The following is a 71,676-nucleotide window of genomic DNA, read 5'->3' as shown; positions in this document are numbered from 1 at the left end:
ATGAGAAAAGTTTTTATCTTCACAAGTGTGTTTTTTTTTAAGATGTTATTTACTTATTTGACAGAGAGAGAGAGAGAGCGCGCACAAGCAGGCAGAGCAGCAGAGGGAGAGGGAGAAGCAGGCTCCTCCCAAGCAGAGAGCCCGATGCAGGGTGATCCCAAGACCCAGGGATAATGACCTGAGCCAAACACAGACACTTAACCAACTGAGCCACCCAGGTGCCCCTCAAAATGTTTTTTGTAAAGTAAACAAATAAATTTAGAAAGACTCAGTGCTTATTCTAGTTGATGCGTCTAAAAATGAGCCTAAAATACCAATTTTAATGGTTAATAACAGGCATTTAATCCTGTTAAATTTAATTATTTAATTAATACTGAGATAAAAACAAAAACCAATAAACCCGAGCAAGTGTACTTAAATATGTTCTGGAAAAAATGTGTCTACTTTTTCAAATAACAAAATAGATTTATTCATGTGAAATCTGGCTGGAAATAAAAATGATCACAATGTAGAGAAAATGTTTGAAACTATAAATTGTGCAGTTTCATGGATTGTTTCTTCCCTCCCACCCTCGCTCTTTCTCTCTCAGTATACACACACACACACAGAGACACACACACAGACACACACGCACGTTCCCCCCATTCAAAAGCAGGGCATTCCTATGATAGCTTTCATGAGCCAAAATGGTGTAAGGCAAAGATGCAATTGCCATTAATCCAAATGGAAAATTTTTTGAGAGTCCCCAGACCCAAAAAACTACCTCTTTAGACTTTTCTGATACCTTAGGACACATCTTGCTAATGGACACACACAATAAATTGAGATAAAGCACAGCTGCTCACAGACACAGCTCAAAGCCTATGGCAGCTTGATGCTGAGATGCTAGGTATGGTTTCTGGGGAAGGAGCTTGGGGGTGCAATTCTCACTGCTTGGGGAGGGTATGCTGCCTATATAAGGGCACACTGCAAAACACCAAATGCTATTTTTGCTTCTCACCTTTTCAAAAATCGAAAATCTTCAAGATTCTTCTGGTTAGCAAAATAAGTACTAATACAGGTCTTTCGTAAAAGCAAAGTAGCATAATATGAAGTTTTGAAACTCAGGGGACAACCAGTATGTTTCAATGCATGCCTGAGGTTGGAGGTGGAAATTTGGTAGTGGATAAAAGTGAATCTCATCAAGACACCTGTAGTATTATGGGATCCAAATATTATTTAATAAAGGGTAGAAAATAAAACAAATAATTAATAGAGCTTACTGAATCATCTAATTCATAAGCACTTCTAGCTTGCATCTGGTAATTTCAATTAATCATGTTAAAATTAAGAAATCTACCTTACAGTACTAGATGATATTGGGAAATCAACAAACCAAAATACTCTCAGGAATAAGAATTGTGTATTCCTGCTTGCCAGCATATAAAGTATAAATACAGGTGGCCTGACAAAATATGAAGAGTTTGGGAAACAAAAGTTACCACGTACAAACTAATACCTACTCTGGGTCCTATTCTGAGTATCTGGAACGTGTCTCACTGATATAAGGATATGCAGTGGCTCTTTTAACGACAAGTAACTGAGAAGCTTCTTTCACAGAACTCTAAGGAGCTTAGAATCACCTTTCTGACCATCTTTCCTGTCTTCTATATATCCTCATAAAATATTTACTGTTCTTCTGAATGACCACTCTGATTATCCTTAGACTCCTTTCAGATTCCCTGATGATGTCATGGAAATGTTAAACCCATTATGCTAAGTTAGGACCTCCATCTGCAGTGACCTCTTGGCACAAGCTTCGAGGACAGCATGATATTTTTACATAAAAGTTAGTCTTCATTCAAATCCTCGAGGTCTGATCCTGAAAAAACACTGACAGCTCAATCAACCCTAATAAATACTTAAGTAGGTCCATGGAAAAAAAAATAATACAATTCCCCAAAAAAATCCATTATATATTCACAACTGAGTCGTAAAAATGTCTATTAAATGTACAATTATTTTACCACATTTTTATTGGAAAACAAGCATTTATCCTAATTTACAGGTTTAACCCAAAGGTTGTACATGACATTCCTTTTCATTAAGCTATTAGGGGAGTGACGAGTGATGGCGCCCAGCTCTAATTATCTTTAATGTAGTGTTTCAAATTGATCATGCATAATGCAATTACAAATCATAATTAAATTAATTTGTATTGATTTAAGATTTTATAAGTTGTTAATAACTGCAGTGCAGTACATCTATTTCCGCAAGTTAACATTAATACTTTCAAATGCCAGGGCATTTCCTCCTTTTTTACTCCAGTTTTGTTATGAAAAGTTCGCAAACTTGTCAGTACTTTATGAAAGCTAACTTCAAAACTCTCTAAGTAGAAGTTCTGAGTATTTACATAGTGTTTCTCCAAGAAATGATGTCTAATGCATTTGTAACTTTAGGGTCATCTAGATTTTAAAAACATACCTCTCTCTGAAACACCTTTCCTCCTCCATCCTCTAACTATCCAGCCCACCACCAGCCTTCCTAGCTAGCTAGTACAGTCTTTGCATATCATACCAGCTTCTGATTGAGTGACTGACTCCAGGAAATCAATGGAAATGCATAAGTTCTTTCCTCAATATTATGCAGCAGGGGCGGGGTGGGGGGTGGCGGGAGAGGGAGGTGTAGAAGAATCTGGAAGCCAAGAGGAGGCCCAAGCAAACTTGACTCCGTAACCAAACACAGGGTTCCCTTGTCTCCTCATATTAACCACTCAAGTAATAGAATTTATTCTATTCTAGTAAGAGAACATTCTTTATTCTAGTAAGAGAATATTATTACTCAAGTAATAGAATTCCCTCCAAAATCTCCACATCTGAAGGCAAAGCCCCAGTAGACAGATGTCCTAGTAGACAGACAGTAACACCTCCTCCTCCTGTTCCTCTCAAGAACTGAAGGGGAAGATGGAACAAGAAGAGTAACAAAAGAGCAGGATGGACTAAGGACTCCAAAAACCCCAGCAATATGTTTTTGTAACAGGAACAAATACTGGGCAAATTTGCCAATTCATCGGATCTGTTTTTGTCATGTACTAATAATGTATTCCTTCACCTCCTAAAACTTAAGCTGTAAATCCAGCCAGACCTGGATTTGGCATAGAGCAAAGAGAGACATAATCTGGTCCTTTCACGTTCTAGAAGCCTTGAACTGGGAGCAGGGTCTTGTGGATGGTTGCTTTCACGCGGCAGGGTGGACCTAGAGTTAAAGGGGCTGTTTTAGTGTCCTCCTCTGAGTGTATTAAATGCCTTAAGATCCTATGAGAGGGGAACGAACTAACCAGATGGGAGGGGGCGGTGAGGGGGGCTTGGAAATGGAAGTGAAATGTTTATGAGAAAGGCTCAGAAATAAATATCACGGGCCGAGTTCCCCGGACGCCAGCAGGTGCCTACTAAGCTCCGAGAGCGCACGCTCACGGCAGGCAACCTGAGGCCAGCAGTCGCTGCAGCCCGGCCCTCGGAGCCGAGCTCGGAGCTTGCCTGCTCACTAGCGACCCCTCCAGCTCCCGGGGCGAACCGGACAGGTGCAGGAGCACACCCCGGACTGTCGTCCCCGCGCCGAGCTCAAGCTCCTCTCCGACGGGGGTCTGAGCAGGACCATTGCATCCCCGGAGCGCAGCAAGCCGCCCGCCAGCCCGGCCCCGCGTGCAGGCGGCTCCAGAGCCCCGCGTTGGGATCGAGTTTGAGGGACATTCGAGAAGAGCACCCCTCTTATCATCGCGATGGCTTCAGAGGAAAACAAGCCTGAGCAAGACTTTCTCTACAGCACCCCCTCCACACATACACACACGCCCTCCCGCAAGACAGTAAAAGCAAAGGGGGTCTGAAACTTGACTGGGTTGCCAGGCCCGGCTCCTCCCTCCGCCAAGGTGCAGTTAGTCTACACCGCAGCCTCCCTGTCAAGAAGGCGGGACTGCGGCCAAAGGACACGCCACGTGGACAAATGCAAGCGCTCAGTTGTTCCAGATTTCTAAGGCCTCAGCCTAGATGCATCACCAACTGGCAAAGTCATTTCTCCAGCCTGACTTCTGAAGAAGCCTCTTTCTAGTCAAGTACGACAGATGGGATCCTGGTGGTGTCTCTTTCTCCCCCAACACTGCACAGAGAAACTCTTCCGTTGTGCTTTAGTCAAATATTTTGTTAAGATTCTTCAGTTGTGAAGAGGTCTTTGCACTAAAAGGTGCTGGAAGGAGAAGGGGTGGGAGAGAGGTGGAGGAAATATTTTCAAGCATCTCCAAACACATTACTATACAGGAGAATAAAATTAACTCAATCAAACGTAACACATTATTTTCCTTAACAAGGAATACTCAGGGATAGGGATTTCCTTGGACTTGAGTTTGACAATACACTCAACACTCAGATTGAACCCTGAGACTGAAATGCCAGCTATTAATTCTCCTGTGTGTGTTGTCCCTGGGACTGGGATGATGAAGCCTTATCCTCCAGGAATTAGAACATTTTGGGGGGGAAAGGGAGGCCCCATCCATAAAGTAACCATCCATAAAATAACTATTTTAAGATTAAAAAAATAAGACTCTGGCCTTAATAAAGTCTTACAATTGAGGCTGAATGTTAGGTGTTCGTTTGGAAAAGGTGGGCTTCATATTTTGTGGGGTTTGGGGTGGGTTTTGGTCTTTGGTTTTTGGTTTTTTGACATCGGTATGTGTGACTAGCAGTGCAGGTTGTTAAGTTTCCAAGCAGGAATCAGCTTAAAATGCATGGATTCTATTATACGTACAATTTAATCACAAGGTATTTAAAATAGACATTTCCATCTAAAATCCAATCAGAAATCAACACAGTTCCTCCAGGCATTAGATGATCATCTCGATTTTGCATTTGTAAACTGGGAGAAATAAATGTGACTTGTGGATACCAAGAGGTCAAGTACGGCTGCTCAAATATTTTTCTTACAAAATGACGGATTTATTAGACAAATAAGTAGCCCGGCTGATGCAAAACCCCCAGTGATTGAATTTTGACGTTAAGTCAACAACAACTCGAACTACATCAGTGCTTCAAGATTTAGTTATGATGGTAGAGATTACTGAACAAATAAGAGCCAGAAATGAATACAGATTTCTGAGGATCTGCCCCTGGCACCCTCTTCTTGACATTCTCCTCCATATGCTCCCCCTATCCAGACTGTATTCTAATTAAAGGACTTGCCTATGCCTTGCTATTGGAAAATAACTTTAAAATAATTAGCCATATTTTTCTGCTAAAAACAACAACAACAAAGAAAAGGCTCAGAGAGAAAGCCAATTGAGTTTCATTATAAATTCCTTCGTGGCCTGAAAGTCACCCACAATTAAAAGGGAGAGAGCATGTAGTGGGTACTGAGTTTTGTTTTCTAAAGATCTTATTTTCATTAAGAATTTTGATAACCTACTGCCCAGCGTTTGCACCCTTTCTCTTAAAATACCGCTTTCTAAAAGATTTGAAGACTTGGGCTGTGTTAGTATCCCACTCGCAGATCTGAATCCACTGTTAAATAATTAAACCCACCGTAGACTTTCAGGAGTATTTAGACTTCACCTTTGGGGGGTGGGGGATCAACGCTCCTCCCCACTGCGGCAGCCCCCGCTGCCCCCCATCCCTGCGCTGGTGGGGTGCTGTCCAAGGTGCTGAAAATCTTCCGTGAATCTTGTGGGGAGGGCAACCACTCATGGAAGGCTTGTGCTCCTCATAAAAGGGACTTAAATTATTGAGATCACATTTAAGTATAAAACAGTTCATTGCTCATCTTTTCATGGAGAGAGGGGCTAATCTGCTCCTAGTGTGAACATGTCTTTTATTTATTCTATGTGGGACTTCCTTATTCCAGTGGAATTGGTGACTTAACTTCCATTTAAGCCTTCTTGAGCCAGCCAAGAACTCGTTCCTTCCACCTTCTCTTTCACATATTCATCAATTTTCAGCTATACTTGGTTCCCCCTGGTCTGTGGAACTGCTTATTTTGCAAGGATAAATCCACATTTAATTCCAAGGCTTTCATTTGATCAAGGGCTTGACACAATTTCTCTTTGTAACTAGAAATTTGCTTTCTGAATATCCAGGCACAGACTGCTAGAGGCAATAAACTGGTACCAGATCTTTATCTCAGATTTAATTTAAATGCAGTAATAATTGTACTCTGTTAAATAAGTTGCCATCCCAGTTTGTCATATTCTCCTCCCACATATGCATATACCCATAATTTCTACAGATGTTTTCATCATGCTGGTTTTTAAAATCATCTGTTGTATTAGTTGTTTTCCCAAATAAATAAACCCGAAAATACAAAATTGCTAATCCTAAAATAGCAATAGAATTCATAAGTAGAAAGAAATGTTTCATAATTATTTGCCATTTCCCCAGCATTAAGTAGTAAGTTGTGCAACTGAAGCCCTTCTACTACTTCTCTATGCTTCTTTCTTTTTTAATATTGAGGAGTATCTTCAGTTCAATAACGCATCTGTTTACAGTTTGTCTGAACTTGTTTCTGGATTTATATTTCAATATGCTCCTTAGGATGCAAAATTCCTGTCAAATTAAAGAGTGCTCATGTCTTGCCCGCTTCCAGCAAATCACTTGCAGCACCTAATAAATCCAGCTGGGGTTCCTTCCATAGCCTGATGCTGCCGAAATCATTATTGTCCTGCCTTGTTTCATGTCAGAGGCCTCTTCGCCTCATCTGTCATGAAACCAATTTCACTTTATTTACATCCATTTGCTAGTTTAATTACTGTGCTGATGAATAGCCTGAAGGAATTAAGTTACGAGTCTTTGGAAACCCAAAGCGACAGATATATGGGCTACCTTTTAACTACAGGGAAAGAAATGAAGGCTAGTGTGGCATGCACCAAAATTTAAAGATAATAAGTGTTTCTCTCTATCCAGCTACTCTTGAAATTCAAGATGATCTTGTTTTTATGTATTCATCATCTTCTAGATGAAATACAGTGCTTCAGAACCTCTCATATTTACACATTCACTGCAGTTCTCCATAATACAATTCTCCAGTTTTTAAATTTTTTTTCTAAAAGAGTTACAGATGATTTTCCAACTAAACCAAATAATGTAATGTGCTTGGCACCTGCCAATGTTAACCTTTCCTTGTAACTGAGAACCTTACTTCTATATAAACACAAATAAGTGCCTCTGTAAAAATAAAGAATATTTAATATATTCAACCTAACATATAGCATAAAATACTCCACTTATAGTCTATAAATAATGTAAAGGATGTCATTTATATACTTGTTGTTTATCACTAAGCACAATTTCACAATTATCTTCTTCAATGTATTTTCATCCTGCTCCCTCTCTCTTTTGTAAGTCCAATATAATAGAGTACTGTGAATCTATGTTAATGACAGAGGTTTTGTGATACAATTGTATAATTTGTGCTCTCAAATATATATAAGTGGTCAATCATTTGCATATATATTTAAAAACTAAGATCAATAAACTTTTCAGTCATTCCATTATCCTATAAATTAATACTGTAAATCATGCCTACTAATCATGACATTAAAACTCATTTTCAAGGATATTATTTCCTAAATTTTATCATTAATTATAGATTTTGAAACTTAAAGTTAATAATCCAGAAATTAAGTACTCATAAGGTTCATCAACATTGGTTACCAATTAAAACAATAACAGTATCTTAATTGACATTTGATTTTATATTTTCTGTATCCCCAGGTAGAATCACACATGAAAAGAATAAAACTTTTAATTTTAAGTGCCTATATGTTTTCATTTCATTGCTCTGTTTCTGATATTTTAAAATCAGTACTTTGATGTTAAGTCTATGGCACATAATAAAATATATACACCATTTCAAGAAAGAATGTAAAATTTTTTCTTATAGACTTAATGCCTTATTCATTTATACCATTTTATTCATTTATACCAGACTTACTCATTTATACCCTCTCCATGTTGAGTACATAATTACTTCTAAGGTTGTGCAAACTTTCTAAACTATTTATCTAACCAAAATTTTTTTTTCGACATTCAAGGGCAAGAGATACTTTTAAACAAAGCAGAAATGAGAAAGATGGGAGATTTAAATGCTTTCTCATTTCCTCTTCTCTTAAAACAATACTTTTTTTTGTACCCTGTAGACTTTGCAGTTTATCATAAAGCTAGCCTAAAGGAAGGGATAAAAATGTAAACACTTTATATTTACTATCAGAAAAACTAAAGGTGGTGAAGACGCTACTGTACATGTAGATATATATTAATAAATTATATATTCATTACAAATCCTCCAGGTGCCTCCCTCCATGCCCTCCTTACATCCCCTAAATGCACATTTGCCCCATTGCCCCTCCCCCTCTACTTTTAATAAAGCTCATCCACAAAACAACCTACCTAACAAAACAACATTTCTTGTATCCAGTCGTACCTATAAAAGTTTTGCAATAAAGGAACCCTAAACAAGACCCTTCAGGTAAAATTTCCTTCTATTTTGATAGAACCAGATACTCCCCCAATTCTTCTAGTAGAGATTTATGAACAGTCTTTAACTTGACAGAAAGGAAATCTGCATTGGTTGACTCTTCTTTAGCTATTTTTATTCATTTGTTATAAAAGAAATGAGAAATGATGGGGGTTTAAAATGCTTTCTCTTCCCCTCTTCCCCTCCCCCATTGCTCTCATTCTCCCCCTTCCGAAGACCCTCTCCTCCCTCTCCAGCTCTTTTTGATTAATAGATCCATGTGGCTAACGGCCTGACATATGGTGTGCGAAGCAGCTTGAGATAGTACCTTAGGCATCCCCTACGGCCATTAACATATTAGGGGCTTATGTGCAGTCAGACAGTCAGACCTCATCCAGAGCCGGCGTTTTCAGAAAGCCTGCACCCCAGAGCTGTTTGATAAAGAGTTTCAATAATGCACCACTCTTCAATTTTAAGCGTTATGTCTAGTGCTGAAACACTGGGACAGAACCTGAATAAAGTTTAGAAATGAAACTCAGTTACAGTCAACAACCGTAAAAATAGTGCCTACATCTGTTTGTATATGGATATACACGTGGAGGCACAGCTTCAAGCTCACAAACACACACCAGCTCCTGAGTATTAACAGTAAACAGGCAGTGTCACCTGCCTGGATTTATTTTGTTTAAACATTTATTTTGTTTAAAGTCCTCTTTATACCGAAAATACTAACAATGCAATAACAGTAGTTACTGATAGAGAGGATTCAAAAGCAAAAATAAAACGAAGCATAACGTTTAAGAAATAAACTTCTTTGACTCATGTAGCTTCATGTTTTTTCCTGGTAGAAGAAATGAACTGTATTTTTACATCTACAGCTTTGAAATAAGAAAAAGAGGAAGAAAATTATGAAAATGCTAACTGTAAAAGATGTGATATTTTAGACACATTTGCAGATCAAATCCCTAGAAAGGTAACTATTCTTGCTCTACAAAATCTGTAAGTTCACAAACAAAAGTCTTGACAATAACTCTATATAACTGAAGGTGGGGAACGCCTCCAGGAGACAGAAATATATATATATATATATATATATATATATATATATATATATATATATATGGAGATGATATTCAAAATCAAAGAAGACATCCCACTTGAAGCTTATTTCATTCACTTTAACGGTCTAACGGCATAACTGAAGCTTGAAATTCGCTTTACCCAACGTTCTTATTCCAGCCTCCTGCTGATAAACCACTGTACCCCTTTTGAACTGTACTCTGGCTGTTTGCTTGGCAAATAAATGCTGTTCCGCCCTATTAAACCTTTTAGGTAGTTTCATCTTCGGATTTCTCAAATACAGAGCTAATAAGGAGGTGCTTTGATGCTGTTTTACTTTCAAACTATAGCCTTGAGGCGTTGAAACGCGCAAAAGGTAACCGAAAAAGTAAATTGCCACGAGCAAGACGCACCCTCCCTTTCAAAATCGCTCCGACCCTCTGCAGTGCACTGCGTGGCAGCCGAAAATCGCCTGTTCCTGGGCAGAACTACGTCCCGTTGGCAGCCCCTGGGGTTCTGAACCCGCGCCACGCTACCAGGGGGGATGAGGAGAGGGGGAAGCACTTTTAAGTTTAAAAGCCCTGGGATCCCTTGGGGGAGGAGAAAGACTGGAGGTAGAGACTGCAAAGCTTCTCAAAAGTTGATTCTAGGCAAACAAATATCAGATGGGAAGTGAAGATTAAGATACAGCAACTTGTTTAAGCAGCCAGTAATAAAACTTTTGCATAAGGCGTGGCGGCAGTGTGCAACTGCTTGCTCACCCGCGCGCGCTAAGGCTGATCTCAAGCAACGGGCTCAGCTTACACTTGGAGGGAAGACCCCGGCGCGCACTCATTACTCGCACACACTTGATTCCACTACACACACACACACACACACACACACACACACGCAAGCAAGCAAGCGCGCAAAGGACCCTTTAGTTGAATATAAGCAAATGAAACAATCGAAACATATCTGTTTTCTTTAAAACTGGGATGAAAGAGCCTTTCGCTCAAAGGCGTCTCAATTCCTCTCATTTAGCTATATTTTCAGAAGAAATGCAAACCCCAGGGAGATGACTCTCTGCCCAAGTTAAATAGATCCTACCTGCTTTTTAAAATGCCTGAATTTCCATTGCTATCTCAAAACATATTTTAACCAGGATAGTTGAGAGCTCCAATCTCAGCCTCAGAGCCCCTTCTCACATGCTGCTTTTTCTTTCTTTCTTTCTTTCTTTCTTTCTTTCTTTCTTTCTTTCTTTCTTTCTTTCTTTCTTTTCTTTCTTCCTTTCTCTTTCATGACAATGCTTTCGTAAAGTCGCATAAATGATCAAAATTAACATAAATCATTATTAGTTATTAGGATTTGGTCTAAATTACACTGCGAATATCGCACCAGCCCCATCTGCCGCCCCTGCTCTCGCAGCAATAGATTGCAGATAAAATAAATGTCCTTACCCCATTAGAAGGTTCCTGTCTCTGTAGCCAAAAGCCAAACAAAAGCAATAAATACCGGGCTTTTTCTCTCCACTATTCAGCTGTGACTCTTTTCATCAGCTCTTCCTCTAGAAAAGCTCGATAGCTGTCTGAAAATATTGCATTTTATATCACCAAAGGGCGATTAATATTGCATTAACTGTATTTAACATTTTTTAAGCGCGAGTAATCTACAATGAGTTACTTTCTGTTAATAAACACAGGGGGTATCAGAACTACTGCAGACCGCTTCAGATATCCATATAAACATATTATTCGTCTCACACTTTGTTCTGTTTTTTTTTTTTTTTTAATATAATGTTAAGAGTGTAGAGCGCGACGTTTGAAGTGGAAGAAGCCGTGCTAATGGTCTGCTTAAAGTATTCTGACACTGACTGGAGACAGCCAGGTCCCTGCCTTCATTAAATGTTTATTGTCAACACTTGGCGGGGGCGGAGGGGGGAGAGGGTGGGGACAGACTGGTGTAAGTGTATTTCCTCGGCTGGAAACTGTCAACACTTTCAGTCTGATCCATGCCTACAAAAGTTCGTGTACATTATGCTGCACTGAAGCCACGAGTCAGAGTTACCAAACTTTCTGTAATTCATTTCTGCCTCAGCGAGGCGGGCAGTCTGTCTCTTTTCCTCCTCCATCCCTCCTTTTGCCACTTCGCCGTCCGAGCTCTCTTTCAGCATCCTGTTCCCCATCTCCTTTTCCCATCCTCCCGCCGTCCTAAATCAGAGGGCAGCTACCCCCGGGGCTTTGGGGGCTGGGGCTGCGGGATGGAACTGGGCGCTTTTGTTGCTCCACTCCCGCGTCTGCAGGAGCGGGGCTCCGGACTCACTACCTGTGCTTGGCCGGCTTCTCTGGACTGAGATTTTCTTTTTTTTTTTTTTTATTTATGATAGTCACAGAGAGAGAGAGAGAGAGAGAGAGAGAGGCAGAGACATAGGCAGAGGGAGAAGCAGGCTCCATGGAACGGGAGCCCCACGTGGGATTCGATCCCGGGTCTCCAGGATCGCGCCCTGGGCCAAAGGCAGGCGCCAAACCGCTGCGCCACCCAGGGATCCCTGGACTGAGATTTTCAAGCCCCGTTTTGCGATCCAGGATTCTACTAAATTCTCCCGGACAGAAGCAGGGTGGCCCGCCTTCCTCCCACCCGGATACAAACCCTGGCCTATTAAGTTCAAATCCAGGACAGGGCTTTGGTGGTGCGCACCTTAACTACAACAACAACAAAACAAAAACCGAGATCTTACTTCCCCTTATTATTATTATTATTATTATTATTAATCATTTTTAACGTAAACCAGTGTTGAAAGTTTCGTGGTGCTTAAGGCGTCCGCTTGACCTAGGCAAACTGCAGCGAGGGGAGCCTTTTGAACCTCGCTGAGCTGCTAGTCGCTCCCCTCTCGGGACGTCCCCGAGGCGCTCACACGGTGGGAGTGGCCCTGCGCGAGCTCCTAATTACCCGCTGCGGAACTCCGGCTCCGTCTCGCAGGGGACGAGGAGCACGCAGCGCGCATGTGCGGGCCCCGCGCGCTCCCCGCGCGCTCCGTGCGCGCCCCGTCCGCCGGGCGCTCCCAGCCCGCGGCGCCCCGCCTGCCGCCCCCGACACCGCTGCGCAAGCGCGCGGGGGGTCCGGGCCTCGGACCGCTGACCGGTCGCGGGGCGGTTAGCGGCGGGGCCGGGTGGCAGCCGGGGCCCGCCGGCTGGTGGCTGTCCCGCCGTCCGAGAGGAACTGAGGTCGGTCTCGGGCGGCTGGACGCCTTCAGGCCGCGAGTCTCCCGGCAGGAGGCGCTTGGCCGAGGCTCGCGCGCTCGGGGCGCTGGGATGCCCCGCGCGGACGGCCCCGGGTGGGCGGGTGTCTCCGAGGCTGGGGGAGAATCCGAGTCGGGTCGGGGGAGGGCGGGTCCCTCCTGGCTGCAAATTATGACCCAATCAGCTCAGCCTGTGGTTGGAAACGGCACCCGCCCTTCCACCCGCTCGGGACTCCGAGTCCAGCCCGGGGACAGGTGAGCTGCCGCGGGCGGCGGCTGCAGGGGAGGCAGCAGCCCCGCGAGGCGGCCCCCGAAGCAACTCCCCGAGTCCGAGGAGCGCTCGTCCGCTCCGCTCCCGAGGCCCTGCCCCGCCCCGCCCCGCCCGCGCCCAGCCCCGCGAGCCGGGCTCTCCCGTTTCGGGCAGAGCGACTGGGAGGGCTGCCTGTCTCCCATCAAGTTGACAACAATTAGGAAAGTTTTTAATTAGCTTCTTGTTATCATTCATTTTATTAATTTCCAGGACTCTCAGGCCATGAATTATTCAAAGGGCAAGGCAACCGGAGCGGGGCGGTCGCGCGCCCCCGCCGCACGTTCCCGGCCCGGCTCCGGGAGCGCCGCTTGCCCGCCGCCCCGGAGGGCGTGAGCCGGCCCCGCGCCGCCAGCCGCGGCGGCGCGAAGGTTTGATCAAATATTAAATAACGTAATTATTGCGACAAGGCTTATCTCGCAGGTGGAAAAGAGGCTCCCCGCGAGAATTAGAATTCGGCTGCTATTTAAAAAAAAAAAAAAATCAATTAAGCTTGCGGTCTCCTTTGAAACCGCCCGCGAGCTGTGTGTGGCTCCCGTCGTGGGGCTACGACCGCGGCGCCAGGAACACCGATAAGCAGCACCGCACCAGGTAATAACTGTGGTCCTCACCTTTATCATCCCGCTGGCCACCAAGGCAATTCAAGTGGAGTGCGGAACACTTGCTTTTTTAGCCAAAGTCAGAAGTCACAATTCCAACTTCATGGACTAGACACTTATGAAAGCTCATCCCCGCCCCCGCCCCCCCCCCCCCAGACAGGTGCAGCGGGGATGCTTCACGCAAGGTCGACGGGAGAGGCCCAGGCGACACCGCCCAGAGGGCCGCGGGCGGGGGCTGGCCAGGTGAGTCGTAGGGGCTCGGGCGCCCTGCCTTGTGCTGCGCGTGGTAACAGGGCCGAAGAAGGCTTCATATCACGAGCAACGTAAAAATTGATAGATCATGGCAGCGAGTGCCTACGATTTATTTACGAGAGTGTAATCGAAGTTGAGAGCAATTTCAGAACATGCGTCACACAAAAATCTATTCAGAAGTTAGTTGCTGTGTCTTGAGGACATCATTTCCTAGACCTATGGAAGGAGCAGGACCCTGAGCTAGGACTGGGACAAAGAGAAGTTTAAAATGAATGGATGGCATAAACGTCGCAGGTGCATTTCATGCTTATTTTTCCTCTGCCCTTCCTACTCCACGACCGCCTGGATTTCCTGAGAAGCTGAAATACAAACGGAGCACAATTTTCCCACTCTCTCCAACTGGAGAGTATTCTTTTAAAGTACCGGAGCCACGCGTTTTACTATTTCCACTCACCGACTGGTTTCAGAAACTGCTTAGAGTGTAGTTCCTCTTCAGAACCAGAAAACTTTGAAAGGCCAACTACCGCTGAGTGAAAAGCCTTTGCACTCGCTTCAGGAGGACGTTTGCTTGTTTGTTTCTTCCTAAATTGACAAAGGTGTCTTAGAATAGTCTTATTATTCCTTCCCAGGTACACAGATTCACTCACCAGAGAGCAAAGCATTTCTGTTTTGCACAGTTTCCTACTACATAAAATAGGAAACTCTGCAAAGCATGTGTTTTCATGGTGTTTTATTAACATAATATCGTCTTTTTATTTGGTAAGGATTTTAATACAAAACAAATGCTTAAGTTCTTATTACATACATAGGTCATCATTATATAATACAAATGTATTTGCCTACAACATTTCTGTTTGGAGCAGATTGAAAAAAAAAAAAAAGACAGTCTTTGTAAATCTTTTCATTTGTTCATTCCTGATTCTCCAACAATGAAATCTGGTCGTACTTTTCCTATAAAATAACAGTTTGGGTTTTTTTTTTTTTTACAAATGCATTTTATTAAAAACTTTGATGACATTTCAAGTCAATAACAACAGAAACAAATCAATTTTGATGGAAGAGATCTATTTTTAAAAATACCTCTAGTGCTTTTTTTTTAAAACATTAACAACTGTTTAAAATCACAGCTTTTTAAATGTATTATCCTTTTTTGAACATCAAGTGTTTTGTTTCACAGATTTGCCGGTGAAATTAAAAAGATTTGGCTAAAATAGGATGATGTCAGAAGATATAATCCCAGCTATTAAGAAACTTTGTACATTTGGCATCTAATCTAGTCCGAGGTCACCAAGAAATAAACCATCTCTGGCCTTTCTGGAGCAGTAGGTGGCACACTAAATGTTCCAAATGAACACAGGCATTTGACATGGTGGCTGGACAGATCAGTGGATGATTTTTTTTTTAAATATATTTCTTAACCTCCAAAGAAAAGTCATTTAGTTACAACATGTTTAAAGAAATGTTTATAGGCTAGAAAACCACATATATACCTCCAAATGCCTCTTTCCCTGAACCTCAATTTAATTTGGGGTGTGGGGGGGAACCTGGTTATTTACAACCTTCCACCACTCTGAAGTGAAGGCTGTGGTTTAAGAGTTTTTGTAGTTTTAAAAAAAACTGATAAACACAGGCAACTAATATAGAATTTATTTTATTCAGAGCACCGCTTTTCACATGAGTTATCTGAAAGTGAATTCTGATTCAGCAGAAAAATACATCATTCTCACCCCTTCCTCACTTTTTATCCCCCTTTGAATATCCTCCCCTGTATTTGTGGTTGAATTGAGTTTCATTTTTTGACCGGCTCTACCAGGACTTGGCCCAGTATAAACAAAAATGCACCCAAATCATAAAATTGCTCTTCTTTCAGTTATGTTTTATTTGTAAGCGTACCGGGACACATCCCCCTGTTGTATTTTGGCGCACAAAAATGGTTCTAATAGAAGTGGGGAGGGGAAAAGGTAATAGAGCAAAGACATAACCAAGGAGAAAGCTCAGCAGACATACATGGACAGGTAGATCAATCCGTGAGACATTTCAGGATTAACACTGGCAGTTTGTAACCACTGTGTGAGTGTGTGCATTAAAGAAAATATTTACAGTAATCTTCCTTTTTTTTTTTCTCTTCCTCTAAATACAAGAATATGACAAGAATGTTGTGTTTTCGGTGAAAACAGGCAGTAGACTGTGAAATCACACTATCCACAAAACGGTCTATCAGAAAGCTAGCCCAGTTTAGTGCTCAGTTTCAAATGCATAGTATGTTTGCGCTGCAAACAATGATATACAACATAATTAAATAAATAATGCCTAACCAGAGTGAGACCTAATTGTGTTTCTTTCTGCACCTTTCAGATCATGCATGATTTCAGTCTTGTTAAATGGCAGAGTTTTTTTCTCATTTGTTCTGTTTTCAATTTTTTAGTTCTTATTAAAGGATGGTAATAAACCATCTCCACACGAGATCGAAAGAGTATCTTGTGCACCAAGCAGGCATTTTACCTAACCACCTTCAGCTGTCTCATTTTTTAAATCCAGCAGCAGTTCATAGAGTACCTTGATTATTACTATGAAATACTATACATGATTTTCTATTTGGGAGACTGATAGTGCAAATTAAAGTTCTTCCTACCCAACATTTATCCCCAGCAATAAATTACTTTTGAATAATAATAACAATAATAATAATAACAATAATGAAACAGTTGTTTTGCTCTCCCCCCCCAACATGCAGACCCCTTTGAAACAAACGGAAGGGCTTTAAACCTCTCTTCCTCTCTTCTGGGATTTAGTTGATTTTTCTCCCAGCCAAGTCCTGCTCCAACTGAAAGCAGAAACTTTCCAGTATTTCAAAGATTTCATGTTTTTCAAAGAGAGAAAGAAAGGGTACCTAGAAGAGCAAGGTGGGTCTTGTTTTGGAGAGAAAATAGGGCACAGTATTTCTCCTACCGTCTTCCACCCCATCAGTGTATTTGAATCAATAGGGGGAAAAGTCAGTAGAGAGTTTAAAATAAACCACACTGGGAAAAATAAATGAAAGGGCAAGCAAGTTCCATGAGGAGGGGGGGGGGGGGAGCTTATTTGGAAGTAATCTGTTTTCCAGATCTTAGATATAAGAGCAGAAATGCAAAGAGAAAAACTTTGTCAAATTGTTTTATTCTCCTGGAATAAAATATTTATTTCAGAGCTCCTAAATTCTGCCTTTTAGTCAGCTCAAAAGCCCTGTGTGTCTCTCTAAACATCCCCACCAGACAGTGTCGAGGCCAGGAGTATAGGCCAGGTCACAGGAAAACTTGGGACTCCCGAATAGCCTCCCTCTCATTCAGCTGTGCCCACCCCCCTCACTTTCTGGCAATGGAGAACAGGTATGGGGTCTCATTGGAACGGAGAAAATAAATCAAAGAGGACACGGATGGGGTGGAGGTGAGACTTGGGAGGGAAAAAGTAAACACAGAGACAGAACAGCTAGCTTCGCTACCCAGAATTTCACCTTCTGGTGTGTTTGGTTTTCGGTTTTTAACTCAGTTCAGGTATGTAGGGTTGGGGTTGGTGGTAGTAATAGGGGTGCTCTTTTTTCTCTTCCTTAGGGGGTAATGAAGCTGCAGAATACGGCTCCCCAGAGTTAAGTTTCTAAAGCATTTTTTTTCTTTGCTTTTGTTCTGTTTTAGTTTGTCTTTATTTGTCTGGTTTTTGGTGGTTGGTAGGTTTGTTTTTGTACATAGTCCCTTGGTCCCCAGGAGATTTTGACAAGTGTCTCTGGTCAAAAACAGTTCATTTCCCTACTCTTCCCGAGTCTCCCCCCCCCCCACCCTAACCCCCAGAACCAATCTGCTCCTCTGAACCCCTCCTCCAGCCTCTGTCTTCCTTCCCCCAAACTCCCCTCTCACCCAAATATCCCCCCTTTCCCCCCGCGCCTGGCTCTCGGGTGTCCACACCCAGCACCCCAGTCCGCTTCTCTGGGGAGGGTAAAGGGCAGGGAGAGCGGAGAGGGGGTGGAGGAGAGTGCGCTCGGAGGGACTCCCCAGATGCAAGCAAGGTAACGGACACTCCAGATCTAGGAGGAAACGGGCTCAGGGAAAGGCCCCCCAAAGCCCTTGGGCTCCCGCTCTGCCCCGCCCTGCACCTCCCACTCCCCCCTCAGTAAGTGGCGGAGAACTTCATCCGCTTCTGCTTCTGTCTCTGGTTGCAAAACCACACCCGCACCACGTTCTTTTTGAGGTCCAGTTTCTCGGCGATGGCGGCGATCTTCTCGGAGGAGGGCCGGGGCTGTACGGCGAAGTAGGCCTCGAGGGAGCGCTTCTCCGGCGCCGCGATGGAAGTCCGCTTGCGCTTCTTCTCGCCGCCGTTGAAGAGCTCGGGCTTGTTCATTTTCTCGCGCTGCGCGCCCTCGGCCTCCTCGAGCCACGCCTGCAGGATGGGCTTGAGCGCGATCATGTTGTTGTGCGAGAGCGTGAGCGACTCGAACCTGCAGATGGTGCTCTGGCTGAGCGAGCCCACGCCCGGGATCTTGAGGTTGGCCAGCGCCGAGCCCACGTCGGCCTGCGTCACGCCCAGCTTGATGCGCCTCTGCTTGAAGCGCTCGGCGAACGCCTCGAGCTCGCGCGGGTCCGTGTCCGAGTCGCAGATGGACGCCAGGCCCGCCGCGCCCACCACGGCCGCCGCCGCCGACGCCGCCGCCACCTGCCCGGCCGCCGCCGCCGCCGCCGCCGCCGCCGCGCCGTGGTGCGCCGCCGCCGCCACCAGCCCGGGGTGCGGCAGCCCCGACGGCATGTTCATGGCGGCCGCCGCCGCCGGGTGCGACAGGTGGCCCAGGCCGTGCATGTGCGGGTGCGGGTGCGCCGAGCCGCCGAGCAGCCCGCCGCCCGGGCCGCCGCCGCCGCCGCCCGGGCCGCCGCCGCCGCCGCCGCCGCCGCCGGGGCCGCCGCCGCCGGGGCCGCCGCCGCCCCCCGGGCCGCCGCCGCCCCCCGGGCCGTCGTGGGCGCCGCCGCCGCCGCCCGCCGCGCCCGCGCCCCCCGCGCCGGCCATGAGCGCGAGCGAGGGCGACGAAATGTGGTCCAGCAGGTCGCCGGGCTCGAGCGCCTGGTGGTGGTGGTGGTGGTGGTGGTGGTGCGCCAGCGGCACGGTGGACGTGGACGTGCATGGCACGCTGTTCATCGTGTGGTACGTGGCGTCTGGCTTGAAAGGGTGGCTCTTGCCCTGGGACACGGCGATGTCCACGGCCGCCAGCGCCTCTGCCCGCGCCAGCAGCGTTTCGTCTAGGCTGGCGAAGAGGTTGCTCTGCAGCTGCAGGCGACACAAACCAAACCAAAACAACAAACAAACACACACACACACAAAGCCACAAAACGGAAGGGGGAAAAAAAAAAAAGAAAAGCAAAAGCGCAAAACAAAACCACACACAAGCCGGAGAGCACGAGCAGAGGGCAAACCAAACACAAAGCAACCGAAATAACAACAAGGGAGGTGGGGACAGTGGAGACCGGGAAAGACGCAATAGGAAGCACATTGGGGACAAGACAGGGGGGAGAGAGGAGAAGGGACGTGAGTGTGGGAGAGAGGCAGGTGCAGGGGAGAGGGGGACACGAGAACACATTCCGGGAACCGGCGTGGGAGACCAAAAAGGAGGGGGGGGAGAAGAAGAAGAAGAAGAAGAAATGGAGATGTAACTCGCAGCTGGGGACCCGTGTCACGCACCCGAGCACGCACAGAGGCCGCCTTTCCGAGGCGTGAAATTAACGGAGAAAGTGGAGGGAAGTCGAGAGTCATGGCCCCAGCGCTCCGCTCTCTGATCGCAGGCGCCCGACACAGAGGCAGAGGCGACGGGTACACGACAGTAAGCGCCACCGGACAAGACATGCCTCGCGGCGGGATTCCTCTAAAAATCCCTGCCCGCAAATGCAAATCCCCGCACCTGGACCTGTGCGCACACCGGCACCCGACATGCAGTGTCTCGGAGACGGGGAGGGGGCAGGCGCGCGGGCCGGGGCCGCGGGCGTGGGGCGCTTACCGGCGGCGTGGGCAGGCAGGCCCGCCGGATGGCCTCAGAGCTGGAGTGCAGCGACGGGTACTTGTGCTCAGGGAGGGTGGGATGCATGGCAAAGTGAGGCTGCTTGCTGTTCATAGACATCATCTTGATGGCTTGGCATGTAAATCCACAAACACTCCGAAAGTCTGCGGGAAAGTGCGCACGCCGGCTCCCCCAGCCTCCCTTCGGAGGCTGCAGCCGCGGCGGCTGGCGGCGCGGAGGCGGCGGCCGCGCCGGGGGCTGCTGCTGCTGCTGCTGCTCCTCTGCTGCTGCCGCCGCTGCCGCCCGGCGCTCCCTTTGACCGTGCAGAGCGCCGCGCACCGGCCTCGCGATCCCACTTCTCCTAGAGCTCTAGCCCCGCGCGCCGACGGGATGCACTCCTCTTACACCTGAGCCCCACTTCTCGCGGCCGGTTCGGGGAGCTCTCGCGAGAGCTCCCGGCCCCGCCGCGCGGACAGGCATCAGCTGTCTCTGTCTGTCTGACGCGCGCTCGCTCGCTCGCTCTCCGCGGCGCCGTGCGTCTGCGCGCGCGCGCGCTCGCCCGGCCGCGGCAGGCGCTTGGGAGCCGCTCTTATAGTGACCACCGGCAAGGACAGCGCAGGTGATGCACCTGTAGCTACCCGGGCATGCGCACTGCACGCCTCACCTTTCCCAACGCGGTTCTGGCAAGATCGAGAGGGCTGGCTATTGTCTCAGGGTACGCACCTTTCAGGGGGAGGAAGACGAGATGCTCGAGATGCTCGCAAGCCCCTTGGTGCTCTCCCTCTCTCAAACTCTTCCCCCGTCTCCTTCGCGGGCCCTGAATATATGCGCAGTACTCAGGCACACCTCCACCCCGGGATGTCTAACAAGCTGTTATATAATGTATACAGCTGGATATTTGTATGTTAAATTATGCCCGCGCATTCCTCTGTATACGGTATAAATAACAACACAGAAATGCAGAAGATGCTGTCTTTTGCTGCAAGAACCTGTTTCTTTCAAGGTTTATAAATAGGTTCCTGGAGAATAATCGCGGTGACAGACATTTGTTTGAAGCAGTCAGACGCTATTGATTTCCATATAATTTAATTTCCTCTGCATACTTTGTTGTTGTTGTTGTTGTTGTTGTTGTGAATATAACTGTGTCAGGCACCGACAGTGACAGCCACTTAGGAGCCACAAGGAGCGTGTGCTTTCTACTAGGGAACCGCTGTTGAAATGAAACTGTGCATTTCTCTTATTGTTTGTCTCCTTTAACCGTGTACAAACCCACATTTCAAACGAGCTCCGGGTGATCTGAGGCTTCTAGTAATCAAAAGGAAAAATAGTTAACAGGGTGTTGTTGGGATCCTTTCCTCTCCTCAGCAAGTACACACACACACACACACACACACACACACTTTATGCTGGATACTCCGGGAAAAGGAACTCACTTCAGAGAAAAAATAATAAGATGTTGAAAAGAGAACTTTATTTTCTCTCCCATTGTTTTTGCTTTCTTTGCCTCTTATCTCTATATACACATATATTCTTCTCCAATAGGGGACAGGATCAAGCCAGTTTATAGGGAAGTGTGATTAAAATATTAATTCAAACCAATTTGAAAGAAAGAAACCTAAGCTCTGGTCCGGACTTTATTTTTTATGTATTCTCTTATTGTGAAATCAAAACCTAAGAAGAATGAATCAATTAGCCAACCTGTTTTATGGCCCTTGTGTGGCAGGCAGATCAAGGGCCTCCCAGGAGAACCACAGTTCAGGTGCCAAGTCCCCAGGGACACAGAGCTTGCCCCGGGTGATAATAACAGCCCAGATGTTATCACATCTGTGGCAAGAGAGCTGGAGAGCGGCAAGAGGCTACTTATGGGAGGCAGAGATCAGATAAATAATCTTTCTGGTCTCTTCCACACCAAAGAGGACTGTATTTTCACCAAAGAACAGATCTCATTTCAATAAACCTCAGTTGCGAATGTGTGGATCTTTTCTTAGGATAAACGTGTCCATATTTAGCATACCCACTCAATGCTCAAATTCCAAGAAGAGCCCACAGGCGTCACCATGGCTTTTTCTTTCTTTTCTTTTCTCTCTACACTCCTCCCCCGTTGCAGCCAGAGACGGGAGTAAGAAAAATGTTCACTTGCTGGTGTGAGAGGAGCTGCGTTTCCATCCATTACGTGGTCCCCTGGGAGTGCTAAATGCAATTTTATCTCTATGGGGGATAGACGAGAGAAGCAGGACATCGCTGGAGGGAGCGAGTAAGTCCTAAGGTAGTTCTCACACCGGGTGCCCAGGCTTAGCCTAATCCTTCCTGATACCTACGGCAGCGGTTCCCTGAGCGGTCTCTCTAGGGGAAGGAAGGGTCCCGCAGAGGCTGAGAGTCTAGATCCTGCCCACTCCCCAGGGAAAGGGTGGCTTTTAGGGGCCCGGAAGGGTCCATGGGAGACAGAATTGCAAACAGCACAGGTTCCTCCAGGGTGGGCCCCCAAAGTACTGGAAGCTCATCTCAGTTTACACTATGATGCTGGGAGGGCACCAGGAAACCCAGAAGTCAGGCACCCTGCCAGAGATCAGGAGTGCACTCACCTGCCAAGGTTCCTTCTATAGTTCAAGTTTCTTTGGACACCTTTCTTTGAGCAACACCTTGGGATGGGGCCAGACCTTTGCCGAGAGTATTTCAGCTTTTCCTGGGGTTAAAATATGAGGGCTGTGGGTTCAATTCCCAACCCACCCCTAACCCAATGGACTGCAAGCCCATTTGGGGCTCATCTGTGTCCACCATGGTACTTAAGAAGGTGCTTGTCACAGAGCAAAAATGTACCACCAAACAACACATGTATGTAGGAAGGAAGAGAAGGCAGATGTGGAGGGCCCAGAAGAAAAAGCCAGAGAGTTCAGCAAACCAGAGGTTAATGGGGAGCAAGCAGGAAGATCACTGAAGAGTCTCCTGTCTTCCTAAAAAGGAGATGGACACTGGACCAGAGGGGTACGTTGTCCCCACGCAGAGCTGTAAAACTTGATAGTAGCTTGTTCTTTTTCGGAGTTCAATTATTTCATCCTTCCCTCATTTACTTTCTACTTTTCTTTCCCTCCTCAAATGCTTAGTAATCACCAGGTTGAGCCAGGGCAAGACATTGGAGAGAAAATGAGGTATAAAATATGGGTATCCGCCCTCCAGGAGGTAGCAGTCTTTAAGAGTGGGGCAGCCCCAGGTGAAAGGGGTATTTATGGTACAGGCTTGAGAGGTGCGAAGAGAGGGAGGTGTAGAGAAATATGGGATGGGGTGGGAGATGATGCTGGGACAGTTATCCTGCCACATCCCTGCTGGGCCTCAGCCCCAGGCTAGAGAGTGAGGCACAGTGGCAGATCTGCTGGCAGTTCCTGGGACCTCATGAAGTCTTTCTTCTCTACTCACCCCACTGCCGTGAAAGAAAAGGGTGGTGGACTGAGGCTCGCCAATAAGTCACTGCTTTGTTTTTCTGGTTTGGCAAGTGCAGTAACTAGTTGGCCCCTGACTGTGCTAATGATGCCCACATGGGGTCTGAGCCCTGGCATAGATTCCTGGAAAACATCCCCCCCCCGCCCCCACTCCTTCTTCTTGTTTAATGACCAACAGAGATTCTCCCCTCCCCCCATCTCATAGCTTTGCATTTTATCAAGAGGGGGATAATGAATGCACAACTATCGATTTCCAAGGAATTTCCGCCCCCAGGGATAGGGAGTCTATCATCTGGATCAGAGACACATTTCTTTCCCTCATTAATTAATTTTCTCCTCCTCCTTTGGCAGGCCCCACTTCACATCTCCTTTGGCAGCTGCCTTTTCCCGAGCTCGGAGAGCAGAGAGATTCCTTGGTTGGAGTGAACGGCAGGAGAGGGGCCGTTCAAGGGCCGGAGGTGCTGGGAGTCAAGTCTCCTAACCTTAGACACCCACCCACCTCTACAGATCCCGAGAGCGCGCCCGACAGCTGCTGCCCGCTCGGGCTGCCTTTCTCCTTCCAAAGGGGCGCGGGGAAAATCAGCGCTGGACTCAACAGCCCCAGGCACGCGCACACACACACACACACACACACACACACGCCTTAGGGACTGAACCCGAGTTATTTGTTCGGATTCAGGGCCAGGGGGTTGGCCCTGAAGAATGTCTACTTGAGTGCGTGGAGTTGGCGTGTGTGCACAGGAGGAGGCATCGGCCCCAGTTCGGGCCTGAGCCCAGGGATCCGGCCCTCCCTGCAGGCCGGCCCCTTCGGGTTCTGGCGGCCCGAGCCGCAGCTCTGCACCTCCCAGGCTCGGGACGTCACGTTGCCGGCGGGCAGGTGCCCAGTTTGAAAGGAGGCACAGTCCACAGCGCAGCAGCCGGGGCTCGGCGTGCAGGGGGAGCCCCCGGGCTCAGAGCTGGCCCGCGCCAGAACCAAGGGGCCGGCGGGGGAGGAGCAGGCCCTGAGGGCGGGGCGGGGGTCGGTTCTCGGGAATTGGAGCTGCCCCTGGGTGGGCCCGGCGGCGCCCTCTCGCTCCCACACTGGCCGTCCGCGGGGTGGGATGGGGGAGCTGCTGGCGCGGCCCCTTGGCTGCTCGGCCAGGCGCCTTCCCAGGGCCGGGCCCGGGCTGCCCGGATCCTAGGCGTCTCGGCGCTACCCCTCGCGCAGGCCGATCCCGTCCCCCCTGCTCCGGTTCGGGGCCGGGGCTCCCCGCGGCTCGTGCCCGGGTCCTCGGAGGTCGCTCGCGCGGGGCCGCAGCGCCCATCCCGTCGCACTGCGGGCGGTGGCCCTGCCCTCCGCCAGCCGCGGGGCCCAGCCCTGCCCCGGCCGCCAGTTCCGAGCCGCGTTCCGGCCGGCGGGAGCTCGGGGACTTCCCTGTGCCGCGGCTCGGCCCGCCCCGGGGGCTGCTCGCCGCCCTCCCCAGAGCTGAGGTCGAGTGAGGTTTGGGCCCCACGGTGATCTCCGTAGGGCTCCGGCCCCGCGTTCAGCCAGGATTCCAGCTGGCACCTGCGGAGGAGGTTCCCGGGTGAGCCGGTAGATGCCCCGCTGCCGTCTCCCTGCCGGCCGCTCCATTGAAGTGCATCTTCTTCGGGAACGTTCTCCGGGATGTGGACCAGCCCACCCCAGAGGCCGCGCCCCAGTCAAGGTCACTGCCGGTCCTTACCACTCTCGGCGTTACTATGTGGGTGTCTCTCTGTCTCTCTCCCTGTCTCTGTCTCTCTCTCCACCTGCATCTCTGTGTGGACTTAAAGCCAACCTACCTTGTGGCACATCTACGGGGGGAGCCGGGCCATTACGTCTCGGCCCTAACTGGGGCACGGCCTTCCCCGCCCGCTAGTTGCCAGTCCCAGTTTCGCCGTCCGAGTGAACCCCGGGGCCCTGGGGAGGAGATCCTAAGAGGAGCAAAGGCCCCCCACGCCCCCCCCCACCCCGCTCCACCAGGCTCCTTCAAAACCGGAAGGGCGCGCTGTTCAGAAAGCGGTGTTGGAGGTGCCCGGTTTAAAGCAAGGCACAGAGCGAGTCTACAGCAGGCATTCCCGCCAGTGACTGTGCGACGACACAGGAATTCAGTCGCCTTCCCTCTTCTCAGACAGTCGCCGCCCGCCCGCCCGCCCGCACGCAGGCCCGGGTCGAGGGAGCCCCGCGGGCGCCAACGGGCAGCGGAGGAGCCCGGCCCCGGCCGCGTGCAGGCCGCGCCCTCCGCAGGCTCAGCTCCGCCCGCCCGAGCGGGATCCCCGGGAGCGCCCAGAAGCCGCCGAGCCGAGCGCGAAGCCGCCAGTCCCACCGCAGACGTGCGGAGTGGGGTCCCGCCGCCGGGCCCGGGCGCTCCCCGCCGCCGCCGCCGCCGCCGCCCCTCCTCCTCGCCGCCCGCACAAATCAAAGCCCCTTGCGAGGGACTGGGAAATAGTTGCCTTGTCATGTAACACATTGCCCTGATTTATTATAAAATTTTAACGAAATCATGCATATTTTAACAGCCTTTAATCACTGCATGAAAATTTAATTCATGGACTGTAGCGCGTTTAAATAAATGAAGTGTTAATTCATTAGGATTAATTAATTTGTTAAAGGATTGTGTGCAAGGTTAAGGTGGAAAGAAAACTCTTTGTTGGTTTCGCGTCTTAATCGCCAGGTTTCGCGAGTGGTGATAAAATGAAAGGAAACCGCAGAGCAAGTCCGGGGTGGGGCCTGGGCGAGACGCGCTGAGGGCGCCCTCGAGAGAGCGCGGGAAATCCCGGCCCGCGGGGCTCGGGCGCGTCGGTGCTCCCGGGGGCCGGCGGGCCGGGGTTGGGGAAGAGCCGCGCTGCGCTGGCCGCGGAAATCCCCAAGTCCCGAAGGCCGGGCCGGCCGGGGTGCGAGGGAGGGAGGGGGCTCGGAGCCGAGCCGAGCGGGCTGGACCTCAGCTCCCCGCCCCCCGCGCGGAGATGACCCCGTGAGTGAAGGAGGTCGCGCCTTCCGGCCTCGCCGCGCCAAGCCCGGGCTTAATGGACAGATGATGGGCCCGCGCGGCCGCCTCCCGCGCCTCCCCGCGCCCAGGGAGCCGCTGTCTCGCCAGCAGGCCGCCGGCCCCGGCGGCGAGGGCGAGCTTCCTTCCAGTCTCGGGGGACGCCGAGAAAGAGGAGGCGGAGCAAAGCCAAACTTGCAAGGTCAGGCTGGAGCAATCTAGAGCCCTTTCTCAACCGGATGCCCTGACGTTAGGCAGTGGCGCCTTGGGCACCTCTTCTGAGACGCCCGTGAAACAGGCGCCCCTACAAGGACAACCGACAGGCCCCTCGAGGACGCGTCCTTTCCCACACCGAGCTCTTACTCATCCTGAGAGACCCAACGCGAACGGCACTTCCGTGGAGATGCCTGGTTTCCTCTCTGCTCCATGCTATCCCCAGCACCGACGTTTTCTACTCACCGTGCTTTAAGGATCAAAATGGGCCAGAACTAGCTTCTCTGTCAGAACAGAAAGTCTCGGTAAATGCCTAAATCCTTGCCTTTGGTAACCAGATCTTTACACCACGAAATTACGAGCGTTGCACAAGGCACACACGTCTCCACATTGGGGTCATCCAACTAACATTTATTACAGGGAGTTGGCTTGCTCCCTCTAAAGACACAGCAGATCTAAGAATCTGCCATTTCAAGAAGTGGAGTTCCAATTCAAAGTATTCTGGGTCGCTTCCGTCCTATACAACTGAAGATCACCGTAGCTTGAGCTCCAGATGGGTTCTTAAAAGAAATCTGCATCTTACTAGATGTTTCCTCGCTCAGAGCGGGGTTCCGAGAATTAGGCAATAAATGTTCACTATGCACTCTGAGATCATTGCTTAAAAGGTTTTCTCCCTGCCAAGTATTATTAAAAGGATTGGGTTACATCATCACAGCAAAGACTGTGTTGTAGGACTCCCACAAATAGGAATGAAAGACCTTATGAAGCTTTGGGAAACACTTTTAATCTAATAGGGCCACACTCCATAAATGTTAAACTGTTCATCTCAGTTTGATGTTCTACAAGTATCACTCACAGGTACAAAATCTGGTATATGTATTATACAGAATAATTGAAAACAATTCAAGTAGACAGAATCAAGTTCCTGAAACATCTTAGGGTTTAAGACCAAAGTTCTTCCTCTATTCAGTGGTAACTTTAGTTCTAAACCAATGTAAATAGAAAAGAAATTATAAGAATACAAAGCAAATTTGAAATTAAGGAGCTATACATCTTAAAACCTACTATTTTCACTTTTAGTCACAGCTGATCAATTAAAACAGGAAAAAGTCATGTCATTGTGGATGGAATTAAGATTTTGAAAATTAAAAGATGAACACTAAAGGGCATGTAAAACAAAACAAAAAGCCCAGCATCATGTTACATTCCCTTACCTATTACATTTTAGAAAGAGGAGCAATCGAAAGATGCTGTTTTTAGAGACATGACAGATTAGTGTCTGCTTCTCTTATCACGAGTGCGTATTGTTCTAACACAGCCTTAGTGCTAACCCTCCCAATGAGGAAGGGTTAAATTCATCAAAATGTCAGAGCAAATACAAACTTTCTAAATGTCTAAGTGGCACACAACTCTCATCACTGAGCTTCCACTTAGTAGTGGAGTTAGACCCTGGAACATTGGCAGGAATTAAATGCTACTTGGAAAGAAACATGTTAAAAACATGTTTAGAAATATTTCTAAAGTAATTTAAAAAAATCCTTGGAAATTTCAAATCCATTCATCCTTTGGCCTCCAAATGTGAACTCTCAGCATAGGAGAGGAAGGGTACAAACTCTAGTCAGAGGCCCAGCTCTAAGACCTGGCTCTATCCCATTCCAGCCATGTGACCTCTAGTCCTCAAATCATTTATTTTTTTTGTATGTATTTTTAAAGATTTTATTTTAGAGAGAGATTGAGAGAGAGTACAAGCATGTGGAAGGGCAAGCAGAGGGAGAGGGAGAAGCAGAGATCTTGTGGAGCATGGAGCCCCATGCAGGGCTCAATGCCAGGATCCTGGGATCATGACCTGAGCTGAAAGTAGATGCTCAACCAACTGACTGAGCCACCCAGGCACCCCTCAAATCTCTTATTTTAAACTGAGGATAACAGTTCTTGGCTTACAGAGTTTGGGAAGATGATTAAAGGAAATAGAAGTTAGCAAAGTACTTGGTTTATTTTATTTTTAGATTTTATTTATTTATTCATGAGAGATACACAGAGAGAGGCAGAGACACAGGCAGAGGGAGAAGCAGGCTCCATGCAGGGAGCCCGACATGGGACTCGATCCCAGGACCCTGGGATCAGGCCCTGAGCCAAAGGCAGACGCTCAACCACTGAGCCGCCCAGGCGTCCCAAAGTACTTGGTTTAAATAAAAGTTTTTGTTTTGTTTTTAAAGTGTGCATATAATAAATATACTTAAAAGATATATGAAACCACCACATTTATCATGATAGATCAGATTATCGTAAAAGAGGTAAAGAGTACACATGAAAATATGTGATTAAAATAAAATCCTGCAGGTTATTCCCTTCAACTGAGAAATGTCACAGGTTTGATTAATATATGAAATATTGTTTTGGGAAGAATAGAGCAATGTTTCTGAAGCAGCTGGGAAAGACTCCGGTCCAACAGAGGCACTCTAACCCTGATTAGACATTAGTAAATAAGGTTACACGTTCTGGAATGCAAGGGCACATTGTCAGTATATATTTGGATTAATGGATTAAAAACTGACACATTCATAGTAAAGATGAGTTACAGATAGAATCAGAGTGAGGCTTACCCCCAACTTGCTCTATGATTACTCAGAAAAATTGTGGATTTCTACATTTAATAGAATTTCAAATATATTACATTGTCAAAGATATCTAAACCTCTGATATCTCATAAACTATCAGTTAACTTTAACACATCGAAAAAAATACAAATACTTATTGGAAAATATTTATGATAAAACAAAAATTACGCTTTGTTAGCTTTTCTTTTTGGCCCTTATTATTTCTAAAAGTGGAGGGCATTATTCTTTAAATCATAAAAATGATCTGTTATACTTTTATGGTTCATTGAATCCTAGAGTCTATTATTAACAGGGGTCAGCGAATTTTTCTGTAAAAGGCCAAACAGTAAATATTTTAGGCTTTGTGGGCCATATGGTCTCAATGGCAACTATTCAATTCTGCCACCGCAATGTAAAAGTAGTCATAGATGATACGTAAACAAATGAGTGTAGCTGTGTTCTAATGCGACTTTATTTAGAAATACTGAAATTTGAATTTTATGTCATTTTCTTGTAATATGGAATATTTTTTTGGATTCTTAAAAATCATTAAAGAATGTAAAAATCATTCAACCCTTATAAGATCAATTAGAAATGGTAAGTTTTAATGGTCTTTAAAGGCTAATTCAATATCTGAGACAACATCAAGGATTACAGTGCTTATGACATCCTTTATTCAATTCACATAGAAAAAAGCATGCAGTATTAATGTAAAACAGTACAGTATTAATGTAAAATGTTCAGTGCACATTAGATAAACAAGTCATTAGCATACAAACCATTTTTAAAGGCCTATATTGGCATACCAAACATGTTTAGAATATACTTTTTCAGAGCCTAAATTAAAAATTGTGCTTAGCTCACCTATTCTCAACACTCTTCATGAAAAAAAATTCTGTCCTACATAAAAGATATGCTATTAGCCAACTAAAACTTCTTTTTCTTAAGTAAGGAAAACAGTGCAAGCAAGAACACTACCATGCATACAGAGTTTCCACAAAGAACAGTAACATGCAAACAAGAACTTCACTCCAAAAAAAAACCTCCCCTGGGATGAAAGTGGATCAAGAATTTGGCAAAGAGCACTTCTGCACCTGTGTATCTGGAATAATGAAGTTCCCACGTTTAGGCTCCTCCAAACCCAACCAACCGTTCTACGCCTTCTTTCCAAAGTAAGAGTAGAAGGCTCAATTTCTGATTTTCAACACACATACAAAAAGATGAGGAAACGAAAGCTACCTGACATAAAACAAATATTTTCATATAGAAAATGTATTCTTTCATTTTAGCAAAAGGTTTTCACAAAAATTGTACAAAACACAATGTTAAAAATGCAAACATACGTACAAAAAAGTCTTTAAAAAAAAAAGTAAATGAGTATTGGACTAAGGTTAGAGTGCTATTTCTCCACCATGGCCCTGCCTAAAAGTTGGGCCACCACTAAACATAAATAAAAAAGGGCAAGCAAAATTATTTTTACCCTAGGAAAGCTTTAAAGAACTCAAGTGTCTTATGAGCAGTGTGTAGACAACACAAAAAGTCTTATTTAAGAAATCCAAGTTCTGAGGACAACCAAGGCTCATTAATAGGCCACTGTATCTAACAGCTAAATTAAGATTCAAGAAAACAAAATACACCCAAACCAGATACATATAATATTCATGAAAAGAAACTATCTTTTCTAGTTAAAAAGATGCCCAAATGAAACTGAAAAAGGACAAATTCTTTAAAATGAACAGAAGTATTTGGGCTACAGGCTAAACCACCATTCTGACTTGACACTTGACTACAGATTATCAATTCAAAATCATATAGAACTTTTACGAGGGGAAAAAAGTAACTTTAAAAACTTATATTCCTCTCAGGACAAAAACATAAATGACACCTTTCTAATGAGTCAACTTTTAGTTGCTTTTGATGGGCTAGCATTGGAAAGACTGCTCTGGATTTTTCTTTTCGCTGATTGATTCATATTTTTATTCCTCTTCTCAGGCACAAAGGAGGCAGACCATGGAGACTGAAGGTGGTTATGAAGACCATGCATCTCTGAAGTCATCTTAAACAAAGATGACCCAAACCGCTGATCTTCAAATAGCCGGTGTGAACTGCTTAACAAAACACCCTGGGAAAACTCAGTCTGAAACAAACAGCTCGGGGGTTTGATTTCATTAGTTCCTGGGTTAGAACTAGTATGAAGAGAAAAATCTTCATTCATTTCTTGGTCAGATGGAGAGAGGAGAAAAAAAGAAGTGGGTTTCCATTCATTCCCATTTTCTAACTGATCAGTAGTTAGAGAACCTTTGGAAAGGTTTGGCTTAGTTCTTTCCTCCAACTTATCTGGTTCCTCAAGAAATTCACTGCCTTGAGATGACTTGGATAATCCATCCAGATCCACGGACTTAAAACCATTATTACAAGGGCTCTTGCTGTTGTCAGATTCCGACATCATTGAATCCAGTTCAGAGATTTTGTCAAGGTAAGCTGCGTCCATTGATGCCTCACTGGATGTTCTTGTCCGATTCATTTCAAAAGAGCGAATAGAATTCAACCTTTTGGATAAGCATGAGCCTGATTTTTCACTTAATTTTAAAGAAATTTCTCCAACAGAATTTGCTATCGTGTTCCCCTCTGAGCTTTCAAAATCCAAGTTTTGGGCATAGCTTGTGGAACAACAGTCCCAAAACCCTGTCTTTGAGGAAGTAAAACATTCTGATTTCTTTTCATTTTCACTTCTATCATCTTCTGATGAATCTTTATTACAAACATTCGGAGAATCACAAAAATCATCAAACACCAATTTTCTGAGATGATTTGAGTGCTTTTTGGAACCTACTGCTTTGACCACAGAGCTCTCTCTGTTTTCTGGAGTACTGAGCTGAAGGCAACTAAGGGACAAAGGAGTACAAGGAGCTGGAAGATCATAAAGTTCTTCATCTTTGTAGGGTATACAATCACTTGGTTTATTACCCCATTCTCTTTCCAAGTAAGTATCCATACTTGTATCTGTGACATCTAACATTATTTCCACCTGTTTCTGATATAGGTCTTTGTTCTTCGAACAATTTGGTTCTGTTTTGCTGGTGCATTCCTGCCTCGCAGAACTGCTAGAAGGTTTTGCCAGGTGAGAACTTGAGGTGGATGAGCCAACCTGCTTTCTGGCACCATCACCTTGACTCTTTGAGGCCATATCCTCCTCGTTACCTATGCTCCCCTTGCCATCAGTAGAAAGTGCTCTCTGGCAAATGGAATTCATAGCTTCCTTCTCTTCACTTGAATTTTTTAGCTGTGCAATTTGAGATTCTAGTTCCTCTATATACTTATCACTTCGTTCCAGGGCTTTCTTGAGGCGATTGGTTTCACGTTCATGCTGTTCTACTTTGGACTGAAGAGCAGCTACTGTAAACCTTCCAAACCTGCAAGGAATGGAAAGATAGTTAAAACTTTAGAGTTCGAGCTTTTTTCTTTACTTTTCAAAGTTTAAGAATACAAACTGTCCCAACCCATTCCAATTTCACCTACCAGTGACATCTCAGACCATTCAAAGAACAGGTCAAAGCAATGCCAGATGTATTAGTTTCACAAAAGAGTTTTTCCACTTTATGTAATAATACGCATGTGATAACAATGGCAAAGATCTAATAGGATAGATAGATAGATCTGATTTTGTGGTCAAATCAGATTAGTAGTAGCAGAGATGCAGAAACTCATGGCTGATTTCCCTTCCAAGAGCTAGCTCTATCAATTCAGCTCATATATGCATGCAGGGTTATCCCCTAAAACAATGGCAAAGATTTATGATAACATTTGAACAGTGGTCCACATCTTGAAATATTTACATTCAATCATTTTCCTATCGTACAGCAGTGTTTTACAATACATTTCTTATACAATGTCACCTTGTCAAACATAAAATGCCAATTTGAAATTCAGAAATCTTAGCAGTCCCAGCAGGAGTGGTTTTAAATACTTATTTGGACCCTTTCAATTATAGCCACCCTTGATCTGAAGCTTTTACTTGGCCTTTTTGAACACTGGGCTTTAATTCATTCTAGCTCTACTTATTTTTGGCATTTTACAACTGTGTGGAACATCAATCTCATTTCTTCCAACTTTGAAATACAAAGTCAGTGCTTGTGGTTCCAATATATTACACATAAAAACATTTTCACATTTCCTGAAAAGGAACATTTTGGAGAGTAACTGAAAAAAGAACATATCAAAAATTCACTTCTTTTACTCAGGATTATCTTGTTTTCGTTATTCCCTTAAAATGGGTACTGGGGGTGGGATGCCCCAGGTGGCTCAATTGGTTAGGCAGCTGACTGTTGATTTCTACTTGGGTTGTGATCTCAGAGTCATAAATTGAGCCCCACGTGGTGCTCTGCCCTCAGTGTGGAGTCTGCTTGAGATACTCTCCCTCTGCCCTTCCCCTTTTGCACTCACTCTCACATGCATGCTCTCTAAAATAAATAAATAAAAATAAATCTTAAAAAAAAAAAAAAAGAATTGGGTATTAGGTTCAACTCAGAAAACAGTTTTGAGCACCTAGTATGGGCTGACATTATATCTGGAGCTGGGGATACAAAGATCAATAAGACTGTCCCAGCTCCAATGGATATAAAAGGTCTACCTTTAAATTCCATCTGAACATCAAAGAAAATTCCATCTTTTAAGAAATTGCTTCTTATGAGCCAATAAACATAAGCACTGCATTCTAACCCCATGGAAAATACTTTTCTCTACAAAAATTCTTTTAAAAAGCTTCTTTCTATCATCTTGAAGAATTCACAGATTGTCTATTTGGAGGAAAGTACTTGAGAAGGTTACTTCTAAATTTTCTTTTATCTATGGGTTTATCTTTTTCTTCCTTTCCCCTTTAATTATAAGAGTAATTACAATTAAGGGACATCTGGGTGGTTTCTTAGTTTTGGCTCAGGTCCTGATCTCAGGGCTTGTGGTATCCTCAGGTCTCATTCAGCAGGGAATCTGCTTTCCCTCTCCCTCTGTTTCTCCTACCCCCAAATCACACGCTTTCTCTGAAACAAATAAATAAATCTTTAAAAAAAGTAATTACAATGAAGAGAATATACTAGGTATTTTAAAAAAACTATAAAGAAGAAACCCAACAGTAATAATCTTTTAGAGACAACCACTGTATAGTTTTATTACTCTCACTCAATGCCCAACACCTCCTCCTACACTCCAGCCCAATTCTCGCTTTAGCTCATTCCGACACAATCCCAGCTCTGGTCATTAGGGGGAAAAAAAGCAGGGCAGAGGTAAACATAGATTCTTAAAATCTCAGAGTTAGAAAGGGCCTTAAAAGACACTGTACTGAATACTGATCTACTCACTACAATTAACTGAACTCCCAGAAAGAGCACACTCCCTTCAGCCTCTAAAAAAACAAAGCAAAAACCACAGGTATAACAAAAACAAAATCAACTACAGTAACAAGCCTCCCTATATTAAAACCAAGTTTACTACTATGAGTATCAAGTTAAGTCAATGATGGTAGTTGTTCCTTCTTTGTTAAGAGAAAAATGTTTTGGTTTGTAAATGTATTTGTAGTTTCTTCAAGGGAATTTTAAAGAGCAGATAAAGATCGTAAGGACATCAGCAAAGATGTTTGTGAGTTCTTGATTGTAACTACTCTATAATCAAGTAACCCACATATTTCTAAATGGAAAAAAAATGTGTAGCATGTTTATTTCATGCAAACAGCAAAAGTGACAGCCTTAAATTTGCTTACCAAGATAAAACTTATTTTTTCCTTAAGTGCAATTTTTACAATAAAGGTAAACTCAGAAAAAAAAAATCAAACAATTTGGAATCAAATACTGTTACTAGATAGTAAGTCAGCTATTACCAAGGTATGTCCTTGGGAACTCAAGAGACTTATATAAGAAAAGACTAATGACAAATAGTCTTTCCCAAAAGTTTCCCAAAATCTTATTATGTTTTTAAAAGAAGTTAACAAATGGTTCCGCATTGGAAGTCAAAATAACAGTCCCAATTGTGTAATTTTTCTGTTATTTCAGAGAGAAAGCTGAAGTGCTATGAGAACTAACAACAAAGGTCAGCAACGGAGCACATATGACAGGGACAGCAAGCAGAAGTCACTGATGGAGCCAGCTGTTTTCTAAAAGGTCACTGCCCTCAATTCCCCAAAGTTCCATTTCAATACTTTACAAGTCTATAATACTTTGAGTGATCAGACCTTTTTACCATGCTAATCAGAGGCCTGTGCTGGTGAGCAAACTAACAGAAATGTAGGGTGAAACCATGGAACTGATCAATTAATTAATCAATCCATGTAATTTTTTTGTCTCTCTCTCCCCCATTAGAGTATAAGCTCCAGGAAAGCAGGGAGTCTATCTTATATTTCACTGCTAGCTCCCTAGAACAATTCCTGGCATATAGGAGTCCTATTAAATACTTCTTGAATAAATGTTATTTTCTTACTTTAAGATCCATCAATGGCTTACATCAAGAGAGAACCACCACCATAGCACCAGATAAGCCAAAGGTCCTTGGGTCTCTTCTATATGTAAGTATTCTGATTTACTATGTTACTAAACTGAATGTTTCATACATTTGACTCTCTTTCTTTTTTGTCTTTATTTCTTCCTTTTTTTTTTTTCATTGACACCAAAGAAAGCAACAGAAAACAACATATACAGAGTATAGTTCTGTGGCTTTTTGTTTGTTTGTTTGACTACAGGCTTGCCATCCTATACTGCTCCTTCTAAATAAAACCTTCCACTTTAACTTTAGCAAAAGAATGGAAACATATGAGACTTTTGACATAGCTATTAGGGATTTTAAGCTAACCCTCAATTACTATATTATATTTGGCAAAGGAAATTAATCAAGTCATATAGAAGTAACAATTAGGGCTGCCTATCTGATGCTATATTTCCATAAAAGAAGACAATGAAGATAAGAGCTTATTTAACTTTGGGTTTTAATACTCTTATTCACACTAATTCCAGATATTTCCAGAGTACATAACATTAAACGAATCAATGCCAAGGCAAGCCGGAGGGAATTCTAACATCATTTACCATACTTCCTTTTCCTGAGCAAATTTCAAAATGGAGTATTTTTATAAACATTCCATTAGAGACCAAAAGGCTTTGATTTTGAAAGTAGCAGTGATGGCCAAAGGCTTCATTATGTCAGAGAAAACATCGTAAAGCAGTTTGGGAGCTGCAACTGATATATCGGAAGTGTGCTAGAATCCGGGAGAAGCTTAAAGAATTTTTCAGTGTACAATGTTAACCTATATGTACACTCTGGATTAAGGCTCCCCTTGTCCAAAAAGCTACAGAGGTAGAAGACTGTTCCTGTCCCCACTAGCAGTAAGAGAAATGAAAGCCCTACTAGTTTGACCTCTGAGGTATTACCTAGAGCAGATTTTCCCTAACAATGAAAAGCTCCTCAGTCCACATTTTCTCACAGCCCATCACACAGGGGTAACAAGATGTGCTTGGAGGTGATCAAAAGAAAGCAACTGCGGTAAAAAAAATAAATCCCAGAACCAAGTACCAGAAGACCTAACCTTCTAGTGCTATGCTGCCATTAACAAGCTGTGAGAACTTTGGCGATTAGCTTGCCTCTCTAGTTCTCAATGGATCCCCAACAAGACAGAAAAAGGCAGCCAGCCCAGGGGGTGGCTGAGACTACTAAACTTCAGAAACATCTTCAGGACATAGAGGGACATCAGGAAAGTGAACTCACCTGCCCCCCCACTTATCTTTGATTTCATATCTTTTCCTTACTTACTAGGTAAGGAAGTAATTATGAAACAAAATGAAAGTAATCTTTGGATCTGGACCAGCTTTTCTGATCTGGTCTATGTGACAGTTTTCTAGCGTTGATATCCTTGCTGTACATGCTTCTAATATGCATAAATTTCAGTTGCTACAGTTTAGTTAAATAATACCAATTACTTAACAATGTGGCTCAAATTTACCACATTATATTAACTATTATTATATTAACATAACTATTTTATGCATGAAACTGCATAAAATAAAAACTTCAACACTCGCTTTTCAGTTCACAGAACACTACATAAATAACAGATGTACATCAGTGACCAATCAGGTCACTTCTTTCAAAGTCTGAAAGTGACTGGTCACTCTGCATCAGTCATTCAGTTCACACACAGACAGTAAAACATGTAGTCCCATCACATACATTTTACAAGAATGGATAATCAAAAGACAGAACTGGCCAACAAAAATGAAGGTGCAGCAAATAATTGAATAGTGATCAATGCTACAAGTAAAACTGGAACCAAGTGTAAATGTAATTATTGAAGAACTGACCATGGAAATTTTGAAACTGTCACTATTCCAGAGACTCTAGCAACACCTGAGAACTTGGAAGCAGTAAACTTACTGATAAAGAAAAGTAGTTGTGATAAAAAGAATAAAGTTGTCTAGAAATGACAGGCTAGCAAAAACCTTCACATTTGAGCAATATGGAGATGTTTCACAACATAGTAAGCATTAAGGATAAAATGTTGGAAGCTGATGCAAACTTAGAAGTATGACAATTCGTCAAGGCATTATAGGACAGGAAGACAGGCACTATTCAGATTATTTTCCACAAGGTTTTTACAAAGAAATTAAATACTTCTCAATGTTTCTAATGTTTTAAATTATACTACATAAACATTAATGTACTAAATATTAGTTTTACTCTTTTTTCATTTCCATATACATTTATAACTGATAGTAAAAGACTTAATGTTTTGACAAAAATTATTAAAGTTTATAAAGCAACTTGATTTTTCCTATTGATTATTAAGACTACTTTTCATGGTTTTTACTTGAATGGCCTTTTTTATGGTCCTATACAACTCTGCAAAGTGAGAATTACCTCACTAAACGAATAGCTGATATGTAAGAAAAACAAGTAAACCTAAGTGAGTCTTGAAATTTTTTTAAAGAGCTGTCACTTTACCTACCCTAAGAAAGAATAACCTATTCACAGAGGGAATTTTATTGTATGGTTTACACAACTGCAGTTGCATATCTTCTCATTCCCAGACTTTCAGAGATAACAGAAAAGTATCTTATTTTAAACATAGAGGAGAGGTAAGGTTTCACAAAGGAAGAACATTCCATTATTCCTTTCTCTTTCCTAAATACATTCTCCTAAAGCAAAATTCACCAGTTGGAGATTCCTTAAATTTGCAAACTCCTCTTTTTAATTACATATAACTGAAGTGAGTAGCTTATAATATCAACTCTTCAGAAACATGAATTTTGATAAGAGTAGGAAGAAAAGGGAGAGGCCCAAGTGCTATGTCCTGCCTCATGCTTATGTGTGCAGGGTGCGTAGAGGGGCATATTTCAGGGAAAGGCAGAGAGGATCAGGACTGTAGGAAGCTGTACTTGGTGATGGGGGCCTTTCTCTTTCCCTGCTTCCAAGAAGTTGTCTGTGTATTTACCCTTATCTATCTCATCCTTGTGTATGTGTCAGGAGGATAGTGGGGGGCATTCTGTCTTTAAACGTCTAGAGAAGCTTTGGAAGTGGCCTACATATTTTTATCTCCTGCAGAACTGTATGACTTGTCAGTGTTTCTTCAAGAGTTTTCTCTTTTTAAAATTAAACACTCAGTTATGAAAATGCTACATTCTTAATTAATTAATTCTTAATTTATTAATCATAAGAGTACTGTCTATGACCGATCCTAGCCATACAAGTCGGTTCCACAAAAATATGTGAAGTAATCTGAGCCATACTAAGAGAACAGGAAGAAATTCTTCCCCCCTGACGATTCAAGACACTTCTGTTTTCTGGACCATCATCAAATAAACAAAAGAAAGAAACAGGCCCTCAATAAATGAATGAATGAATGAATGAATGAATGAATGAATGAATGAAGTGAACTTTTGTGTTGGAATTTACCAAGAGTAAATGTAACAAGTAAGTCTTTAACAGTAGCCTGATGACTACTGATAATGATCCTGACAAAAATAATAGCAGCAACCACAATTTATTCAATGCTTACTTGCATCAAGCACATTGCTATATATGTGTATTACATATTATCTTTTTAATTTAATTGTCGTGTCAACCCAATGACGGAAAATCTGTTGTTTTTATTTTAAAGATGATAAATGAAAAAGACTGTCTCTTGCTTAAGGATTTGCAGAAAGTGGCAGGAATGGGATTTGAATTCAAGCATGTCTGAGTCCAAACACCATGTCTGACATTATATGAAGTGCCTGAATGTAAGATCCCTTCTTCAATAAACATAAGCACCTTTTTATACTATAAAGTAATGTAAAATGCAAGCTAGGTTTGCTGGGTATACAGTCTGTACACATTGTTAAGTAACTAGGACTGCTGCAATATTTATTAATACCTACATTTGCTAATAAAACATGGAGAGGAAACAAGGAAACAAGATGTATGTATTCATGAATACATATGTGTACATATTCATGTACACATATGTACATATACATATGTGTATGTATGTACACATATGTATTCACAAAATTGATATTTATCAAACACCTACTATGGTTTTAGACACAGTTTCTATTAAAGTGGCCTTGCAGGAAATTATAGCATAGACACATCACCCTGACAAATGCCAACCCAAAGAGGTTAGCTCTGGGTTGAGATATGAAGACTAAATCTGAACCTGAACCATAAATTTGAAAGCTCCATCTTTAATTGTGCTCACAACAGAAAGTATACATGATCATCTTGTCTACCTTATGCATAATCAGCAGGCATCTTCAACTTTAAGGAAACAATATTTACTTGAAATGAGCAAAATGTTAAATGCAATATTTAAGGGCCTAAGCATTACATATGTATTTGTCCCTGGGTCTAATACTGAGGAATTAAAAAAAAAAAATACAAGCTATATTATGCTGCATCTTAGTTTTAGCATAAAATAGAAAGTGCTTCAACCTTTGTAAGAATAAATAAAACTCACATTTCCTCCTTAAAGACAAAGGTCTCACATAGACAGTGGAACTAGGTAAAGAATTAAGGCCCAGGCAGCAATTCTTCCTCCCTCTACCTCCCAAAGGTACTGTTTAAAGATTAAGGTATAGTCTGTTTTGCAAGCTTTTGAATGCAGAGCAGAGTTTTAAAATAACAGCTCACATTAATACAATTTTGTTTTATTATTATTTTAAAGATTTTACTTATTTATTCATGAAAGACACAGAGAGAGAGAAGACAGAGACATAGGCAGAGAGAGAAGCAGGCTTCTCGCAGGGAGCTCAACATGGGACTCGATCCCAGATTCTGGGATCATGCCCTAAGCTGAAGGCAGATGCTCAACCCCTGAGCCACCCAGGTGTCCCTTATTAATATTTTTTAAAGGTTTTATTTATTTATTCATGAGAGACACAGAGAGAGAGAGAGAGAGAGAGAGAGAGAGAAAGAGAGAGGCACAGACATAGGCAAAGGGAGAAGGCGGCTTCCCTGTGGGGAGCCTGCTGTGGGACTTGATCCCGGGATCCCGGGATCACGACCTGACCCAAAGCCTCAATCAATCATTGAGCCACCCAGGCATCAATACAATTTTAAAGAAAGTTTTGTGCATGTGTTTATTTCATTAAACTAACCATGTATTTGTAGTTAAAAACTATGATGTTGAAAATTGTTGCTGAGATACCTAGAAACTCCTAACACAAACGACCTTAGTGTTGGGCTGCATATGGAAATTGAACATGAACAGATTCCCTTTCGTGGTCTCTAAAAAGGGCTGACATATGTATATATTAACTGCCTGTGAAGGTGGACTACTCTTTTTACTGTGGAATAAATTCCATTTTATTTGATAAATATATTTCAATTCCACATAGAAATGCCCTATTTTTCTGCCCCAATAGAAAAGATCAGCCTTGAAATTTACAGGACATCAGTGGGGATTCTAATCTTTTGTAGAAAGATAGAACATATGACATGCTATTTCATATCTTTTTACAGTTCTAAAAGGAATAAAGGATTTAGATCTTTCTCCAAAATATAATAATCTTAACAACAACAAAAATCTCAATAGTGTAAGAAGACAACTATTGTTATATGAAAAAAGCATACTTAAAAATCTCTGGACTACTATCTACACATTTTTCACTATAGTTAAATCAACCTCTCTCTCACCATGAGGAATAATCTATTTTCTTATTCTTCCAACTCCAAAGGGAATGTTTATTAACATGAGAAACAACCTAAAACAAAACAAAATAAAACAAAAAAACTGTGATCCAGCCACCCTGTAATTATTACTCTGATGACAGTTACTGAGGACTTAAAGTATGCGGAGGAAATATGAGAAAAGAAAACAAAAGGAGGAGAAGACGTCTTTGTTCTCAAGCAGTTCCTAATCTTTCTGACAACCTTGTTGCTTAGTCATTAGCATGCATTGCAGGCTCCTAAAATCTCTTATCAATACAATAAAGACAACTTGACAGAAACTGCAGTAACTGTCCATCCCCAATTAGCTGAATGCCCAGAGAAGGGCCCCTCAGGCAGCTGAGGGGCCTGAGCACACCTGGCTGTCACAGTCTGGCCCCAGGGTATCATCAGGCTCCCCTGACAGTCTACAAGTTCCCCTTCCGGGAAAACCAAAGGGCATAGCAGAATCAGTCATCAGATCAGGCTGGGGTCAAATACCAGGAATCATGGCATTTGTCAGAGAAGAATCATGAGAAGCAAAAAAAGGCCAGAATAGGTCAAGAAGGGACAATAGCCAAGGCCAGCAGACCAGAGGTGTTGCTGAAGAAGCCAAAAGACAGCAGTAATCTGAGTGGTACTGGCATGTTTTAAGATACAGGTTAGGAAGAGCGTGAGCCACGAAGGAGCCACAGCATGGAGGTAGATAAAGGCAGGAAAAACCCAGTTCAAATAAGGAGATTCAGATAAGAAATCCTGTCCAGTAGCCCAGCAACATCACCTCCTCCTCTCCCCTTTCTAACTCGCAATCTCTAAGACGACTCAGGAAAACTTCAGGAAATCCCTCTGCTCTCCTCATTTGGAGAAAATGCCAAGAATTTTGGGATTTCCTGTCCTTGTAAACTCTTTGTACTTTAAGCTTCAAGGAAGCTCAAAATCTTAATTCCCTGGTTAGTTCCTTCCATATTGTGGCATGAATATAAGGACTCCTTGCTTCTGCCAGACTCTAGAGAAGGAACTCCCTCTCTCACACACATGTATTTTATACAGATACCCATATGGCATGCATTTTTAAAAATATGTCTTAGCTCCAAGAAGCTAGTTGGTAGATTAACTGGGCATGACAGTCATGGAACTTGAGAGTATAACACGTGATCCTTAATAACATAAAAACAATGGGAATAACAAGAGAAGTGTTTCCTCTGTCTTAGGAAATCATGGAATGCTTCACAGATAGAGTGACAACTGCAGGTAATTTACAAAGCAGAATAAAAACGAAGAGGCTAATGGTGAGGACCAGGGAAAGCAAAGAAAAAGGCATGAGTAAAGGTGCAAAGGCATATCATAATATGCTAAATCTGGGTTCAGTGAGAAATTCAGCATGGCCAAAGCAGGGTGTAAGAAAGGGAAGATTGGAGAGGACACAAAAAGGCCAAAGCTTGTCATATGGTAAAGAGCTTCACATACTTACAAAGAAATTTGGGCTTTGAGGACAACAGGGAAGCATCAAAGGTTATTAAGCAAGGGAGTGAGATGATTAAATTTATATTCTACAATCCTGGCAACAATAAGGCAGATGCTTTAGGGCTGAGAGTGGAAAAGAAGAGCAAGCAGTCAGAAGGTTGTTTAAAATAGGCTAAGCAAGAAATCATGTGGATCTAAACTAGTGGGAATGAGAAGATGGATTACAGAGACATTTAAGAGGTAGGATAGATAGAATATACTAAACAATTAGGTGTGGGATGAGGAGAAGACGTGGAGAAACAGAAGACTGAGGTTTTTATCTGAAGCAACCAGATGAGTAGTAAAGCCATTAAGGAGGATAGGAACAAAGCAAGAGGATAAACAATCTTTTGAGTAGAATGGATAATGGATACAATTATTTAGACACACAACTCTATCAGTTCTTTGTGCTACACACTGTTCCAAGGACATAAAATTATTTCCGTTAATCCTCGCAATACCACATCATCCACATTTTATATAAAGAAAATGATGGCTCCAAGGGATTAAGTAATTTATGGAGTGTTATTTATCTATTCATTTAATTATTCAACAAATATTTATCAGATGCCTTTAAGGTGCTGGGGTTTTGCAAGTGAAGGGAATAGGCAGTAAGATCCTTACTCTTGTGGAGCTTAGAGTTTAGAATGGAAAAGACGGACAACAAACAAGCAATTAAACAAAGAGATAATTCCTGATTAGGGGTAGGAATACAATAATACTATAACCTCAGTTCAGCACTAGCTGTGGGCTCTGTTATAAGCACATTTCAAGTTTTAATTCACTTAACCCTTACTACAACCTATAAGATTGGTACTACTGTTGGTCTCATTTCACAGAAGACAAGTACAAGACATACAAAAAGGTTATCTTCCCCCAAATCACAGAGCTAGTAAGTAGACAAAACCAGAGTTCAGTCCTAGGGAGTCTGGCTCTGGAGTCTGTGCTCATAATCACACACTATACTGCTTTGTCATACTATGATTTTATTACTACGGTATTACAATAAGACAGAGTAAGGACTTAGAAGGTACTGGAGCAGAGGGCTGCTTTAGAATGAATGATCAGGGAAGGCCTCTCTGAATCTGATGACAAACAGAAGGAAGCAACCACATAAAGATCTGCAAGCAGAATATTCCTTTTTTTATTTTTTTTTTAAGATTTTATTTATTCATGAGAGACAGACAGAGACGGTCAGAGACATGGGCAGAGGGAGGAGCAGGATCCGTGGGGAGCCCAATGTGGGACTTGATCCCAGGACCTGAGGATCATAACCTGAGTTAAAGGCAGACGCTCAACCACTAAGCAACCCAGGTGCCCCTGGAAACAGAACATTCTAAGCAGACAGAAAAAGTCCAGCATATTTTAGAAACAGAAGGCCAGTATGGCTGGAGTAGGATGAGCTGGGGGAATGAGATGAAGTGGAACAGGCAAACATAGACTAGTCTGTAAAGAATCTAGATTTTATTTTAGGAAAAAACAGGACACTTTTAGGTAGAAGACTTATATAACTTGATTTATATTTTATGAAAAAGGTAATTTCAAGTATGGTGAAAATGAATTGGGTAGAAGAAGAAGGGACAGAGTGGAAGCAGGGAAATTTGAGTCCAGGTAGCCTGTCTCCAGAGTTAAGCATTTATTTAAGCACTATGCTTTATGGTGAATTTAAGGTATAGGATCTTGGGTGAAGGTATAAAACAGACGGAAATATGAATCTACAGCTGAGGAAAAAAGGGGAGGCCAAAAATTTATTAGATTTTATTTTTATCTCTGACATATATGTAGATGATTACTAAAGCCATAGGAGTAAATGAAATGGTTCATCAAGGAACACGAATATAGCCCAGGTCATAATTTATGAAATCTATTCTTTCCTCTTCAGAATACTTTTTTTCTTATACTAATAATAGGAAATACTGTTCACTATCCAGAGAGAATCTGGAACCTTTATCTTCCCCTAGAAGGAGCAGGGGCATGGGGGAAGATTGGTCCATAATGACAAGCCTTGGGGTTGCTGTGCAGTAAAAGAGCTGCATGCAGGGAGACATTATCAAATCCATAGATCTCACTAAAGACACAATGACAAGAACACATAACATTCCTGAATACATATTTATAGAAAGGAAAGCCATTAATCCAACTATAACCAAGTTTGATATTAATGACCTACAGAGTTTTGTACATGGAGTTTAACACCCTCTGCTGTTAAGGTAAGTTAGTAGCCAAAGGCAAGAACTGTTGCTCCACTAAAGGCTCATAATAGCTGGCACAATCCCTGCCCACAGGGGGGAAAAAAGGGCACAACTGAATAGAAAGATCTCAGACAGAGGACATGAAACTTTCAAATGCTTTATTTACAAGTCAATTCTTCATATCTCTTCAAGCTAAAAAAAAAAAAAAAAAATGACCAAAGAACTCCTAATTCTATCAAGGACAAGTTTATCTACATTCCTGGGCACAGTTTAGGAACAGTAATTGAAGCCAAGGGAATTCAGCAAAATGAGAAATGTTAACACTAAAGTCTTCCCTCAGCTTCTTCTCATTCTTGTTTTTCTACCATGTGGAGGTGTGACTCTTAGCATTGCTCACTAAACAGGAGACTAAGAATAGGACTTTCTGTTTAAAGCACAGAGTAATGGAGGTAGTAGTCATGCTAACCAGCTATTTAAGTGGGGATAATGATGGCCACAATGGAGAGATGTGCAAATTACATAGAGGACTTCTGATGAGTTTGAGAAGGAAGTCACCATGTTTCCTGAGCATAACTGGAGCTAAAGGGACTACTTAGTATCTCTAACAGCTCAAGCTGTTTCCCTGCAGCTCAGAATGCTTTCCTCCTAATAGAAACCTCTATCCTTCAAAGCCAGGCTCCAGTCCTGCCTCTTGATGAAGACTCTTTCCACTGAAGCACACTAGTCATTCTCAACTCCTATGGCTGTCTCTGCTATTTTACTTAGTATCTGTTTAGTGTCTGTTTTATGTCTTTTTGTCTCTTGCCTTCGGTAGATTATGAGTTTCCTAGAGGCAGAGACCATGTTTTATGGATTTTATTTTTTTATTACAAAAATGTTCAAGCATTCACAGAAGTAGAATAGTGTAGGTGATATATATGTGTAGTGTAGGTGAATATATTCATATTCATCACCCCCATATATTCATCACCTACATTCAATAATTATCAAGATTTTGTCTCATTTTCCTTATATATACATCCCTTTTCTTCTATTAAAATATTCTGTAGTCTATATTTAAGTATTCATTTCTAAAAGAAAATACGGACATTTTCTTAGGCAACCACAATACCTAAACAAAATTAACAGTAATCCCTTGGTATTACCTAATATCTAGTTTATAATCAAATTTATGCAATTGCCTCAAAAATGTCTTGACATGTTTTGTTATGAATCAATTTTCAAAGACGATCCATATACTGCATCTGATTATTATATCTCTTAATTCTTTTATTGTAAAGCATACCTCCCCTTCCCATTTTGCCAATGATTTTTTATTCATTTTTTAAGTTTAAAATCAATTAATTAACATATAATGTATTACTGTTTCATCAGAGGTAGGGTTTAGTGACTTATCAGTTGCATATAATAACCATCTACCGATTTTTCCTATTAAGTGTACCACATTCTGGATTTGTCTGTTTCCTCCTAGTCTTAAAAGCTATGTTTATCATGCATTTACTCAACAAGTATATATTAGGAGCAGAATATGAGCCAGAACTCTATAAAATGCAGTGCTACAACAGTGAATACAACTATAGTCCTGGCTCAGACAGAAGAAAGCCATACAAAATATTAAGTATTAGCAATTATAATATGTGCTATGAAGGGAAAGCACAAAGTAGTAAGAGAAATTATAGCAAGGGAACCTAACCTACTTTAGGGGTCAGCAGGAGTGTTTATTTTATATAGTTCAATGCATCTTGTACAATATTATGTAAATAAACATTCAGTACTCCCAGGCTGGCTGGGAGAGTAAATTTTCTTCAAATTATCAGCCTTGTAAGTTAAAGGACACATCACCATCTCTGAAGTTATGAACATCAAAACTGATTCTCTTAGGAGTCCATGTTAAAGAAAGCTGAAAGGGCAAACAAATTGTTTTCCCTAGGTGAAATAAACTATTTTAGAAGAGAAGAAAAATTCAAGAAATGCATATCAAGTCAAAGAAAAAGACCACATTTTCTGGACCACTAGTTTAAATATTAGGACATTTTTGACAAGGAACAGAATGGATATTATTGAAACCTAGAAGAACAAGCTTAGTAGAACTCCTGCCATATTGCTCAAAAGGGCTTTCAGGTTAAAGTTGAGGGAGGAAAACTATCCAGGCACACTTTAAGACTGGCTAGAATGGATGGAAACCAACAGAACAGAAAAACAGTAACAGAGGAGATTAATGATAATCCAGATTTTCATTTTAAAAGGTTACAGCACTATTTTTAAAGTATTACAAAATATATAACTTTCATACAGCACTATCTGCTTGAGACCAGTGTAAATGCTTAAGTCACCCTTGTCCACACCATATGTTAGTCTCGTTGGGAGCAAATACCTTCTGCTATGGCTTATACTGTATTCTCCACCCACTGCCAAATTCACATGTTGAAGCCCTAACCCTGAGTGTGACTATATATATTGATAGAGTCTTTAGGAGATAATTAAGGTTAAATGTGATCATATGGATGAGGCCTTAGTCTGACAGAACTGGTGCCTTATAAGAAGAGGAAAAAAAAAAGGAGTGCCTGGGTGACTCAATTGGCTAAGCATATGACTTGATTTCGGCTCAGGTTATGATCTCAGGATCATGAGATCAAGCCTTGTGCTGGGTGTGGCATGTAGCCTTGCTTAAGATTTTCTCTCCCCCTCTGCCCTCCCTCAACCTCCCACCAATCCCACCAAAAAAAAAAAAAAAAAGAAAGAAAATCAAAAATTTTCAAAAAAAAAATAAGAGGAAGAGACACCAAAACTCTCTTGCTGACATGTGAAGAAACAGTGTGAATGTGGCTGTCTGCAAGTCAAGAAGAGAGTGCGTGCCAAAAACTAAAACTGCTAAACCTTGATCTGGGACTTCTAGCCTCTAGATTGTTGAGCAAATAAATATTCCATGTTTAAGCCACTTTATCTTTAGTATTTTGCTATGACATCCTAAGCTGACAATTACACTTTCTTAATTCTTTTCTAGTATCAGAGATTTAAAGCTCTCTATTCTGCATGACTTGTAGAATATGCGTAATTTGAAGGATACATCAGAAACTAAAGCTATGTGTATAAAAAACATACCTTGATACCTAATCAAGAAGACAGAATAAAAATAATCAGTTAAGGCTCTTCCCAATGAAGGGAACAAAATGGAACAGATGGTTTTATTTGCTTGCATTTTTTAAATTCTTGAAATTTCATATTTTTTCAACACAAATAGGAGTTCTTCTCAGGTGAACCAGATCTGGGTATTTTCAGCTGTGGTCAGCTTCTCTCTGAATCCCACTAGAGTTTGGTGATGCAGAGTAAACAAGGCTATAAATCAAATGCAATGCATTTAATACCTCAATGCATTGCAAATTGATCTGGAATAGGGGTCAGTTCAAATCGTTTTTTAAGTGAAACTATTCCCCTCCCCTGAAGGAAAGAAATGGAAGTTAAAGATAGCAAGTCCTAAAGTTATAAGAGATTCAGAAGCATGGCTGCTTATTAGAAAAGACAGAGGCCAAGTTTGTTTAGGTAAGATTCTTCCTGTTATTTATCAGGTTGGAGCCATGGATATTTAAAAACACATCCTAGTGGCTGGCATTAAATCTGAAATCTGGTGGGCAACTTTTCAAGAAATAAAAGCTACAAACAAAATAGCTTTAGTTCCATTGAGCATACTGTGGGAAATGCAGCTAATGGACAAGCATTACTGTGACTGGCAAGGCGAGGTGCCAATAAATGAGAAGAGCAGAAATTCAAACCACCACATAACAGCAACATTTCCTAAGCTTATTTCACTAATTTGTCAAAGTAGAACATTATCTGAAGTGAAAGAAAAATGAGGTTGGAAAGCACAGGGGAAGGAACTATTTAAAAGTAAAAGCTATGCTTCTTTCTCTATTGGTTAGTTATCTCTGCTTTGAGTAATTATGGTATACTTCTACCATTTCCTGATACCACACTTGGTTTTACTAAAGGCAATGTTTTCTCTTTTTCACATGATAAGCAGAGAGCTACTTCTGGTAGGATAAATTTCCACTGGTTGCTTTTTCCATTGCCTTGCCTTTTCCAGTAGGAAGAAATGAAGTCTAGTGGTTACAGAAGGAAAATGTGGAGTTCTGATATGCCACTCCTCAGAGAGGGAGTGAAGGGCCATACTCTGCTTACTGGTCTTTTTTTCCCCTAAAGAAGAAAAATTTCAAGTGCTATCTCCCATCTTTTCTCCATCTTTAACTCTCAACTTCCAACTGTTTCTTATAATTTTAAACAAACTCTTACAGGTCAACACTTGTACTCTCTTATTTGGAATGGAATGAAAAATATTCCATCATAAAGGAAGAATAGATTTCCCTAATTGTATAATTAAAACCAGTCTAAAATTCAACAAATAATGCCTTAAATTCTATTTCAGGTAGGTGTTTTAGTATAATGGTTAATGTAATAGTGTAATGATTCTCAGTGAAGCAATACAGCATGACTCTGGACCTGGACTTCTTGGGTTCAAATCCTATTTCCACCACTTACTAGCTGTGCAGATTACATAAATTAACTTAATCTCTTTATGCCTCTTTCTCCTCATCTATAAATGGAGAACACTAATAGTACATAACAGGTTGTTGTACCTAGCAAAGAGAAAGCACTATACACATGTTAGCTACTATTAAGGTTATTTCAGAGACTATCTAAAGGGCATTATGTTAATCGCCCTCTTTGTTAGTACTATTAAACAGTTTTTAAATTAATTATTTATTTATTTTTAAAGATTTTATTTACTTATTCATGAGAGACACAGAGAGAGGCAGAAACAGGAGAAGCAGGCTCCATGCAAGGAGCCTGATGTAGAACTGGATCCCAGAACTCCAGGATCATGCCCTAGGCTGAAGGCAGGACACTCAACCACTGAGCCACCCAGGCATTCCCTATTAGACAGTTCTATGTAAAATCAAGTGAAAGTTCTGTCTTAGGTCACATAAAGCAATCCTCTTGCTAATCGGATAAGGAAAAAGGATAAGAATGAAATCCTTTCCTGAAAAATCAGTCTTAACTGACACAAAGATTTCACCCAATAACATAAGTATATACTTGACTTTTAGAGCCAAGACACTCTATTTAAATCTACGTTTCAATGAAAAGAGTCAAATGAAAAACACAATGATAGCAGCTTTTTCTAAAACACTGACATAATCTGAAACATTGCTTTGTGAGCAAAATACATACTTCTGGGGTGATCTGTTATCAACTTCAGCCTTCAGTCGTAAATTCTCTCTCACCAGGCCACCATTTTCCAATTTCAATTTTTTATTTGCCTTTAAAAAAGAGTTGAAAATAATTAAGCATTAGCTAAAACAAGTACTTTGTAAAAACTATGTCATGAGCCATCTGTATTTTTGAGAGTGCTACCAGAAAATAGAATACTAGAACATGGCCTTCAGAAACTTAAAATCACCACTGGGAATGACTTGTGAAACTGTGAACACAACCAAGCATTTTTAATCCATATTGCCCAAGCACTTTGCAATTCTCCTATCCAGGGAAATAAACAGAGCTATGTTAGTTAGCTTAGTGTCATTAAGGGACTATAGTAATGGCAAATAAGTTTTTTCCTTTTTTCACAAATGAATATTCTAAGTATAGTAACATTATACTATACGCAGTTATTTGCAAAACTAATGCTAAGAGTTAATTCTTATGAATTATGAGCTATGAGATTGATTTCTGGTTGCTACTTATTTTTTTTTTTTTAAAGATTTTATTTATTTATTTATTTATGAGAGACACAGAAAGAGGCAGGCAGAGAAATAGGCAGAGGGAGAAGCAGGCTCCATGCAGGGAGCCTGATGTGGGATTCGATCCTGGGTCTCCAGGATCACGCCCTGGGCTGAAGGCAGATGCTCAACCGCTGAGCCACCCAGGCATCCCTCTGGTTGCTACTTAAAAATAGCTTTTTAGTGATAACAAATCTAATATAATTAAACTACTTGTTTTCTTTCTTCAAAAGGCTTTCCCAAATGCCTTGGCTCACAACTTCTGGGACTCTCAAAATTGGGTCAATATTTTCTAATAAATTCTAAGGATTCTCTTTTGATAAAAAAAAAAAAAAAATCCAACTATGACTTTCTTTTTGAATTGTCCGATACCTACACATTGTCTAACAGAATATTAATTGCTAGAAAATTTAGAAGTTGAATATTGATTCTGGACAAAAAGTAGTGTACCTCAATTTTAGAGTCTTCTTAAAAGCTATTTAAATTCCTCAGTCATTGCATTTTTTAATTCCAATGACTAACACTCCCTAGCCTACAAACCAATCTCACTAACTTGATCAGAGAAACATATTTGACTAGAACACTGACATTTAAAACATTTTAAAGTGAATGGGTCACAAAAACTACTGTCAACAAAAAAGCTTAAACCAAAAGACTTAAAGATTTCAAAAACCTCGGGATCCCTGGGTGGCGCAGTGGTTTGGCGCCTGCCTTTGGCCCAGGGCGCGATCCTGGAGACCCGGGATCGAATCCCACATCGGGCTCCTGGTGCATGGAGCCTGCTTCTCCCTCTGCCTGTGTCTCTGCCTCTCTCTCTCTCTGTGACTATCATAAATAAATACAAATTTTAAAAAAAAAAAAGATTTCAAAAACCTGACCAATGTTTTTGACTAATTCCCAGAACTTCTGACTATATTACTTGTCCACCCACACATAAATACCCCAAGAGGATGACAAGAGAGGAAGGACAAAAAGCATTCTTCTGGGTACAACTAGCTCTTGTACTCAGACTCATCAGGGTTCTTTATTGGGCTCCTGAGTAGGTGCTCACCCTCATGGTTGCAAACAAACCAGTACTGTAGAGGGTTAATTCTTTAAGTGACTGATAAACACTATTACTGCCCCTCTGCAGATATAAAGAAAGTCATTTACTTCCTCATACACATAGACAATGAATAAAGCTCTCAAGCATAGCACCATAAGAGGAAGCACTTAGTGTATGCTTTTTGATGATGATGACAAGCTTAAATTAGAAACTCATTTGATTTCTTTTCCTCATCCCTTCCATACTGTATCGCTACATTTCAAGGTCTTTCACCAGTCCTGTGGCTCTCTAATATCCTCTTTATTGACTGGCTGGTTCCTCAACTATCAAAGGTCTTTTCTTTTTTCTTTTTTTCAACAATCAGAGGTATTTTTAGTTTAGGTGGGTAAAGATTACAAAGAGCAAAGTTCTGCCCATTTATTGCACCTAAGAGTAATGAAGACTTGAGCTAACTATTTTGCATTTGCAACACTGATTAGGTATTGATACAGGCCTCATGATGGTTTCAAAACTCACCTAGTCCTGGAAACATCAGAAAACAAGTCTATTTCACTCATTCTATGTAGTCTGAATGTTTTGTGCTCCTGTATTTGATTTATTGTATGTTATTTTGTACTTCACATTCAAATTTTGCTTCTACATTTTTAATTCATTTGTGCCCCAGTATATTGCCTAGTACTACCTAATACCACCACTAGACATCCAAAATGGGCTTATCAAATATCCCAAATAATTCTGAGGTCTCAGTGTAGCTTTGGGTATTGAATTTACCACCTGATCTTTAAAAGAGCAAAGAAAAACTTTTTTATGTATTTTTCTTTCACATATACCCCTTATACCACTTTTATAAGCTCTAGAGTAATGTTTTGATACAGATCCTGGTCTTCAAAGTAACATTTATTGCCAAAAATTTAAATCAAGTTTAATAACTATAAAAAGGAAACCACATAGAACTTAATGATGGGTCAAGAAGTTAAAGGGGACATTACTGTAACTTTCCAGCTTTCTTTCCTTTTCATATCCTCTTTTCGGACAAATCAACAGGCTAATGTTGGCCTTCAATACCCAAAGAAAGTACATTCCTCTAAACTTGGAACAAACTCAGTGCAATTATATCTGTTTTTTTTTTTTTTTTCTCTCTGAAAGCACTATGTTCCCTTCTTTCTCTCATTTTGGCCTTTCCTGAGCTTAAACAACATTTATTTTATAGGTGGGTATACAAAGATGGCTTAGTATTTACACTAAAGTTTCAGACTTCTATGCTACTTAGCTTTACTGAGGATCTGAGGGTCAGTGGTGGTACTTCTTTAAGGAGCTCATTAATGATTCCAAGGAGGCAGGATTCAATAATTCAGCACACTAACAATATCTGAAGGGAATGCAGACAGGTTAATGGGTGGTTGTGGACATGGATACCACAAAACCATCTCCATTCAGCACAGCAGGACTCCACTGCAGATAAACCTGAAATGAAAGCCAAAGGCTAGTCCCTTTGGCCAATAGAATTCTACAGCACTTGATTATAACAACTTCTCATACTGCTGGCATGGATCTCATCTCCTTTCCTAGATTGAAAAATCCTAGAGATTTGCCTTTTTCTCCTATGCTTTATCTTGCTGGATGAAAGAAAGAAAAATTTAAAAATACTCTTTTGCATAGAGTATTCTAAAATAGCTACTCAAAGGCTTCTTTGGAATTAGTCATTAAGTCCTTAACTATTTACAATCTTAAAAATCAGAGCATGGTAGTACTAGAAAAAATATGTTCCAAACCTTTCATTTTATAGGCAGGGAATTGGATACATGTTTTTTCTTATGCATATAGGGCAGTCACTGACATAAGCTTAAGAAAAAATCATGGCAAACCACAAAGCAGAGAAATAGAAACACATCCTTTAAATTGATGTCACTCTTCTACAAGAAGATGCAAACTCATACAGAAGCACTACAGTCTCCAATTATGGTCACAAATGGAACCACCTGATATTTCTTGGCAATTAATGATATTTAAGGAGAAAAAAGTTTAGCCACTGCTTATAAATGCTCATCCAGAGATTTTTGTACTTTTCAAAAATCTTCTAATGAGTCAAGATAATATGGCTATTTATATTTTTGAAGGTACTTAAAATACAGAATTTTAAAAACAACCACAACTTACTTCCTTTAACTTATCCACATCATCTTTTACTTTTTCATAGATTTCATTAGCTGTTCTAAGTTTTTTCTTCCACTCTGCCTCAGTTTCTGGGCCAATTTTACTTGGATTATCTGCAACTGGATGTTTATCTTCATTTTGGTTGCCTTGCATCACAGCTAAAGGATCCAGAATAGTTTTGATTTGTGACTCCAAGCTGAGATTTTTACTCTTAAGATCTTCTACTTCTTTCTGCAGACAATCTATTTCATCCTGAAAAAGAATTGCATGGCCATTATTAGACAGACACAGATTAAACACATATGTATGCTAACTTGAAGTCAATGTGTTTTTAAATTTTATACTCCCAAATTCTATAGGTATACAGATTCATTATGCATCAGAATGGTTGTGTGGGCAGAAAGTCACATACAGTTGAAATTCTCAAATGTATTTGACTCTGATAAAAACTGGCATTTCCATTGCTTTCATTTTAATTCAGTGACAGTTTGTGGTTAAAAAAAATATAGAAACATTGGGGTGCCTGGGTGGCTCAATAGGCTGAGCATCTGACTTTCGGTCTCAGCTCAGAACTTAATCTCAAGGATGTGAGTTCAAGCCATGTTGGGCTCCATGCTGGGTGTGGAGCCTACTAAAAAAATAATAAGTAAGTAAGTAAGTAAGTAAGTAAGTCAAATCTTTGATTTTATTGAAGATATCCAGAAAACAAGTCACATGAATTCAGCAAGGAAGCAGATTCTGCAGAAGAAAATTCTGAAGAAGAGGATGTTTAATTGTTTTAGTGAAGCAAATTGAAAAAAACAGTGTTGATCAAGATCACAATAGTTTTGATGTTTACATTTTTGTTTCTGCATTTGAAGTAGGAGTTTACATTCCTATATCATATCCATCCCTATACCATATAGGTTTACTGTATACCATATCCATCCACTTTCCATTCAGAATAATATATGTAGTTAATTTGGATATGAATATTAAAACATCATGTTGTGCTCCTTAAACACATACAATTTTTAGATTTTATTCATTTATTTATTTATTTGAGAGAGAGAGAGAGAGAGAGTGCGAGTGTGGACATGTGTGTGCACACAAGCCAGAGGAGGGACAAAAGGAGAAGGACAAGCAGACTCCCCGCTGAGTGGAGAGCCCTAAATGGGGCTCCATCCCAGGACTCTGAAATCATGACCTGAGCCAAAGTCAGATGCTTAACTGACTGAGCCACCCAGGTGCCCCAAATATATACAATTTTTATTAAAAAACAAAAACAGGGGCAGCCCTGGTGGCTCAGCTGTTTAGCACCACCTTCGGCCCGGGGCCTGATCTTGGAGACCCGGGATCGAGTCCCGCGTCGGGCTCCCTGCATGGAGCCTGCTTCTCCCTCTGCCTGTGTCTCTGCCTTTCTCTCTCTCTCCCTGTGTCTCTCATGAATAAATAAATAAAAATCTTAAAAAACAAACAAACAAACAAAGACACCAAAAAAACCCACAAAAAACCCAAAAAACCCCGCACTGGTTAACATAAAAAAAACAAATTAGAAAGTAGCATATTTCACACCAAAATCATTTTGCTGGCAGTTGACATAGGTATATTTATCTTACAAAAACTAATCAGACACAGAATTCTGAGGCAATTTATAGACAAACAAAATGGAATGAAAGTTATAGTCACTATTTACCAGAGCATTCACAATGCCCTGTGGGGGCTGAAGACTGACTTTCACAAGAGGGTTTATCTCCCAACTTGAGGGAGCAAATACCTACACAATGATGTGTCCGTTGAGGACAAATCTAAAACTAAAAAAAAAAAAAAGGAAAAAAAATGCTTACATTTGTTCCTATCTTCTATCTGAAATAGAAAAGGGAAAAAGAAGATATATTTTTAAGTACGCTCCACACCTAACATAGGCCTTGAACTCAGGACCCTGAGATCAAGAAGCACATGCTCTACTGACTGAGCCAGCCAAGTACCCCTCAAATAAGATATTTTTTAAATGGCATTTAAAGTAAGTTTTCACTGGATGTGTACTGTAAAAAGTCCAGAGACTGAGATAGCTGTTTTACCTTGAATTCAATGTTGTCCTCATTTAAATTATAATTCTTATTTACCTCATACTCTTTGTGGAGTAACTCAAGTCTAGTTTTCCGAAGGTGCTTCCTGACTGTATGGCTTAGCATAGGTTCACTTTCACTTGTTCCTCCTACAGGGGGGAAAAAAAAATCTAACTTTCATTCCAATTTAGGCAGTATGAAAACAAAGATAAATGGTTTTCTTATTGTCTTGTATAGTTCTTCAGCTTAATTTCTACCTTTTCCCTTATATACACACTTGGGGCTATCACCTAGTCCTTTTCTTGATCTCAACCTTGAGAAAAGATAAATATCAAATAACACCATAAAAAATATCTTCAGTAAAATATCTGGGTGATTACTTACCTGTGTATCTTATTATAATAAACGCAATGAAGGCAAAGGCTGTATGTTGTTAATTATCACATTTGGACTACTCCAAATTTGAATACAAGACAACTGTTAAATGATAATAAAACCAATGATTTTATTTATATTTAACCAATAATTATATATATATTATCCATATTATCAATTTAAATTTCAGTTGTCAAATATTTATATATATCTTAATATGATCTCATATATTATAATATATATTATTATAACCAATGTATTCAAACATATCTAGTTACTGGTAACACAAGTGAAAAGATTAATGCATCTTTTTACTGAATCTAACAACCCAGTTGCAATGGATTATGAATCACAGCATTGACTGTATGTCTGTAATTCAATACAAATATACTTAAAATGAATTCTTCCTGAGAGCTCTTCATTTATGCTGTGGTTACTTTCTTGTACTTCTTAGTATCACCATAGCAAAGGCATTTTACAGATGCTCATTTTCAGGACGTTCTATCCAAATCGAAGGGTGAAAGAACTATTTTACTTAAGAGAATTTATGAAATATCACTTAGATACGAATGAAGGCAGGAGAAAGGATGTGAAGAAAAGCCGAGGAAAACACATTCAAATTATTTTAATCATCAAAGTTCACTGCAGAAAAATACTCCTCCAGCAGATTTCACCCAGGTACCGAGAAGGAAACCTTGACACAATTTCTGATTTCCCCTTCAGATTTCTTAGTCCCAAAGTCCTACTAGTTCTTCGTTTATCCTAGTATCTATCTTCCTTTCCATTTCCACTGTAAAAATCTTAAGTCCATTTTCCCTAAATTGGGACTATTAAAATGTCTTCTTATGTTTTCTGAAAAGTGTTTTCTATACATAGCAAATGAGAGATTCACTTTAAATTTTTCCTAAAACAGAAACAAATAATTTTAATTTCTGCAATCTAAGTAAGATAACTTATATGAACAGAATAAAATCCAAACACTAAAAGAGCTCTTTAAATGTTTAATTTTTCAAGGATCTTCTAGTTCAACTTTTATTGTCCCTTTTATCCACACTGGTATGGCACTGAATGTTCTTTTTTATCCTTAAACCAGACTCACATTCTCCCTTAACTGGCTAGAGCCTCCTACATGACCTACTCACACAATGTCTTTCCGCTTCAGCCCAACCCGCATATCATCACCCCAGTAATATTCCTCAAGCACATTTTGGATCTTGCCACTTCCCTGTTCAAAACCATCAGCTCACTTCACCCTTATTCTCACCCATAGTGCCAGTCCATGAATGAGTTTATTACTCAAGATTCCATGCACTAAAGTCTCAAATTTATCTTTTCATCATTATTTCAGTAGTCAGACCCAAACTAAACTACTGATCATTTCTAAAAACATGCTTTGTATTTTCCTACTTCTGATCTTTAGGTCATGCTATTCCCTCTGTATGAAATGCCCTCCCCAATCTTTACCAGTTGAAATTTTATCCATCTTTCAATCTCTTAAGGCTACCTGCTTTATGAAGCCTTTCTTGATGTTCCCAGCTGAACTTCTTTGCCTGAACTCTACGGGCCTCTTTTGACCTTTAGCATCTGCTGCTTTAAACCATTAATATTTTGGTTCACATGCACAGCCTCTACCAGAATGTTAGTTCCAGGAGGCTCTAAGAGTTCTCATAGTGGCTAGTGCCCCTCATGTGCTTCACTTACAGATTATACAAAATGACCAATCCATCCAGAATATTGGCAAAATGACATCAGTGAAAATTGTCTATTTTAGTCTTCCTCCAAGTATACATTATTTAGAAATAGTTTCAAATTTGTTTTCATGTGTTTATAAAATAGGCCCTTACCAATAATCTCTTTGCAAGGATTTTCAGGTGTGATGGGAACTCTGCAAGCTGGACACTGGCTATTATTCTTCAACCACAAATCGATACAAATTGAACAAAACACATGGTTGTTGATGCATATAACAGGCTGGCGTACCTTTGAAAAAAGAAACATTACTTTTAGTACAGGGCAATAGTCAGAGTTAGTATCTCAATTGGTTTAGTTTATAATTTTTTTTTTTTTTTTTTTTTTATTCATGATAGGCACACAGTGAGAGAGAGAGAGGCAGAGACACAGGCAGAGGGAGAAGCAGGCTCCATGCACCGGGAGCCCGACGTGGGATCCGATCCCGGGTCTCCAGGATCGTGCCCTGGGCCAAAGGCAGGCGCCAAACCGCTGCGCCACCCAGGGATCCCTCAATTGGTTTAGTTTAGAGCAAACAAATAGTTTCTCTAGAGTATAGCAGAGTAAGTGCTTTAAGAGGAAATTATCCAGGATTTATAAAAATGCTGGTTTATAATTTAAACATCAAACAATGCTGACAGAAATACTGACATACGCTAAATAGAAAAATCTTTGACTCCATTTTAACAAGCACAAATATTAATACTTTAGATTTATACTGTCTTCTATTTTACAAAGGGCTTTCACATGCACTTTCTCTCTCTTTGCTTTTGTTTTAAATAGTCCTCCTGTGAGGTAAACACAGTAAATATACCTCACAAATAAGGAAACCAAAATGTGAAGAAATTAGGTGGCTCAGTCAGGATTAACTAGGTGTTCTGACTGTGTGTGGTTGTCTTATAAGACAGAAAATAGAAGAAACAAGTTACTTTAGTTTTCTGATATTGTGTTTGTTTACACATTTAATGTCTATCTTTCCTATTAAAAAGGAAGCGGCATGAGAGCAAGAACTTCCTTCATCTCATTCATTCCTAAGAAGACAGCCTAGTACACAGTAGGTACTCAATAAAAATTAGTTGAAGTAACTGCTATTAATTCAGTATTTAACACGAATTAGGGAATATAGCCAGAAGGAACAATAATTTAATATTCTTCAAGTAGCAAAAATTTTAAAATAAAACCCAAAATGACACAAAAATGCTTAGGCTCTCACTTGATTCACAAGGTAATGTTACTGTGGGACTCAGAACACTTTATAGCATTGTCAGTATTTTCCTGTCCTAATGATAATAAAAATGCCATTTTATAGTCTTTCTGCACTAGAGTCAGAAGATCAAGAGGAAGCAAAGAAAGTGGAGGGAGAAGGGAAGAGACAGAACTACCACAAACCACTTTCTGCAGAGAAAATGCTTGTGCTGTTGTACCTCTTGCCTCAGAAAGATAGTATTCATTAATTTGAAAGAAATCACAGATGTATGGTAATCCACGACAGGCAAGTAATTATTTTAAGTCTCACTGTAAAGAACTTCCTGGTCTTAGTCTGGCTTTCCAAACACTGAGATGGCTCCTTGATTATGAACATTAACATATGAAAACTAAACAGAGAAGATAATTTACCATGCATTTAGACTTCCTCTTGGAGAAAAATCAATTCTAATTCATTCAGTTCAGCTGATTTGACAGAGCTGATATGAATGAATGAATGAATGAATGAGACCATGAAGGACAGCTTCTCAAACTCTTCCAAAGTATTCCTACCTACAACAAGGAGTGAATGCTTATCTAGAAGGTATTCCTGGTCAGTCTCAAAAGGCAGATAAGTCTAAATTTCCTTTACAGGAATTTAATTCCTTTAAAAGGAATTAAAAAAAGTTTTTTCCTAAAACTGTTTTTTCCTAAAAAGTCATGTGATTTGTCCAAGTCTAAACCATCATATATTTATGGGTGTTTTCATTTCATCTTTAAAGTCATGAAATAGGGGTGCCTGGGTGGCTCAGTCTGTTGAGCATCTGCCTTCGGCTGGGGTTATGCTCCCAGAGTCCTGGAATCTGACCCATATCCTGCTCCTGCTCAGTGGGGGAACCTGCTTTTCCCTCTCCCTCTGCCTGCCACGCCTCTTGCTTGGGCTCTCTCTCTGTTTGCCTCTCTCCCCCTGTCAAATATGTAAATAAAATCTAAAAAAAAAAGAATAATAAATTTTTAAAAATAAAGTCATTTAATGTTTTTAAAAATAAAAAAATTCTCAAACTAAGTACCAGAAAGATACTGCCATATCTGTCCTAGAGCTTCATTCAACATACACACACAAACACACACACACACACACACACACACACACCCTAATTCCTACAATACTCCCAGAGGTAGATATACCCCCTAAATTAAGAAACTCAACTAAAAAAAGAGAAGTTATCCCCTTGGACTTTTAGAAGCAGTGATTTATTTTATTTTTTTAGTCATGAGTTCATCTAAAATGGATGAAAACCAATGGTCAAAACATAAAACTGCACATCTAAAAAGATTCAAGATGTTCTCCTACCCTTATAGGCTTCCTTCATTAGAAGCACATTTAAAGGAAGCAGTATTTTCAGGCAGCCCAAGTGGCTCAGCGGTTTAGCACCGCCTTCGGCCTGGAGCATGGTCCTGGGGACCTAGGATCTAGTCCTGTCGGGCTCCCTGCTTGGAGCCTGCTTCTCCCTCTGCCTGTGTCTCTGCCTCTCTCTGTCTCTCTCTCATGAATGAATAAATAAATAAAATCTTTTAAAAAATAATAAATAAATAAAGGAATCAGTATTTTCCATGTAATTCCTTCCACAACAAAGATTATCTCCCCAATCTAAAAGTGGTTTTGGATAACTTAGTGATTGGTACTATCATTAACTAAGGTGAGGAAGAGGAGGTCTCACATGTGGTAGAAATCAAGAATTCTGTTTTGGCCATGTTAAAACTGTGATGCCAGGTAGACTTGTAAATAGATAAGGCAGAGTCTGAGAATCACCAGCATACAAAATGATGGCATTTAAATCCACAGGACTAAGAAGATCCCTCCATGGGCAGAGTGGCTGGAGACAAGGCACTCCAGCAAGCAGAGGAAGGAAAAGGAAAAGCAATCAGCAAAGGGGGACTAGGAAGGAGGGGCCTATGCTAGAGGACAGGAGAGTATGGTCTTAAACAGAAGCCAAGAAAAGAAGTTTTCGAAGAGGAAGACAGTGGCCAAGCATGTCAAATAATAAGAGAATGAGCTTGGGGCGCCTGGGTGGCTCAGCTGGCAAAGTGTCAGACTCTTGATTTCAGCTCAGGTCATGATCTCAGGGTTGTGAAATGGGGCCCTGCATCAGGCTCCTGGCTAGGCATGGAGCCTGCTTCCCTCTTTCCTTATCTCTCTGCCCCACCCCTCTCCATCTCTAAAAGAAAGAGAGAGAGAGAGAGAGAGAGAGAGAATGAGAATGAGCTTGATATGAACAGAGAAAATAACTATGGGATTTAATTGCACGGAAGTCATTGTGATCTGTTACTGACAAACACTGACAGTTTCAGGAAATGGTAGGAATAGAAACTTGATTGAAGGCTGAGAGAGAGGGAATGGTTAAGTGATGACACAGAATATAGACAATTCCTTCATGTTTTGCTATAAAGGAATGAGCATAAAAATAAAGACCATGGTAAGAAATGACAATGAGAACGATACAGTAAAGAGGGCATATTAATGATGGAGGAAGAAGAGGAGGATTAGAGCCATAGGCAGCAAAGTCCCTAAGAAGTCAAGATGGAATGAAATCCAAAGCACAAAGCAGAGGTTTTGGCTTGTATGGGACTGAGGATCTATCTTTCAGTGTAACAAAAGGGAAAGCCAGGGAAGTGAGAAAAAATGCAAAGGAGCTGAAGATCTGTTGATGGAAAAATGAGAGAACTCATGTTCTAAAATTCCATTTGCTTATATTTTATTGTTAAATATGAGGTGAGGTTACCAGCTGAAAGTGAGAAGTGGGTAGGGCTATCAACTTGAGAAAACAGAAAAAGCAGCTATTTTGAAAAGACGGTAAATTTACTAGAAATTTATATGTAGCAGGACTACCAAACATTGTTGAGTTCCTATTTGAGATCTAAGATTTTGACTATAAACCAAAACCAAATTAACACTAGTGTGTATTTTTATTTTTTTAAGTCATTCTTTTTTTTTTTTAAGATTTTATTTATTTATTCATGAGAGACACAGAGGGAGAGAGGGAGAGAGAGAGAGAGAGAGAGAGGCAGAGACACAGGCAGAGGGAGAAGCAGGCTCCATTCAGGGAGTCCAACGTGGGACTCGATCCCGGGTCTCCAGGGTCAGGCCCTGGGCTGAAGGCAGCGTTGAGCCACCCAGGCTGCCCTAGTGTGTATTTTTCTTACCAATTTTTACCTGTGCAGTTTTAGGTGGGAAGCAAATGAATAGTTGGGTTTACCCAGAGTTGGATTTTTGCCAAGGAGAAAGAGAAAGACAAGGGACTGATGATAATAAATGACCATGGCTAACAAGGGACATGAGTATATGAATGGTAATGATGACAGTGAAAAAGTGATATTCATAAGTCAACAAATTGGTCTGGATAAGACTAAAGTAATGCTGGAGAGTAGGTATGATGAAAAGAGGATCAGAGTGAGATGCTTACAGTCAAAATACTGGAGGTGGTACAGCTCCTTTCTCTAATGTTTTTTTCCTGGGCCATCTTATCTGGCATAGTTCTATTTTCTCTCTTAATATCATGTATCGCATGTTAACATCTTTTCTATGACAACTCCTGAGAATCCTCTGTAACTGGACCTCAGTAAATGGCAAAGCTTAGGCTTTGAGAGACAAACTCCAGCTCTGCCACTTGAGCTGTTTGACCTTGGGTAAGCCCTTTAGTTACAATGAGCATAGGTTTCGGTCTCTAAAGATAGTGATTTAACTTAGTACACTCTTTTCATTCAGACATTAAGATTTAATAATGTAAATATATAAACATAGAGGGTTCCACATAGCAATCTCTCAAAAAAAGAAAAAAAGAAAAGATAATATTACCATTATCTCTGTGCCTCAGAGCCAACTCCTGTAAGGATCCTGGAGCTGCCTCAATCATAACATATCCAGACCCAAACTTGGCCTACTCCACACATTTGCTCCTCTTCTGGCACTCCTTATCTAAGTTAATGGCACTACCACCTCATTACTTGGGCTAAAATACAACCGTCTCTGACTCACCCTTTTTACTTAGCCTCACCATCCAATCAATTGGTCACCAAATCCTGGTATCATATATCAAGTCTAAGTAGCCAGAGATTTTAAGATGCACCATTATTTTATGTACCACTAAGAAAAAAGAATGAAAAATGCTGCCAATTACTATAAGATGCCATCATTTGTAAGGTACAGCCAGGTTTCAAAAAAGCTATAATGTGAAAAAATTACATCCTAGGATTGTCAAAATATGTCAAATCTACCTCTAAATGTTTTTGTTTTGTTTTATTTTACCTATCATCTATCCCTTCTTTTCCATCTTCACCTCAATAATGAGTTCAGGCTCTCATTCCTTCAGCTATGGATCTATTGTAGTGACCTCCTCCCAAGCTTCCTGGGAGGAAGTGAATTTGAAAAATATTCACTTCTGTCCACCCTTCAAACTGATGCAGAACTATCTTTCTACAATATGGATCAGCAGTGTTCACTGCTCTCCTGCAAAACGCAATGATTTTTCCCTGTTCACAGTTTTAAGAATAGCATTCAAAGAACAACATAATCTGGTTCTTAAACAGCCCTTTTATCTGCTATTTCAATACTGATCTTCTATTTCAATACTTGATATAACCTACACTTCAACCACACAGATCTACTGGATGTTCACCAAATTAACAAGAACAGTGGAGGCTTCTTGTTTACCATGCTCTCATTTCTTAGCTTAATAAATCTTCTTGGCCTCCAGCTTCCCCAATCAGAATTCTTTCCACCTTTTAAGATGAAAATCAAATGTTACCTCTTCTGCAAGGCCTTCATGAATCCTTTTTAGAATCCTTTGCAGAATAAGGTCTTTGTCTGATTTTCATAAGGGTACTCCTTAAGCATTGATTTCCCTGTTAGATTTCAGGCTCCTTGGGGGTAGGGGATGAGCATGCTCATCTTTGTACCCAACTACAGCACCTGATTTAATGCTCTGCACACTCTTAAGATTTTAAAAAGTGAATTTTGATGTAGTAAGATGAAAGATTAAGATAATGTTCCTAAAAGTGTCTCAAGAAGCAAAAAGTCAATGGCTACTGCCAAACTGTGAAAAAGCAAAAGTTTAACCTTCCCATTTAATGGCCAAATTCTATAGAGTAACCACCACAGGGAGATAACTTAGTTCTCTCTGCTAAGACCATTGGCAATGCCACCCACAGGAGAATCAGTGTCACTGTTTGATACCTGATATTGTCACTGTCATTGTGTTGGAGTTTTGAAACAGTTGACTAATTCAGTTCTTTGGACCAAGTACTTACCAGATGACAATTTCTAAACAATGGTTCAAATTTAGCTTAGGAGAATAGAAATCTATAAAGAAGAAATAACTACTAAAACAAATTACCTGTTATTTGTTTGACTGTAGCGTTCAGGAGCAAAATGCAAAGAATCTAGCTTTCCCTCAATTCCTGTCTAGCTATCTTCCTCTACCCAGATCCTGGTATATACAGTACCTAAACACACACATAATTTTCCTTAATATAATCTTCTTGATATAGAGAAATAGTCATAAGTTGCCTGTTATTAGACTGTATATCTATTTACTCTCAAATGAGATCTGTGGCATTAAAACAGTATTCTTATAAAATAAAAATGCTAGATGACAATGGCAAGTGACATGTACAATTCCAAACTCATCTGGAGTAAACATGTTGGAATGATACTCTAGGGCAATGCACCCTGAGGTTGGTGAGGAGGAGGGAGAGAAGAGAAAAGCAAGGTATGAAAAGTAGGCTCTGCTCATTGGAATGGGCCTGAGGGGGCAGTCCTAAGTGCAGAAAGATTAACTCTAAATCTGTAATTCTACTATGTTCTGTTCATTTCTTTTATTTGAAGATGTTTCAGTTTTAAGAGACCACTCTACCAACAAAGCTCCTTTCTTAAAAAATAGATGAACCTGAGAGAAGTCAAGAGGATTATTCATTATTAACCGTATTATCCTAGAATCACTTACTAGACGTTATTATACATTGGCTTAGGACAAGGTTTTTCAACTTCAGCACTACTGACATTTTGGACTGAGGATCTTTTTGTTGTAGGGAGTTCTCCTGTATACTGTAGAATGTTTAGCTAGCAGCATCCCTGAGTTCTACCCACTAACCATAACCAGCACACCCCTGGAGACAATCAGAAACATCTCTAGGCATTGCCAAATATGGGAGATGAAATCCACTCCCACCCCTTTGAGAATGAACCACTGATCTAGGGTAGTCACATGAATTTCCCTAACAACTTAATGACCCTGGTAGTATCAAATTCATTTTCAGCTGTGGAAATTGAGACTCAAGGAAATAATAATACAGGTTATATGTGGCAGACCAGTATTCAACCAACATTCAATATGACTCAAATGCAAATTGAGTGCTCTTTTAACTAAGAAATAGATTTTTCTTCCTTAGGACAGAGTTAGTAAATAACAGTCTGAGAGGAAGAAATAGAGGGCACATGCTCAAAGAACCAAGAGATTAGGATCAAGACTCTAGGATCAGTAGGGGCTATTGAAAAGGAGCACTGATGGAGGTGATGCGACAGAAAGGCAACTAAACCAACTGGCCTGGCAATTACACTTAAACTCAACTCCTCAGTCTTTTATCATCTTTACTAAAGACTAGTGCTAATCTTTCTTCAAAAAATATTATTTCTTGCACCTATGTCAAAATTTTATGGGTTTCATGAGGCAAGACCTAGAAACACCATGAAAAAGAAGACTGAAGTATAGAAATCATGGTAATAGCTCACCCCACCCCAAACTGGGAATTTGGAAACTTCAAAGTAAAACTTTTGGATTATTCTGCTTTGTTTCAAGAAATCTTTGGCTCTGGGCTAAAATTTAGGCTCTAGACTTTAAAACTGTGCTCCTGAACTAAGTTGCTTAAGGCCTATTCGCTTGGGTCATATTCATTTATGTCTAGGTAAAAGGAAAGATTTTGCCTCTCCTACCTAGAACGCTTTTAGGAATCTTATTTGTTTAGTAAACATGCCAGCTATTACATATCAACCTTAAGATTATTAGGATATATCAATATAAAAAATTTATTACACTCTAAGTATGTTAAAAAACTCACAATATTGAATATACAGTTTTTCAAGTATCTTCATTCTTCAAACTTAATTTGGAAAAGAGAAAAAAATGTAGTCCATATGGCTTTCTTCAAAGCAAATTACTTGTGACAGTTATGTATAAGACTGGTTCTTAAATCCACTCTTAGGAACTGAGAGGCAATCAGGACTCAAACCTGGACTCAGTGTACCGAGGTTGATGACATGCTGGCCAATCAACAAACAGCCTCTGATGAACACTGATGAATGAATTTAGTCAACCTAGAATGAGGATTCTAAGTTGTATAAGGCTTTGTACCTAGACTGACCTTGTCAACATTTTTAATCAACTATATGGGTATAAAGCAGGGCAAGTAGTCCTCTCTGAAGGAAAAAAAAAAAAAAAAGGATTCTTCCTATAGTACTCTTAGCTGGAAACAATCCACTCTATTACTGGACTCTATAAGAGAGAGACACCCCACACCTACAGAAGCTGATTTCATCTCAGATTATATCAGCTAGAGAGCTTGTCCTTACAAAAGTACAAATCTTAATATTATGCAGCTACATAAAGCTTGATTCCCTTCCAAACGAAAGACAGTTTATATTTAAAGATTCACTATCATGTCTATTCATTCCAACACAATTCCATTCCACTTACATTCAAACCTCAAATTCAACTCCTTTTCAAATGACTTCAAAATACTCTAGTTCATTTATATTTATCTTAAAGTGTGGTATCCTAAACTGGACTCATTCCCAAGTGAGGAATAACTGAACACGATATACTAATACCAAACAGCATCAGAAATCTAGTTGCTTGGCACTCCACTTCAGAATCTCCTTCATCCTTTTATAAAACTATGGGCCACATTGGGAGATACGTCACTCATGGAAAAATGCAGACATAGTCAATAAATGTATTACATGCAGACAATCTTTTGATTTCACAGCTTGAATCCTAATTGAAGAGATAAATGACTAGAATTATCTAGAGATAAACTGGTCTAGCAATCTGGTGTCAGGACCAAAATGCCATTTAACATATCCTGAGTTAGATCATTTAACCGATATCCTGAACTAGTTCATTCCTGTATTTCTGCTTGCTGGCCCACGAGACCAGGGCAAAGCGAAAAATTAAGGAGGAACAAGCAAGAACACACATTACACATAACTCATCCCACAAGATGTGTACCTACCTTCTTCAAGCCACACAGAGCTCTTGTGATATTGGCAAGGTTGCTAAACATTACTGAACAGAGAATTCATCTTTAAGACTGAGGTACAGACAAGCAGAAAATGCAAAATGTCTGAACGTCCAATTTTAAGGATATGTGTAACCAAAAGACAAAATACTGACAATGTGCATACTTAGGCTATCTCCACTAATTTCTTACCTCTCCATTCTTCCCCATTCCAATCAGCATCTATATACATACATCTATTCAGATTTGAGATCTCTCCCATCCCCACCTTCTCCTTTAAAGTAATATGCACTGCTTTTTTGTTTGTTTGTTTGTTTGTTTACAGTAACCTTTCAGGAATAATGGCCCTTAATTCTGTTGAACAATCAAAAGGAAAGGATCTTGCTAATGGTGGTATTTAGGAACTATAATGAGGGTGGCAAAACAATGTTATCTGGGAGAGGGCTAAGCAGAAAGGACCTTAGGTATATCCCAGAGTTGGCCAGAGATACTGTCAGGGAGGGGGAAGTGACATTGAGAACATGGTACTTACCTACCATAGGTCATGCTATCTCAAATACCCCTCAAATACTGGTATGTAGGGAGGGTAAATGGCCCAAGTATATCAGATTTGCTTTAACTATACAAAAGGCAACAGTTACAGGAACTAGTTAAGACCTCTGGACATACTGTGGCAATCTCTAGAACAAATAGGGTCCCACTCCATTGGGAAAGCAAATCTTCAAGTGAGTGCCCTGCCTCAGAAAGCAACTGGGAAGAACAGTTACTTGAAAGGCTGGTTGCCTCAGATGAGGTCTGTCTCAGTGCCCGCACCAAAGGTAAACATTTATTGAATATTATTCTGTCCCAGACCTTATGCTAAGCACTATTATATGAATCACTTGATTTAATCATCCCAAAATGTGAGGAAGGGTGTTGCTACCATTACCAGTCCCATCTTTCAGATAAGGAGACTGCTATGAAAGAGGTTAAATAACTTGTGCCAGGTCACATAGCTAGTAAATCGAAGAAGCTAGAACTCATGCAGTCTGAACATACAACACAGGCCTTCAACCACCACACCTTTATGCCTCCATAGGAAGACTGAAAAGGACACAAATAGTTCATCTTTTATTAGCATACTTCATTTCAGAACATAGCTAACCAACACAGGGGAAAAAAGAGAGAAAGGGAGGAAGGGAGGGAGGGAAGGAGACCCCAAGAGTGTCTGTCATGGAAGAGCTCATGTGAGTTTTTAGGAAGTAATCTACCAAAGACACAAATGGTAACAACAGAGGTTCAAACCAGAGACTGTAAGCCTTAGCTTTCTTAAGTTTAAACATTTCTTTTTACAAAATGGGGCAAACAGCCTATCTCAGGCACTGGTGGGAGGAGTAAATGAAGTCCTTAAATACATACTAAAGCATTCTGCAATCTGCAAAGCACTATGCTCTACTAGGTATCATCTTTGTTACATACAAAAAAGCACAGGAATGGAAAATCAACCAGGCAGAGCACATTTTCAACACAGCTGCAAGAGCCTGTTAACTAAGTGAAACTAGGTAAAATGCATGCAACTAAACAAATGAAAATTATTTCCCAAAGATACCTTTATCAGGTTTTAAGTGCTGGGAGCAAGTTCACTCAGAATTTAACACATACATGTGGGAGCTTCATGTCAGGAGCCAAACGCAGCCCAGCAAACACAAACATCATCTCCTCCTCCTCCCAGCTCTGTATGTAGGCGGTGGTAGCAAACTGCCAGCTCAAATACCCCCCTCCACGCAGCCATCCTTGATCTCCCCAGTCAGAATTGATCAAGCCATCCCCCTGTACGCTCTCACAGCACATCTGCTATTTCCCTGGCATTTCATTCTGAGGATTTCAAGTTATCCGTTGCTTCCAAGCCTGACTCGCTACCTTTTTTTTTTTTTTTTTTTTAAACTCAAGTGAATTCACACAGAATCCCAAACACCTAAGTAAGGCAGATAGATAGATGATCGTGTTGGCTGGCACTCAAATGTTTGCTCTAGGAAGTTTTTAGGTCTCAATTCTAAATCTGTGGCTGTCCTTTCAGTCTGCATTTTAAGATAAACACAGACACACCACAAATGTAAAAAAAAAAAAAAAAAACAATTCAGGGTGGTGGGGAAAAAAAATCTGATTGTTCATGCATAGGATCTTCCTTTCTTGATCGATGTGTTATAAACATAAATTCTCTTTTAAAAACCGAACAGAGGGGTACAAACGGAAAATGAGAGAGGGGACGAATGCCTCAGAGCCTTCAAAATTCCGTTTCTGATTCAGAACTACTCTTCCCTAACCTAGTTTCACAGACACGTTAGGCACCTCTTGCAACACAAAGGGAGGGTATTATTCTGTCTCATCACTGATCCGTCCCGGGAATCCAACGCCGGGCCTCTCTCGTTCTAAACACCACTGGGGGCGGGTTACGACTTACTTTTCAAATTTCGAAGCCAGGGCGAAGGCCACTCTCCAAAGGCTGGGCTAAGAAAAGGAGGGGCGGTTGGAAATGGAAAAGACCCCCCAACCAGCGCTGCAGGCGGGCCCAAGGGCACGAGCGCTCCGCCTGTGTAGGGGGCGAGGGGATCCTAGCAAGGCTCCCAGGAAACGTGCTTCAGGGGGCTGCACTACACACTAAACCGGGGGCGACGCGGCGTAAAACACTGTAGCGATTTCTTTTTGACGAGGCCTCCTCCGACGCCGGAGTCGACCCGGAGAGGCCGCCGGCGGAGGCACAACCGCCTGGCCGCCCTCCCTTCAGACCCCAGGCCGCTGTCATCCTCCTCCGAAAGGGCACACGGGTGAGCCCGGGAACCGCGCCGCGTTCCCTCCGTCCCCCAGGACGCGGCCTCCCGCCGCTTGAGGAGAACGCGAGCCGGCGCCTGCACCCATCTCGGCGCCCTCTCGCCCTGTCCCCGCCACACACGGGGACCGCCCTCGGCCCCGGAGGGCGACTTCATACCCGACCCTGTTTCCTAGAAGTGCCCAGAATCACCCATTACCTTCCCCAAGCAAATGTGGCACGTGATGGGCAGCGTGAGCGACAATGTAACGTTCTGCACGGTCTGAGCCATGGCAGCGTTCAGAAGCCCGCCAACACGGAAGTCCCGCCGACGGCGGCCTCTCGCCGCGTCTGGGGCCGCGCGAGGCCGGCTACGGCAGCCCGGCAGGGCCACAACCCGCCGGGGAAGGAAACGAAAACGCGCTTTCGAAACGCGCGGCCCCACCGCGGCTTTTCCTTTCCTTCCTTCCTTCCTTCCATTAAAAAAAAAAAAAAAAGAAAAAAGAAAAAAGAAAAAAAATCCCGGGTTGGGGAGCTGCAAGATTCTTGAGAATGAGAAGGAAGGCAGGATACTACAGTACTACAGGCATCAATGGAAAATCTTGAAAGTTTAAAGGAAAGAGTAAAAGTGCAGAGCCCGGAGGAAGATGGGGAAGGAGATTTTCGAATGCCTTACTCTCTCTACCGGAGGGTGGGAGAGTTTTAGTTTTTTGTTTTTAAGGTTTTTTATTTATTTATTCATGATAGACAGAGAGAGACAGAGAGAGAGAGAGAGGGGAGGAGGGAGAAGCAGGCTCCACGCAGGGAGCCCGACGCGGGACCCGATCCCGGGACCCCAGGACCGCGCCCCCGGGCCAAAGGCGGGCGCCGAACCGCCGAGCCACCCAGGGATGCCCGGGAGAGGTTTTTCGCCTAAAAATCAAACCCTACACAGTCTGCAAACACACGGCGCAGTCTAAACAGGAAAAGATGTTATCTACACATTTCAAGGTTTCGAAACAACTTTCTGCCGCTCTCGGATCTTTTTTTTTTTTTTTTTTTTTTCCATTTTCAAATGATGTAATGTCACTTAAAAAGCAGCAAACAGGGATGGTCTCTCGGCCTTTTGACGACGGCGTTTGGGTACATTGAAACGCAGCCTTCCCTGAAGACGTGCTTATGGTCGGCCCTCGCGTGCTTTCTGTCTAACCGAGGCTTGGGGGTCCCGCGCCGCGGACCCCGACTCACACCCCCCAGCGAGCAAGCTGCAGAGGGCCAGCCCGCCGCGCTCCCCGGAAGGCGCTTGCACACTT

The 71,676-nt window shown here is 41.7% G+C and overlaps 2 protein-coding genes and 3 long non-coding RNA genes across 7 annotated transcripts; 2 read left to right on the top strand and 3 right to left on the bottom strand.

Annotated features, from left to right (window-relative positions):
• The first annotated feature begins 12,627 nt into the window (after positions 1-12,627).
• LOC140607984 (uncharacterized) lies at positions 12,628-14,844 on the top strand. 2 transcript variants are annotated; one of them, XR_012009926.1, is made up of 2 exons: positions 12,628-12,734; positions 13,269-14,844. It is a non-coding gene; the product is annotated as an uncharacterized lncRNA (long non-coding RNA). The 2 variants fall into 2 exon arrangements; XR_012009925.1 differs by lacking the exon at positions 12,628-12,734 and adding an exon at positions 12,764-13,003.
• A 2,954-nt stretch (positions 14,845-17,798) lies between these two features.
• Positions 17,799-20,331, bottom strand: POU4F1 (POU class 4 homeobox 1). Its single transcript, XM_072783261.1, has 2 exons — positions 19,914-20,331; positions 17,799-19,189 (listed from the first exon to the last, which is right to left on the bottom strand). The coding sequence occupies exons 1-2, from the start codon at positions 20,034-20,036 to the stop codon at positions 18,044-18,046; spliced, it is 1,269 nt and encodes a 422-aa protein (XP_072639362.1). The 5' UTR covers positions 20,037-20,331; the 3' UTR covers positions 17,799-18,043.
• Positions 20,332-21,534: 1,203 nt separating this feature from the next.
• LOC140608363 (uncharacterized) lies at positions 21,535-23,365 on the bottom strand. The gene is made up of 2 exons (XR_012010377.1): positions 22,496-23,365; positions 21,535-22,121 (listed from the first exon to the last, which is right to left on the bottom strand). It is a non-coding gene; the product is annotated as an uncharacterized lncRNA (long non-coding RNA).
• A 6,427-nt stretch (positions 23,366-29,792) lies between these two features.
• On the bottom strand, positions 29,793-70,762 carry OBI1 (ORC ubiquitin ligase 1). 2 transcript variants are annotated; one of them, XM_072782671.1, is made up of 6 exons: positions 70,605-70,762; positions 58,239-58,374; positions 56,077-56,168; positions 53,975-54,223; positions 50,225-50,313; positions 29,793-32,554 (listed from the first exon to the last, which is right to left on the bottom strand). In XM_072782671.1, the coding sequence occupies exons 1-6, from the start codon at positions 70,674-70,676 to the stop codon at positions 31,039-31,041; spliced, it is 2,154 nt and encodes a 717-aa protein (XP_072638772.1). In that variant the 5' UTR covers positions 70,677-70,762; the 3' UTR covers positions 29,793-31,038. The 2 variants fall into 2 exon arrangements, with proteins under 2 accessions (XP_072638772.1, XP_072638773.1); XM_072782672.1 differs by lacking the exon at positions 56,077-56,168 and having other exon boundaries at positions 70,605-70,724.
• Positions 35,181-39,495, top strand: LOC140608361 (uncharacterized). Its single transcript, XR_012010376.1, has 3 exons — positions 35,181-35,290; positions 35,613-35,691; positions 39,274-39,495. It is a non-coding gene; the product is annotated as an uncharacterized lncRNA (long non-coding RNA).
• Positions 70,763-71,676: the final 914 nt, after the last annotated feature.

This window comes from Canis lupus, chromosome 17 (assembly GCF_048164855.1).
Source record: "Canis lupus baileyi chromosome 17, mCanLup2.hap1, whole genome shotgun sequence".
Taxonomy (NCBI): domain Eukaryota; kingdom Metazoa; phylum Chordata; class Mammalia; order Carnivora; family Canidae; genus Canis; species Canis lupus.
This window is presented reverse-complemented; position numbering and strand designations above follow the sequence as displayed.

Coding starts and splice junctions, on each gene's coding strand:
- POU4F1 (XM_072783261.1), bottom strand. CDS start 20,036: ATGATGTCTATGAACAGCAAGCAGCCTCACTTTGCCATGCATCCCACC. Junction 19,190..19,913: donor CCTGCCTGCCCACGCCGCCG/GTAAGCGCCCCA, acceptor TGTCGCCTGCAG/CTGCAGAGCAACCTCTTCGC.
- OBI1 (XM_072782671.1), bottom strand. CDS start 70,676: ATGGCTCAGACCGTGCAGAACGTTACATTGTCGCTCACGCTGCCCATC. Junction 58,375..70,604: donor GCCACATTTGCTTGGGGAAG/GTAATGGGTGAT, acceptor CTTTTTTCAAAG/GTACGCCAGCCTGTTATATG. Junction 54,224..56,076: donor TACTCCACAAAGAGTATGAG/GTAAATAAGAAT, acceptor ATTCTTTTTCAG/GATGAAATAGATTGTCTGCA.